Source organism: Micromys minutus, assembly GCF_963924665.1.
Source record: "Micromys minutus genome assembly, chromosome: 28".
NCBI classification, from domain to species: domain Eukaryota; kingdom Metazoa; phylum Chordata; class Mammalia; order Rodentia; family Muridae; genus Micromys; species Micromys minutus.
The window spans coordinates 30,126,677-30,198,765 of record NC_137963.1 but is presented as its reverse complement, the minus strand read 5'-3'; positions in this window follow the sequence as shown (position 1 = coordinate 30,198,765).

The window sequence follows — 72,089 nt, the reverse complement described above, 5'->3', positions numbered from 1 at the left end:
TATGTTATAAAATTGATGAAATTTTCCTTGTTTTGGAACAAAAAAGCAGAAATTCCCCATATTTTGGGGCAAAAGGCAGAAATTCTTCTTATTTTGAGGTAAAATGCAGAAATTCCCCTCATTTAGATGTCAAATGCAGAAATTCCCCAAATATTGGGGGAAAATGCAAAAATTCCCTTTATTTTGGGGCTAAAAGGCAGAAATTAACCGTATTTTGAAGAAAAATTGCAGAAACTCTCTTAATTTTCGGGCAAAAATGCAGAAATTCTCCTTATTTTGGGGCAAAAAGACAGAAAATCTCCTTTTTTCGGGAGCATAAAGTCAGAAATTCCCCTTATTTTGGGGCAAAATTGCAGAAATTTCCCTTATTATGGGGAAAAATTGCAGAAATTTCCCTTACTTTAGGGCAAAATTGCTGAAATTTCAGTAATTGTGGGGCAAAAAGGCAGAAATTCTCTTTATTTTGGGGCAAAACTCAGAAATTCCACTTATTTTAGGGCAAAATTCTAGAAATTTCCCTTATTTTGAGGCAAAATTGCAGAAATTTCACTTATTTTAGAGCAAAATTGCAGAAATTTCACTTATTTCAAGGAAAAAAGGCAAAGATTTTCTTTATTTGGGGGCAAAAAGGCAGAAATTCCTAATATTTTGTGCCAAAATTCAGAAATTCCCCTTACTTTAAGGTAAAAAGGCTGAAATTCCTTTTTTTGGGGGGCAAAAAGGCAGAAATTTCCCTTATTTTGGGGCAAAATTGCAGAAATTTCACTTATTTCATGGTAATAAGTCAGAAATTTTCCTCATTTTGGGGCAAAAAAGACAGAAATTCCCTTTGTTTTGGGGGAAAAAGATAGAAATTCCACTTATTTAGAGGCAAAAAAGCAGAAATTCCCCTTATTTTGGAGCAAAAATGAAGAAATTTCCCCTTTTTATGGCAAAAAGGTATGCATTCTTCTTATTTTCGAGCCAATATGCAGAAATTCCCCATATTTTGTGGCAAAAGGCAGAAATTTCTCTTATTTTGGGTCAAAATTGCAGAAATTTTACTTATTTCAGGGTAATAAGTCAGAAATTCCTCTTATTTTGGGGCAAAAAAGTAGGAAATTCCCTTTGTTTTGGGGGAAAAAGACAGAAAGTCCACTTATATAGAGGCAAAAAGGCAGAAATTCCCTTTATTTTGGAGCAAAAATGAAGAAATTTCCCTTTTATATGGCAAAAAGGTATGCATTCCCCTCATTTTCGGACAAAAAGGCAAAAATTCCCCATATTTTGGAGCAAAATTGCAGAAATTCCCCTAATTGTGGGGCAATTATGCAGAAATTCCATATATGTTTGGGCAAAAAGACAGAAATTCTCATTATTTTGGGGCAAAACTCAGAAATTCCACTTATTTTGGGGCAAAATTGCAGAAATTTCACTTATTTCAGGGAAAAAAGGCAGAAATTTTCCTTATTTTGTGGCAAACAGGCAGAAATTCCTAATATTTTGTGGCAAAAATGCAGAAATTCCCCTTATGTTGAGGTAAAAAGGCTGAAATTCCCCTTATTTGGGGGCAAAAAGGAAGAAATTTCCCTTATTTTGGGGCAAAATTGGAGAAATTTCACTTATTTCAGGGTAATAAGTCAGAAATTCCCCTTATTTGGAGCAAAAAGACAGTAATGCCCATAATTATGTGTCAAAAAGGCAGAAATTACCCTAATTTTGGGGCAAAATTGCAGAAATTCCCTTTATTTTGGGGCAAAATTGCAGAAATTCCCCATTATTTTGGAGCAAAATTGCTGAAATTCCCTTTATTTTGGGGCAAAAATGCAAAAATTCCACATCATTTTGGAGCAAAATTGCAGAAATTCCCCTTATTTGGGGCAAAAAGGCAGAAATTCTCCTTATTTTGGATCAAAAATGCAGAAATTCCGCTTATTTGGGATCAAAAATGCAGAAATAACACTTATTTGAGGGCAAAAAATTGAAATTCCTATTATTTTGTGCCAAAAGGGCAGAAATTCTTATTTTAGGGCAAAAAGGCAGAAATTCCACTTAATTTTGGGAAAAATGCAGAAATTTCCCTTATTTGGGGCAAAAGACAGTAATGCCCCTAATTTTGGGTCAAAAAGGCAGAAATTCCCCTATTTTTGGAGGAAAATTGCAGAAATTTCCCTTATTTTGGGGCAAAATTGCAGTAATTCCCCTAATTTTCTGAAAAAATTGCAGAAATTCCCTTTATTTTGGGGCAAAATTGCAGATTCCCCATTATTTTGGAGCAAAATTGCAGTAATACCCCTAATTTTAGGACAAAAAGGCAGAAATTCCTCTAATTTTGGAGGAAAATTGCAGAAATTTCCTTTATTTTGGGGCAAAATTGCAGTAATTCCCCTAATTTTCTGAAATAATTGCAGAAATTCCCTTTATTTTGGGGCAAACTTGAAGAAATTCCCCATTATTTTGGAGCAAAATTGCAGTAATACTTCTAATTTTAGGACAAAAAGGCAGAAATTCCACATTATTATGGAGCAAAATTGCATAAATTCCCCTTATTTGGCACAAAAAGGCAGAAATTCTCCTTATTTTGGGGCAAAACTGCAGAAATTTTCTTTATTTTGGGGCAAAATTGCAGAAGTTTCTCTTGTCATGGAACAGAAATCCAGAAATTTCCCTTATTTCCAGTCCAAAAGTCCGGAATTCCTCTAATTTGGGGGCAAATTGCAGAAATTAAACTTATTTTAGGGAAAAAGACTGAAATTCCCCTTATTTTTTGCCAAAAAGACAGAAATACTTCTTATTTTAGGGCAAAAATGCAGAAATTCCAATTAATTTTGGGCAAAAATGCAGAATTTTCCTTTATTTTGGGGCAAAAACCCAGTAATGCCCCTAATTTTCGGGCAAAAAGCAGAAATTCCCCTAATTTTGGGGCAAAAAGGCAGAAATTCCCCTTATTGTGGGGCAAAATTGCTGAAATTTCCCCTTTTGGAACAAAATTGCAAAAATTTCATTTATTTTGTGGCAAAATTGTGGAAATTTCGCTTATCTTGGGGTAAAAGTGCAGAAATTCCCCTTATTTTGGATCAAAAATGCAGAAATTCCGCTTATTTGGGGTCAAAAATGCAGAAATAACACTTATTTTAGGGCAAAAAGACTGAAATTCCCCTTATTTTGTGCCAAGAGGGCAGAAATTCTTATTTTAGGGCAAAAAGGCAGAAATTCCACTTAATTTTGGGAAAAAATAAAGAAATTTCCCTTATATGGGGCAAAAGACAGTAATGCCTCTAATTTGGGGGCAAAAAGGCAGAAATTCCCCTAATTATGGGGCAAAATGCAGAAATTCTCCTTATTTAGGGGCAAAATTGCAGAAATTTCTTTAACTTGGGGAAAAATGCAGAAATTCCCCTTATTTCGGGTCAAAAAGGCAGAAAATCCGCTTATTTGGGGTCAAAAATTCAGAAATTATACTTATTTTAGGGCAAAAAGACTGAAATTCCCTATATTTTGTGCCAAAAAGACAGAAATTCTTATTTTAGGAGAAAAAGGAAGAAATTCCACTTAATTTTGGACAAAAATGCAGAAATTTCCCTTATTTGGAGCAAAAAGACAGTAATGCCCCTAATTTTGTGTCAAAAAGGCAGAAATTACCCTAATTTTGGGGCAAAATTGCAGAAATTCCCTTTATTTTGGGGCAAAATTGCAGAAATTCCCCATTATTTTGGAGCAAATTGCTGAAATTCCCCTTATTTTGGGGCAAAAATGCAGAAATTCCACATCATTTTGGAGCAAAATTGCAGAAATTCCCTTTATTTGGGGCAAAAAGGCAGAAATTCTCCTTATTTTGGGGCAAAACGGCAGAAATTTTCTTTATTTTGGTGCAAAATTGCAGAAGTTTCTTTTATCATGGGACAGAAATCCAGAAATTTCCCTTATTTCCGGTCCAAAAGGCCGTAATTCCTATAATTTGGGGGCAAATTGCAGAAATTAAACTTATTTCAGGGAAAAAGACTGAAATTCCCCTTATTTATTGCCAAAAAGACAGAAATACTTCATATTTTAGGGCAAAAAGGCAGAAATTCCAATTAATTCTGGGCAAAAATGCAGAATTTTCCCTTATTTTGGGGCAAAAACCCAGTAATGCCCCTAATTTTCGGGCAAAAAGCAGAAATTCTTCTAATTTTGGGGCAAAAAGGCAGAAATTCCCCTTATTGTGGGGCAAAATTGCTGAAATTTCCCCTTTTTGGGACAAAATTGCAGAAATTTCATTTATTTTGTGGCAAAATTGTAGAAATTTTGCTTATCTTGGGGTAAAAATGCAGAAATTCCCCTTATTTTGGATCAAAAATGCAGAAATTCCCCTTATTTGGGGTCAAAAATGCAGAAATAACACTTATTTTAGGGCAAAAAGACTGAAATTCCCCTTATTTTGTGCCAAAAGAGCAGAAATTCTTATTTTAGTGCAAAAAGGCAGAAATTCCACTTAATTTTGAGAAAAATGAAGAAATTTCCCTTATTTGGGGCAAAAGACAGTAATGCCTCTAATTTGGGGGCAAAAAGGCAGAAATTCCCCTAATTTTTGGGCAAAATGCAGAAATTCTCCTTATTTAGGGGCAAAAATGCAGAAATTTCCATTTTTTGGGAAAAAATTTCAGAAATTTCCCTTATTTGGGGCAAAATTGCAGAAATTTCTTTAACTTGGAGAAAAATGCAGAAATTCCCCTTATTTCGGGTCATAAAGGCAGAAATTCCGCTCTTTTGGGGTCAAAAATTCAGAAATTACCCTTATTTTAGGGCAAAAAGACTGAAATTCCCTATATTTTGTGCCAAAAAAACAGAAAATCTTATTTTAGGGCAAAAAGGAAGAAATTCCACTTATTTTGGACAAAAATGCAGAAATTTCCCTTATTTGGAGCAAAAAGACAGTAATGCCCCTAATTTTGTGTCAAAAAGGCAGAAATTCCCCTATTTTTGGAGGAAAATTGCAGAAATTCTCCTTATTTTGGGGCAAAATTGCAGTAATATCCCTAATTTTCTGAAAAAATTGCAGAAATTCCCTTTATTTTGGGGCAAAATTGCAGAAATTCCCCATTATTTTGTAGCAAAATTGCAGAAATTCCCCTTATTTTGGGGCAAAAATGCAGAAATTCCACATTATTTTGGAGTAAAATTGCAGAAATTCCCCTTATTTGGAGCAAAGAGACAATAATGCCCCTAATTTTGTGTCAAAAAGGCCGAAATTACCCTAATTTTGGGGCAAAATTGCAGAAATTCCCTTTATTTTGGGGCAAAATTGCAGAAATTCCCCATTATTTTGGAGCAAAATTGCTGAAATTCCCTTTATTTTGGAGCAAAAATGCAGAAATTCCACATTATTTTGGAGCAAAATTGCATAAATTCCCCTTATTTGGGACAAAAAGGCAGAAATTCTCCTTATTTTGGGGCAAAACGGCAGAAATTTTCTTTATTTTGGGGCAAAATTGCAGAAGTTTCTCTTGTCATGGAACAGAAATCCAGAAATTTCCCTTATTTCCAGTCCAAAAGGCCGTAATTCCTTCAATTTGGGGGAAAATTGCAGAAATTAAACTTATTTTAGGGAAAAAGACTAAAATTCCCCTTGTTTTTGCCAAAAAGACAGAAATACTTCTTATTTTAGGGCAGAAATGCAGAAATTCCAATTAATTTTGGGCAAAAATGCAGAATTTTCCTTTATTTTGGGGCAAAAACCCAGTAATGCCCCTAATTTTCGGGCAAAAATCAGAAATTCCCCTTATTGTGGGGCAAAATTGCTGAAATTTCCCCTTTTTGGGACAAAATTGCAGAAATTTCATTTATTTTGTGGTAAAATTGTGGAAATTTCGCTTATCTTGGGGTAAAAATGCAGAAATTCCCCTTATTTTGGATCAAAAATGCAGAAATTCCCCTTATTTGGGGTCAAAAATGCAGAAATAAAACTTATTTTAGGGCAAAAAGACTGAAATTCCCCTTATTTTGTGCCAAAAGGGCAGAAATTCTTATTTTAGGGCAAAAAGGCAGAAATTCCACTTAATTTTGGGAAAAAATGAAGAAATTTCCCTTATTTGGGGCAAAAGACAGTAATGCCTCTAATTTGGGGGCAAAAAGGCAGAAATTCCCCTAATTTTGTGGCAAAATGCAGAAATTCTCCTTATTTAGGGGCAAAAATGCAGAAATTTCCATTTTTTGGGACAAAATTTCAGAAATTTCCTTTATTTGGGGCAAAATTGCAGAAATTTCTTTAACTTGGAGAAAAATGCAGAAATTCCTTTTATTTCGGGTCATAAAGGCAGAAATTCCCCTTATTTGGGGTCAAAAATTCAGAAATTACCCTTATTTTAGGGCAAAAAGACTGAAATTCCCTATATTTTGTGCCAAAAAAACAGAAATTTTTATTTTAGGGCAAAAAGGAAGAAATTCCACTTAATTTTGGACAAAAATGTAGAAATTTCCCTTATTTGGAGCAAAAAGACAGTAAAGCCCCTAATTTTGTGTCAAAAAGGCAGAAATTACCCTAATTTGGGGGCAAAATTGCAGAAATTTTCTTTATTTTGGGGCAAAATTGCAGAAATTCCCCATTACTTTGGAGCAAAATTGCTGAAATTCCCCTTATTTTGGGGCAAAAAGGCAGAAATTCTCCTTATTTGGGGCAAAACGGCAGAAATTTTCTTTATTTTGGGGCAAAATTGCAGAAGTTTCTCTTATCATAGGACAGAAATCCAGAAATTTCCTTCATTTCCGGTCCAAAAGGCCGTAATTCCTCTAATTTCGGGGCAAATTGCAGAAATTAAACTTATTTCAGGGAAAAAGACTGAAATTCTCCTTATTTTTTGCCAAAAAGACAGAAATACTTCATATTTTAGGGCAAAAAGGCAGAAATTCCAATTAATTCTGGGCAAAAATGCAGAATTTTCCCTTATTTTGGGGCAAAAACCCAGTAATGTCCCTAATTTTCAAACAAAAAGCAGAAATTCCCCTAATTTTGGGGCAAAAATGCAGAAATTCCCCTTATTGTGGGGCAAAATTGCTGAAATTTCTCTTTTTTGGAACAAAATTGCAGAAATTTCATTTATTGTGTGGCAAAATTGTGGAAATTTCGCTTATCTTGGGGTAAAAATGCAGAAATTCCCCTTATTTCGGATCAAAAATGCAGAAATTCCGCTTATTTGGGATCAAAAATGCAGAAATGACACTTATTTTAGGGCAAAAAGACTGAAATTCCTCTTATTTTGTGCCAAAAAGGTAGAAATTCTTATTTTAGGGCAAAAAGGCAGAAATTCCACTTAATTTTGGGAAAAAATGCAGAAATTTCCCTTATTTGGGGCAAAAGACAGTAATGCCCCTAATTTTGGGTCAAAAAGGCAGAAATTCCCCTATTTTTGGAGGAAAATTGCAGAAATTTCCCTTATTTTGGGGCAAAATTACAGTAATTCTCCTAATTTTCTGAAAAAATTGCAGAAATTCCCTTTATTTTGGGGCAAAATTGCAGATTCCCCATTATTTTGGAGAAAAATTGCAGTAATACTCCTAATTTTAGGACAAAAAGGCAGAAATTCCCCTAATTTTGGAGGAAAATTGCAGAAATTTCCTTTATTTTGGGGCAAAATTGCAGTAATTCCCCTAATTTTCTGAAATAATTGCAGAAATTCCCTATATTTTGGGGCAAACTTGAAGAAATTTCCCATTATTTTGGAGCAAAATTGCAGTAATACCCCTAATTTTAGGACAAAAAGGCAGAAATTCCCTTTCTTTTGGGGCAAAAAGGTAGAAATTCCACTTATTTTGGAGCAAAATTGCATAATTTTTTTTTTATTATTGGGAAAAAAGGAAGTAATGCCTCTAATTTGGGGGCAAAAAGGCAGAAATTCCCCTAATTTTGGGGCAAAATGCAGAAATTCTTATTTGGGGGCAAAATGCAGAAATTTCCATTTTTTGGGACAAAATTTCAGAAATTTCCCTTATTTGGGGCAAAATTGAAGAAATTTCTTTAACTTGGGGAAAAACGCAGAAATTCCCCTTATTTCGGGTCTAAAAGGCAGAAATTTCGCTTATTTGGGGTCAAAAATGCAGAAATTACCCTTATTTTAGGGCTAAAAACTGAAATTCCCCATATTTTGTGCCAAAAAAACAGAAATTCTTATTTTAGGGCAAAAAGGCAGTAATTACACTTAATTTTGGACAAAAATGCAGAAATTTCCCATATTGGGAGCAAAAAGACAGTAATGCCCCTAATTTTGTGTCAAAAAGGCAGAAATTACCCTAATTTTGGGCAAAATTGCAGAAATTCCCTTTATTTAGGGGCAAAATTGCAGAAATTCCCCATTATTTTGGAGCAAAATTGCAGAAATTCCCCTTATTTTGGGGCAAAAATGCAGAAATTCCACATTATTTTGGAGCAAAACTGCAGAAATTCCCCTTATTTGGTGCAAAAAGGCAGAAATTCTCCTTATTTTGGAGCAAAACGGCAGAAATTTTCTTTATTTTTGGGCAAAATTGCAGAAGTTTCTCTTACCATGAGACAGAAATCCAGAAATTACCCTTATTTCCTGTCCAAAAGGCTGTAATTCCTCTAATTTGGGGGCAAATTGCAGAAATTAAACTTATTTCAGGGAAAAAGCCTGAAATTCCCCTTATTTTTTGCCAAAAAGACAGAAATACTTCTTATTTTAGGGCAAAAATGCAGAAATTCCAATTAATTTTGGGCAAAAATGCAGAATTTTCCTTTATTTTGGGGCAAAAACCCAGTAATGCCCCTAATTTTCGGGCAAAAAGCAGAAATTCCCCTAATTTTGGGGCAAAAAGTCAGAAATTCCCCTTATTGTGGGGCAAAATTGCTGAAATTTCCCCTTTTTGGGACAAAATTGCAGAAATTTCATTTATTTTGTGGCAAAATTGTGGAAATTTCGCTTATCTTGGGGTAAAAATGCAGAAATTCCCCTTATTTTGGATCAAAAATGCAGAAATTCTGCTTATTCGGGGTCAAAAATGCAGAAATAACATTTATTTTAGGGCAAAAAGACTGAAATTTCCCTTATTTTGTGCCAAAAGAGCAGAAATTCTTATTTTAGGACAAAAAGGCAGAAATTCCACTTAATTTTGGGAAAAAATGAAGAAATTTCCCTTATTTGGGGCAAAAGACAGTAATGCCTCTAATTTGGGGGCAAAAAGGCAGAAATTCTCCTAATTTTGGGGCAAAAATGCAGAAATTCTCCTTATTTAGGGGCAAAAATGCAGAAATTTCCATTTTTTGGGACAAAATTTCAGAAATTTCCCTTATTTGTGGCAAAATTGCAGAAATTTCTTCAACTTGGGGAAAAATGCAGAAATTCCCCTTATTTCGGTTTAAAAAGGCAGAAATTCCGCTTATTTGGGGTTAAAAATTCAAATTACCCTTATTTTAGGGCAAAAAGACTGAAATTCCCCATATTTTGTGCCAAAAAAACAGAAATTGTTATTTTAGGGCAAAAAGGAAAAAATTCCACTTAATTTTGGACAAAAATGCAGAAATTTCCTTTATTTGGAGCAAAAACACAGTAATGCCCCTAATTTTGTTTCAAAAAGGCAGAAATTACCCTAATTTTGTGGCAAAATTGCAGAAATTCCGTTCATTTTGGGGCAAAATTGCAGAAATTCCCCATTATTTTGGAGAAAAATTGCTGAAATTCCTTATATTTTGGGGCAAAAATGCAGAAATTCCACATTATTTTGGAGCAAAATTGCATAAATTCCCCTTATTTGGGACAAAAAGGCAGAAATTCTCTTCATTTTGGGGCAAAACGGCAGAAATTTTCTTTATTTTGGGGCAAATTGCAGAAGTTTCTCTTATCTTGGAACAGACATCCAGAAATTTCCCTTATTTCCAGTCCAAAAGGCCGTAATTCCTCTAATTTGGGGGCAAATTGCAGAAATTAAACTTATTTTAGGAAAAAAGAATGAAATTCCCCTTATTTTTTGCCAAAAAGACAGAAATACTTCATATTTTAGGGCAAAAAGGCAGAAATTTCAATTAATTCTGGGCAAAAATGCAGAATTTTCCCTTATTTTGGGGCAAAAACCCAGTAATGCCCCTAATTTTCGGGCAAAAAGCAGAAATTCCCCTAATTTTGGGGCAAAAAGGCAGAAATTCCCCTTATGGTGGGGCAAAATTGCTGAAATTTTCCCCTTATGTGACAAAATTGCAGAAATTTCATTTATTTTGTGGCAAAATTGTGGAAATTTCGCTTATCTTGGGGTAAAAATGCAGAAATTCCCCTTATTTTGGATCAAAAATGCAGAAATTCTGCTTATTCGGGGTCAAAAATGCAGAAATAACATTTATTTTAGGGCAAAAAGACTGAAATTTCCCTTATTTTGTGCCAAAAGGGCAGAAATTCTTATTTTAGGACAAAAAGGCAGAAATTCCACTTAATTTTGGGAAAAAATGAAGAAATTTCCCTTATTTGGGGCAAAAGACAGTAATGCCTCTAATTTGGGGGCAAAAAGGCAGAAATTCTCCTAATTTTGGGGCAAAAATGCAGAAATTCTCCTTATTTAGGGGCAAAAATGCAGAAATTTCCATTTTTTGGGACAAAATTTCAGAAATTTCCCTTATTTGGGGCAAAATTGCAGAAATTTCTTTAACTTGGGGAAAAATGCAGAAATTCCCCTTATTTCGGTTTAAAAAGGCAGAAATTCCTCTTATTTGGGGTTAAAAATTCAAATTACCCTTATTTTAGGGCAAAAAGACTGAAATTCCCCATATTTTGTGCCAAAAAAACAGAAATTGTTATTTTAGGGCAAAAAGGAAAAAATTCCACTTAATTTTGGACAAAAATGCAGAAATTTCCTTTATTTGGAGCAAAAACACAGTAATGCCCCTAATTTTGTTTCAAAAAGGCAGAAATTACCCTAATTTTGTGGCAAAATTGCAGAAATTCCGTTCATTTTGGGGCAAAATTGCAGAAATTCCCCATTATTTTGGAGAAAAATTGCTGAAATTCCTTATATTTTGGGGCAAAAATGCAGAAATTCCACATTATTTTGGAGCAAAATTGCATAAATTCCCCTTATTTGGGACAAAAAGGCAGAAATTCTCTTCATTTTGGGGCAAAACGGCAGAAATTTTCTTTATTTTGGGGCAAATTGCAGAAGTTTCTCTTATCTTGGAACAGACATCCAGAAATTTCCCTTATTTCCAGTCCAAAAGGCCGTAATTCCTCTAATTTGGGGGCAAATTGCAGAAATTAAACTTATTTTAGGAAAAAAGAATGAAATTCCCCTTATTTTTTGCCAAAAAGACAGAAATACTTCATATTTTAGGGCAAAAAGGCAGAAATTTCAATTAATTCTGGGCAAAAATGCAGAATTTTCCCTTATTTTGGGGCAAAAACCCAGTAATGCCCCTAATTTTCGGGCAAAAAGCAGAAATTCCCCTAATTTTGGGGCAAAAAGGCAGAAATTCCCCTTATTGTGGGCCAAAATTGCTGAAATTTCCCTTTTTTGGGACAAAATTGCAGAAATTTCATTTATTTTGTAGCAAAATTGTGGAAATTTCGCTTATCTTGAGGTAAAAATGCAAAAATTCCCCTTATTTCGGATCAAAAATGCAGAAATTTTGCATATTTGGGGTAAAAAATGAAGAAATAACACTTATTTTAGGGCAAAAAGACTGAAATTCCCCTTATTTTGTGCCAAAAAGGCAGAAATTCTTATTTTAGGGCAAAAAGGCAGAAATTCCACTTAATTTTTGGAAAAAATGCAGAAATTTCCTTTATTTGGGGCAAAAGACAGTAATGCCCCTAATTTTGGGTCAAAAAGGCAGAAATTCCCCTATTTTTGGAGGAAAATTGCAGAAATTCTCCTTATTTTGGGACAAAATTGCAGTAATATCCCTAATTTTCTGAAAAAAATGCAGAAATTCCCTTTATTTTGGGGAAAAATTGCAGAAATTCCCCATTATTTTGTAGCAAAATTGCAGAAATTCCCCTTATTTTGGGGCAAAAATGCAGAAATTTTCCATTATTTTGTTGCAAAATTGCAGAATTTCCCCTAATTTTGGGGCAAAATGCAGAAATTCTCCTCATTTAGGGGCAAAAAATGCAGAAATTTCCATTTTTTGGGACAAAATTTTAGAAATTTCCCTTATTTGGGGCAAAATTGCAGAAATTTCTTTAACTTGGGGAAAAATGCAGAAATTCCCCTTATTTCGGGTCAAAAAGGCAGAAATTTCGCTTATTTGGGGTCAAAAATTCAGAAATTACCTTTATTTTAGGGCAAAAAGACTGAAATTCCCCATATTTTGTGCCAAAAAAACAGAAATTCTTATTTTAGGGCAAAAAGGAAGAAATTCCACTTAATTTTGGACAAAAATGCAGAAATTTCCCTTATTTGGAGCAAAAAGACAGTAATGCCCCTAATTTTGTGTCAAAAAGGCAGAAATTCCCTTATTTTTGGAGGAAAATTGCAGAAATTCCCCTTATTTTGGGGCAAAAAGGCAGAAATTCCAAATTATTTTGGAGCAAAATTGCAGAAATTCCCCTTATTTGGAGCAAAAAGACAGTAATGCCCCTAATTTTGTGTCAAAAAGACAGAAATTACCCTAATTTTGGGGCAAAATTGCAGAAATTCCCTTTATTTTGGGGCAAAATTGCTGAAATTTCCCCTTTTTGGGACAAAATTGCAGAAATTTCATTTATTTTGTGGCAAAATTGTGGAAATTTCGCTTATCTTGGGGTAAAAATGCAGAAATTCCCCTTATTTTGGATCAAAAATGCAGAAATTCCGCTTATTTGGGGTCAAAAATTCAGAAATAACACTTATTTTAGGGCAAAAAGACTGAAATTTCCCTTATTTTGTGCCAAAAGAGCAGAAATTCTTATTTTAGGGCAAAAAGGCAGAAATTCCACTTAATTTTGGGAAAAAATGAAAAAATTTCCCTTATTTGGGGCAAAAGACAGTAATGCCTCTAATTTGGGTCAAAAAGGCAGAAATTCCCCTAATTTTGGGGCAAAATGCAGAAATTCTCCTTATTTAGGGGCAAAAATGCAGAAATTTCCATTTTTTGGGACAAAATTTCAGAAATTTCTCTTATTTGGGGCAAAATTGCAGAAATTTCTTTAACTTGGGGAAAAATGCAGAAATTCCCTTTATTTCGGTTTAAAAAGGCAGAAATTCTGCTCTTTTGGGGTTAAAAATTCAAATTACCCTTATTTTAGGGCAAAAAGACTGAAATTCCCCATATTTTGTGCCAAAAAAACAGAAATTCTTATTTTAGGGCAAAAAGGAAGAAATTCCACTTAATTTTGGACAAAAGTGCAGAAATTTCCCTTATTTGGAGCAAAAAGACAGTAATGCCCATAATTTTGTGTCAAAAAGGCAGAAATTACCCTAATTTTGGGGCAAAATTGCAGAAATTCCGTTTATTTTAAGGCAAAATTGCAGAAATTCCCCATTATTTTGGAGCAAAATTGCTGAAATTCCCTTTATTTTGGGGCAAAAATGCAGAAATTCCACATTATTTTGGAGCAAAATTGCATAAATTCCCCTTATTTGGGACAAAAAGGCAGAAATTCTCCTTATTTTGGGGCAAAACGGCAGAAATTTTCTTTATTTTGGGGCAAAATTGCAGAAGTTTCTCTTATCATGGGACAGAAATCCAGAAATTTCCCTTATTTCTGGTCCAAAAGGCCGTAATTCCTCTAATTTGGGGGCAAATTGCAGAAATTAAACTTATTTTACGGAAAAAGACTGAAATTCCCCTTATTTTTGCCAAAAAGACAGAAATACTTCTTATTTTAGGGCAAAAAATGCTGAAATTCCAATTAATTTTGGGCAAAAATGCAGAATTTTCCCTTATTTTGGGGCAAAAACCCAGTAATGCCCCTAATTTTCGTTCAAAAAGCAGAAATTCCCCTAATTTTGGGGCAAATGGCAGAAATTCCCCTTATTGTGGGGCAAAATTGCTGAAATTTCCCTTTTTTGGACAAAATTGCAGAAATTTCATTTATTTTGTGGCAAAATTGTGGAAATTTCGCTTATCTTGGGGTAAAAATGCAGAAATTTTTTAACTTGGGAAAAAATGCAGAAATTCCCTTTATTTCGGTTCAAAAAGGCAGAAATTCCGCTTATTTGGGGTCAAAAAGTCAGAAATTACCCTTATTTTAGGGCAAAAAGACTGAAATTCCCCATATTTTGTGCCAAAAAAACCAGAAATTCTTATTTTAGGGCAAAAAGGAAGAAATTCCATTTAATTTTGGGCAAAAATGCAGAATTTTCCCTTATTTGGGGCAAAAACCCAGTAATGCCCCTAATTTTCGTTCAAAAAGCAGAAATTCCCCTAATTTTGGGGCAAGAAGGCAGAAATTCCCCTTATTGTGGGGCAAAATTGCTGAAATTTCCCTTTTTTGGACAAAATTGCAGAAATTTCATTTATTATGTGGCAAAATTGTGGAAATTTCGCTTATCTTGTGGTAAAAATGCAGAAATTCCCCTTATTTTGGATCAAAATGCAGAAATTCTGCTTATTTGGGGTCAAAAATGCAGAAATAACACTTATTTTAGGGCAAAAAGACTGAAATTCCCCTTATTTTGTGCCAAAAGGGCAGAAATTCTTATTTTAGGGCAAAAAGGCAGAAATTCTACTTAATTTTGAGAAAAAATGAAGAAATTTCCCTTATTTGAGGCGAAAGACAGTAATGCCTCTAATTTGGGGGCAAAAAGGCAGAATTTCCTCTAATTTTGGGGCAAAATGCAGAAATTCTCCTCATTTAGGGGCAAAAATGCAGAAATTTCCATTTTTTGGGACAAAATTTCAGAAATTTCCCTTATTTGGGGCAAAATTGCAGAAATTTCTTTAACTTGGGGAAACATGCAGAAATTCCCTTTATTTCGGTTCAAAAAGGCAGAAATTCCGCTTATTTGGGGTCAAAAATTCAGAAATTACCCTTATTTTAGGGCAAAAAGACTGAAATTCCCCATATTTTGTGCCAAAAAAACCAGAAATTCTTATTTTAGGGCAAAAAGGAAGAAATTCCACTTAATTTTGGACAAAAATGCAGAAATTTCCCTTATTTGGAGCAAAAAGACAGTAATACCTTTAATTTTGTGTCAAAAAGGCAGAAATTACCCTAATTTTGTGGCAAAATTGCAGAAATTCCGTTCATTTTGGGGCAAAATTGCAGAAATTTCCCATTATTTTGGAGAAAAATTGCTGAAATTCCTTATATTTGGGGGCAAAAATGCAGAAATTCCACATTATTTTGGAGCAAAATTGCATAAATTCCCCTTATTTGGGACAAAAAGGCAGAAATTCTCTTCATTTTGGGGCAAAACGGCAGAAATTTTCTTTATTTTGGGGCAAATTGCAGAAGTTTCTCTTATCTTGGAACAGACATCCAGAAATTTCCCTTATTTCCAGTCCAAAAGGCCGTAATTCCTCTAATTTGGGGGCAAATTGCAGAAATTAAACTTATTTTAGGAAAAAAGAATGAAATTCCCCTTATTTTTTGCCAAAAAGACAGAAATACTTCATATTTTAGGGCAAAAAGGCAGAAATTTCAATTAATTCTGGCCAAAAATGCAGAATTTTCCCTTATTTTGGGGCAAAAACCCAGTAATGCCCCTAATTTTCGGGCAAAAAGCAGAAATTCCCCTAATTTTGGGGCAAAAAGGCAGAAATTCCCCTTATGGTGGGGCAAAATTGCTGAAATTTTCCCCTTATGTGACAAAATTGCAGAAATTTCATTTATTTTGTGGCAAAATTGTGGAAATTTCGCTTATCTTGGGGTAAAAATGCAGAAATTCCCCTTATTTTGGATCAAAAATGCAGAAATTCCGCTTATTTGGGGTCAAAAATGCAGAAATAACACTTATTTTAGGGCAAAAAGCCTGAAATTCCCCTTATTTTGTGCCAAAAGGGCAGAAATTCTTATTTTAGGGCAAAAAGGCAGAAATTCCACTTAATTTTGGGAAAATTGAAGAAATTTCCTTTATTTGGGGCAAAAGACAGTAATGCCTCTAATTTGGGGGCAAAAAGGCAGAAATTCCCCTAATTTTGGGGCAAAATGCAGAAATTCTCCTTATTTAGGTGCAAAAATGCAGAAATTTCCATTTTTTGAGACAAAATTTCAGAAATTTCCCTTATTTGGGGCAAAATTGCTGAAATTTCTTTAACTTGGGGAAAAATGCAGAAATTCCCCTTATTTCAGGTCAAAAAGGCAGAAATTCCACTTATTTGGGGTCAAAAATTCAGAAATTACCCTTATTTTAGGGCAAAAAGACTGAAATTTCCCATATTTTGTGCCAAAAAAACAGAAATTCTTATTTTAGGGCAAAAATGAAAAAATTCCACTTAATTTTGGACAAAAATGCAGAAATTTCCCTTATTTGGAGCAAAAAAACAGTAATGCCCCTAATTTTGTGTCAAAAAGGCAGAAATTACCCTAATTTTGGGGCAAAATTGCAGAAAGTCCCTTTATTTTGGGGCAAAATTGCAGAAATTCCCCATTATTTTGGAGCAAAATTGCTGAAATTCCCCTTATTTTGGGGAAAAAATGCAGAAATTCCACATCATTTTGGAGCAAAATTGCAGAAATTCCACTTATTTGGGGCAAAAAGGCAGAAATTCTCCTTATTTTGGGGCAAAATGGCAGAAATTTTCTTTATTTTGGGGCAAAATTGCAAAAGTTTCTCTTATCACGGGACAGAAATCCAGAAATTTTCTTTATTTCTGGTCCAAAAGGCCGTAATTCCTCTAATTTGGGGGCAAATTGCAGAAATTAAACTTATTTCAGGGAAAAAGACTGAAATTCCCCTTATTTTTTGCCAAAAAGACAGAAATACTTCATATTTTAGGGCAAAAGGGCAGAAATTCCAATCACTTCTGGGCAAAAATGCAGAATTTTCCCTTATTTTGGGGCAAAAACCCAGTAATGCCCCTAATTTTCGTTCAAAAAGCAGAAATTCCCCTAATTTTGGGGCAAATGGCAGAAATTCCCCTTATTGTGGGGCAAAATTGCTGAAATTTCCCTTTTTTGGACAAAATTGCAGAAATTTCATTTATTTTGTGGCAAAATTGTGGAAATTTCGCTTATCTTGGGGTAAAAATGCAGAAATTTTTTAACTTGGGAAAAAATGCAGAAATTCCCTTTATTTCGGTTCAAAAAGGCAGAAATTCCGCTTATTTGGGGTCAAAAAGTCAGAAATTACCCTTATTTTAGGGCAAAAAGACTGAAATTCCCCATATTTTGTGCCAAAAAAACCAGAAATTCTTATTTTAGGGCAAAAAGGAAGAAATTCCACTTAATTTTGGACAAAAATGCAGAAATTTCCCTTATTTGGAGCAAAAAGACAGTAATACCTTTAATTTTGTGTCAAAAAGGCAGAAATTACCCTAATTTTGTGGCAAAATTGCAGAAATTCCGTTCATTTTGGGGCAAAATTGCAGAAATTTCCCATTATTTTGGAGAAAAATTGCTGAAATTCCTTATATTTTGGGGCAAAAATGCAGAAATTCCACATTATTTTGGAGCAAAATTGCATAAATTCCCCTTATTTGGGACAAAAAGGCAGAAATTCTCTTCATTTTGGGGCAAAACGGCAGAAATTTTCTTTATTTTGGGGCAAATTGCAGAAGTTTCTCTTATCTTGGAACAGACATCCAGAAATTTCCCTTATTTCCAGTCCAAAAGGCCGTAATTCCTCTAATTTGGGGGCAAATTGCAGAAATTAAACTTATTTTAGGAAAAAAGAATGAAATTCCCCTTATTTTTTGCCAAAAAGACAGAAATACTTCATATTTTAGGGCAAAAAGGCAGAAATTTCAATTAATTCTGGCCAAAAATGCAGAATTTTCCCTTATTTTGGGGCAAAAACCCAGTAATGCCCCTAATTTTCGGGCAAAAAGCAGAAATTCCCCTAATTTTGGGGCAAAAAGGCAGAAATTCCCCTTATGGTGGGGCAAAATTGCTGAAATTTTCCCCTTATGTGACAAAATTGCAGAAATTTCATTTATTTTGTGGCAAAATTGTGGAAATTTCGCTTATCTTGGGGTAAAAATGCAGAAATTCCCCTTATTTTGGATCAAAAATGCAGAAATTCCGCTTATTTGGGGTCAAAAATGCAGAAATAACACTTATTTTAGGGCAAAAAGCCTGAAATTCCCCTTATTTTGTGCCAAAAGGGCAGAAATTCTTATTTTCAGGCAAAAAGGCAGAAATTCCACTTAATTTTGGGAAAATTGAAGAAATTTTCTTTATTTGGGGCAAAAGACAGTAATGCCTCTAATTTGGGGGCAAAAAGGCAGAAATTCCCCTAATTTTGGGGCAAAATGCAGAAATTCTCCTTATTTAGGTGCAAAAATGCAGAAATTTCCATTTTTTGAGACAAAATTTCAGAAATTTCCCTTATTTGGGGCAAAATTGCTGAAATTTCTTTAACTTGGGGAAAAATGCAGAAATTCCCCTTATTTCAGGTCAAAAAGGCAGAAATTCCACTTATTTGGGGTCAAAAATTCAGAAATTACCCTTATTTTAGGGCAAAAAGACTGAAATTTCCCATATTTTGTGCCAAAAAAACAGAAATTCTTATTTTAGGGCAAAAATGAAAAAATTCCACTTAATTTTGGACAAAAATGCAGAAATTTCCCTTATTTGGAGCAAAAAAACAGTAATGCCCCTAATTTTGTGTCAAAAAGGCAGAAATTACCCTAATTTTGGGGCAAAATTGCAGAAAGTCCCTTTATTTTGGGGCAAAATTGCAGAAATTCCCCATTATTTTGGAGCAAAATTGCTGAAATTCCCCTTATTTTGGGGAAAAAATGCAGAAATTCCACCTCATTTTGGAGCAAAATTGCAGAAATTCCACTTATTTGGGGCAAAAAGGCAGAAATTCTCCTTATTTTGGGGCAAAATGGCAGAAATTTTCTTTATTTTGGGGCAAAATTGCAAAAGTTTCTCTTATCACGGGACAGAAATCCAGAAATTTTCTTTATTTCTGGTCCAAAAGGCCGTAATTCCTCTAATTTGGGGGCAAATTGCAGAAATTAAACTTATTTCAGGGAAAAAGACTGAAATTCCCCTTATTTTTTGCCAAAAAGAAAGAAATACTTCATATTTTAGGGCAAAAGGGCAGAAATTCCAATTAATTCTGGGCAAAAATGCAGAATTTTCCCTTATTTTGGGGCAAAAACCCAGTAATGCCCCTAATTTTCGTTCAAAAAGCAGAAATTCCCCTAATTTTGGGGCAAATGGCAGAAAATCCCCTTATTGTGGGGCAAAATTGCTGAAATTTCCCTTTTTTGGACAAAATTGCAGAAATTTCATTTATTTTGTGGCAAAATTGTGGAAATTTCGCTTATCTTGGGGTAAAAATGCAGAAATTTTTTAACTTGGGAAAAAATGCAGAAATTCCCTTTATTTCGGTTCAAAAAGGCAGAAATTCCGCTTATTTGGGGTCAAAAAGTCAGAAATTACCCTTATTTTAGGGCAAAAAGACTGAAATTCCCCATATTTTGTGCCAAAAAAACCAGAAATTCTTATTTTAGGGCAAAAAGGAAGAAATTCCATTTAATTTTGGGCAAAAATGCAGAATTTTCCCTTATTTGGGGCAAAAACCCAGTAATGCCCCTAATTTTCGTTCAAAAAGCAGAAATTCCCCTAATTTTGGGGCAAGAAGGCAGAAATTCCCCTTATTGTGGGGCAAAATTGCTGAAATTTCCCTTTTTTGGACAAAATTGCAGAAATTTCATTTATTATGTGGCAAAATTGTGGAAATTTCGCTTATCTTGTGGTAAAAATGCAGAAATTCCCCTTATTTTGGATCAAAATGCAGAAATTCTGCTTATTTGGGGTCAAAAATGCAGAAATAACACTTATTTTAGGGCAAAAAGACTGAAATTCCCCTTATTTTGTGCCAAAAGGGCAGAAATTCTTATTTTAGGGCAAAAAGGCAGAAATTCTACTTAATTTTGAGAAAAAATGAAGAAATTTCCCTTATTTGAGGCGAAAGACAGTAATGCCTCTAATTTGGGGGCAAAAAGGCAGAATTTCCTCTAATTTTGGGGCAAAATGCAGAAATTCTCCTCATTTAGGGGCAAAAATGCAGAAATTTCCATTTTTTGGGACAAAATTTCAGAAATTTCCCTTATTTGGGGCAAAATTGCAGAAATTTCTTTAACTTGGGGAAACATGCAGAAATTCCCTTTATTTCGGTTCAAAAAGGCAGAAATTCCGCTTATTTGGGGTCAAAAATTCAGAAATTACCCTTATTTTAGGGCAAAAAGACTGAAATTCCCCATATTTTGTGCCAAAAAAACCAGAAATTCTTATTTTAGGGCAAAAAGGAAGAAATTCCACTTAATTTTGGACAAAAATGCAGAAATTTCCCTTATTTGGAGCAAAAAGACAGTAATACCTTTAATTTTGTGTCAAAAAGGCAGAAATTACCCTAATTTTGTGGCAAAATTGCAGAAATTCCGTTCATTTTGGGGCAAAATTGCAGAAATTCCCCATTATTTTGGAGAAAAATTGCTGAAATTCCTTATATTTTGGGGCAAAAATGCAGAAATTCCACATTATTTTGGAGCAAAATTGCATAAATTCCTCTTATTTGGGACAAAAAGGCAGAAATTCTCTTCATTTTGGGGCAAAACGGCAGAAATTTTCTTTATTTTGGGGCAAATTGCAGAAGTTTCTCTTATCTTGGAACAGACATCCAGAAATTTCCCTTATTTCCAGTCCAAAAGGCCGTAATTCCTCTAATTTGGGGGCAAATTGCAGAAATTAAACTTATTTTAGGAAAAAAGAATGAAATTCCCCTTATTTTTTGCCAAAAAGACAGAAATACTTCATATTTTAGGGCAAAAAGGCAGAAATTTCAATTAATTCTGGGCAAAAATGCAGAATTTTCCCTTATTTTGGGGCAAAAACCCAGTAATGCCCCTAATTTTCGGGCAAAAAGCAGAAATTCCCCTAATTTTGGGGCAAAAAGGCAGAAATTCCCCTTATGGTGGGGCAAAATTGCTGAAATTTTCCCCTTATGTGACAAAATTGCAGAAATTTCATTTATTTTGTGGCAAAATTGTGGAAATTTCGCTTATCTTGGGGTAAAAATGCAGAAATTCCCCTTATTTTGGATCAAAAATGCAGAAATTCCGCTTATTTGGGATCAAAAATGCAGAAATAACACTTATTTTAGGGCAAAAAGCCTGAAATTCCCCTTATTTTGTGCCAAAAGGGCAGAAATTCTTATTTTAGGGCAAAAAGGCAGGAATTCCACTTAATTTTGGGAAAATTGAAGAAATTTCCTTTATTTGGGGCAAAAGACAGTAATGCCTCTAATTTGGTGGCAAAAAGGCAGAAATTCCCCTAATTTTGGGGCAAAATGCAGAAATTCTCCTTATTTAGGTGCAAAAATGCAGAAATTTCCATTTTTTGAGACAAAATTTCAGAAATTTCCCTTATTTGGGGCAAAATTGCTGAAATTTCTTTAACTTGGGGAAAAATGCAGAAATTCCCCTTATTTCAGGTCAAAAAGGCAGAAATTCCACTTATTTGGGGTCAAAAATTCAGAAATTACCCTTATTTTAGGGCAAAAAGACTGAAATTTCCCATATTTTGTGCCAAAAAAACAGAAATTCTTATTTTAGGGCAAAAATGAAAAAATTCCACTTAATTTTGGACAAAAATGCAGAAATTTCCCTTATTTGGAGCAAAAAAACAGTAATGCCCCTAATTTTGTGTCAAAAAGGCAGAAATTACCCTAATTTTGGGGCAAAATTGCAGAAAGTCCCTTTATTTTGGGGCAAAATTGCAGAAATTTCCCATTATTTTGGAGCAAAATTGCTGAAATTCCCCTTATTTTGGGGAAAAAATGCAGAAATTCCACATCATTTTGGAGCAAAATTGCAGAAATTCCACTTATTTTGGGCAAAAAGGCAGAAATTCTCCTTATTTTGGGGCAAAATGGCAGAAATTTTCTTTATTTTGGGGCAAAATTGCAAAAGTTTCTCTTATCACGGGACAGAAATCCAGAAATTTTCTTTATTTCTGGTCCAAAAGGCCGTAATTCCTCTAATTTGGGGGCAAATTGCAGAAATTAAACTTATTTCAGGGAAAAAGACTGAAATTCCCCTTATTTTTTGCCAAAAAGACAGAAATACTTCATATTTTAGGGCAAAAGGGCAGAAATTCCAATTAATTCTGGGCAAAAATGCAGAATTTTCCCTTATTTTGGGGCAAAAACCCAGTAATGCCCCTAATTTTCGGGCAAAAAGCAGAAATTCCCATAATTTTGAAAAAAAAAGGCAGAAATTCCCCTTATTGTGGGGCAAAATTGCTGAAATTTCTCTTTTTTGAGACAAAATTGCAGAAATTTCATTTATTTTGTGGCAAAATTGTGGAAATTTCGCTTATCTTTGGGTAAAAATGCAGAAATTCCCCTAATTTTGGATCAAAAATGCAGAAATTCCGCTTATATGGGATCAAAAATGCAGAAATAACACTTATTTTAGGGCAAAAAGACTGAAATTCCCCTTATTTTGTGCCAAAAGGGCAGAAATTCTTATTTTAGGGCAAAAAGGCAGAAATTCCACTTAATTTTGGGAAAAAATGCAGAAATTTCCCTTATTTGGGGCAAAAGACAGTAATGCACCTAATTTTGGGTCAAAAAGGCAGAAATTCCCCTATTTTTGGAGGAAAATTGCAGAAATTTCCCTTATTTTGGGGCAAAATTGCAGTAATTCCCCTAATTTTCTGAAAAAATTGCAGAAATTCCCTTTATTTTGGGGCAAAATTGCAGATTCCCCATTATTTTGGAGCAAAATTGCAGTAATACCCCTAATTTTAGGACAAAAAGGCAGAAATTCCCCTAATTTTGGATGAAAATTGCAGAAATTTCTCTTATTTTGGGGCAAAATTGCAGTAATTCCCCTAATTTTCTGAAATAATTGCAGAAATTCCCTTTATTTTGGGGCAAACTTGAAGAAATTCCCCATTATTTTGGAGCAAAATTGCAGTAATACCTGTAATTTTAGGACAAAAAGGCAGAAATTCCCCTTCTTTTGGGGCAAAAAGTAGAAATTCCACTTATTTTGGAGCAAAATTGCATAATTTTTCCTTATTACTGGGCAAAAAGGAAGTAATGCCTCTAATTTGGGGGCAAAAAGGCAGAAATTCCCCTAATTTTGGGGCAAAATGCAGAAATTCTTCATATTTGGGGGCAAAATGCAGAAATTTCCATTCTTTGAAACAAAATTTCAGAAATTTCCCTTATTTGGGGCAAAATTGAAGAAATTTTCTTAACTTGGGGAAAAATGCAGAATTTCCCCTTATTTCGGGTCAAAAAGGCAGAAATTCCGCTTATTTGGGGTCAAAAATGCAGAAATTACCCTTATTTTAGGGCAAAAAGACTGAAATTCCCTATATATTATGCCAAAAAAACAGAAATTCTTATTTTAGGGCAAAAAGAAAGAAATTCTCCTTAATTTTGGACGAAAATGCAAAAATTTCCCTTATTTGGAGCAAAAAGACAATAATGCCTTTAATTTTGTGTCAAAAAGGCAGAAATTACCCTAATTTTGGGGCAAAATTGCAGAAATTCCCTTTATTTTGGGGCAAAATTGCAGAAATTCTCCATTTTTTTGGAGCAAAATTGCAGAAATTCCCCTTATTTTGGGGCAAAAATGCAGAAATTCCACATTATTTTGGAGCAAAATTGCAGAAATTCCCCTTATTTGGGGAAAAAGGCAGAAATTCTCCTTATTTTGGGGCAAAACAGTAGAAATTTTCTTTATTTTGGTGCAAAATTGCAGAAGTTTCTCTTATCATGAGACAGAAATCCAGAAATTTCCCTTATTTCCGGTCCAAATGGCCGTAATTCCTCTAATTTGGGGTCAAATTGCAGAAATTAAAATTATTTCAGGGAAAAAGACTGAAATTCCCCTAATTTTTATCCAAAAAGACAGAAATACTTCATATTTTAGGGCAAAAAGGCAGTAATTCCAATTAATTCTGGGCAAAAATGCAGAATTTTTCCTTATTTTGGGGCAAAAACCCAGTAATGCCCCTAATTTTCGGGCAAAAAGCAGAAATTCCCCTAATTTTGGAACAAAAAGGCAGAAATTCCCTTTATTGTGGGGCAAAATTGCTGAAATTTCTTTTTTTTGGGACAAAATTGCAGAAATTTCATTTATTTTGTGGCAAAATTGTGGAAATTTCGCTTATCTTGGGGTAAAAATGCAGAAATTCCCCTAATTTCGGATCAAAAATGCAGAAATTCCGCTTATTTGGGATCAAAAATGCAGAAATAACACTTATTTTAGGGCAAAAAGACTGAAATTCCTCTTATTTGGTGCCAAAAGATCAGAAATTCTTATTTTAGGGCAAAAAGGCAGAAATTCCACTTAATTTAGGGAAAAATGCAGAAATTTCCCTTATTTGAGGCAAAAGACCGTAATGCCCCTAATTTTGGGTCAAAAAGGCAGAAGATCCCCTATTTTTGGAGGAAAATTGCAGAAATTTCCCTTATTTTGGGGCAAAATTGCAGTAATTCCCCTAATTTTCCTAAAAAATTGCAGAAATTCCCTTTATTTTGGGGCAAAATTGCAGATTCCCCATTATTATGGAGGAAAATTGCAGTAATACTCCTAATTTTAGGACAAAAAGGCAGAAATTCCCCTAATTTTGGAGGAAAATTGCAGAAATTTCTCTTATTTTGGGGCAAAATTGCAGTAATTCCCCTAATTTTCTGAAATAATTGCAGAAATTCCCTTTATTTTGGGGCAAACTTGAAGAAATTCCCCATTATTTTAGAGCAAAATTGCAGTAATACCCCTAATTTTAGGACAAAAAGGCAGAAATTCCCCTTCTTTTGGGGCAAAAAGTTAGAAATTCCACTTATTTTGGAGCAAAATTGCATAATTTTTCCTTATTATTGGGCAAAAAGGAAGTAATGCCTCTAATTTGGGGGCAAAAGGCAGAAATTCCCCTAATTTTGGGGCAAAATGCAGAAATTCTTCTTATTTGGGGGCAAAATGCAGAAATTTCCATTTTTTAGGACAAAATTTCAGAAATTTCCCTTATTTGGGGCAAAATTGCAGAAATTTCTTTAACTTGGGGAAAAATGCAGAAATTCCTCTTATTTCGGGTCCAAAAGGCAGAAATTCCGCTTATTTGTGGACAAAAATGCAGAAATTCCCCTTATTTCGGGTCAAAAAGGCAGAAATTCCGCTTATTTGGGGTCAAAAATGCATAAATTACCCTTATTTTAGGGCAAAAAGACTGAAATTCCCCATATTTTGTGCCAAAAAAACAGAAATTCTTATTTTAGGGCAAAAAGGAAGAAATTCTACTTAATTTTGGACGAAAATGCAGAAATTTCCCTTATTTGGAGCAAAAAGACAGTAAAGCCCCTAATTTTGTGTCAAAGGCAGAAATTACCCTAATTTTAGGGCAAAATTGCAGAAATTCCCTTTATTTTGGGGCAAAATTGCAGAAATTCCCCATTATTTTGGAGCAAAATTGCAGAAATTCCCCTTATTTTGGGGCAAAAATGCAGATATTCCACATTATTTTGGAGCAAAATTGCAGAAATTCCCCTTATTTGGGGCAAAAAGGCAGAAATTCTCCTTATTTTGGGGCAAAACGGCAGAAATTTTCTTTATTTTTGGGCAAAATTGCAGAAGTTACTCTTATCATGGGACAGAAATCCAGAAATTTCCCTTATTTCCTGTCCAAAAGGCCCTAATTCCTCTAATTTGGGGGCAAATTGCAGAAATTAAACTTATTTCAGGGAAAAAGACTGAAATTCCCCTTATTTTTTGCCAAAAAGACAGAAATACTTCTTATTTAAGGGCAAAAAGGCATAAATTCCAATTAATTCTGGGCAAAAATGCAGAATTTTCTCTTATTTTAGGGCAAAAACCCAGTAATGCCCCTAATTTTTGGGCAATAGCAGAAATTACCCTAATTTTGGGGGAAAAAGGCAGAAATTCCCCTTATTGTTGGGCAAAATTTCTGAAATTTCCCTTTTTTGGGACAAAATGGCAGAAATTTCATTTATTTTGTGGCAAAATTGTGGAAATTTCGCTTATCTTGGGGTAAAAATTCAGAAATTCCTCTTATTTCGGATCAAAAATGCAGAAATTCCGCATACTTGGTGTCAAAAATGCAGAAATAACACTTATTTTAGGGCAAAAAGACTGAAATTACCCTTATTTTTTGCCAAAAGGGCAGAAATACTTATTTTAGGGCAAAAAGGCAGAAATTCCACTTAATTTTTGGAAAAAATGCAGAAATTTCCCTTATTTGGGGCAAAAGACAGTAATGCCCCTAATTTTGGGTCAAAAAGGCAGAAATTCCCCTGTTTTTGGAGGAAAATTGCAGAAATTTCCCTTATTTTTGGGCAAAATTGCAGTAATAACATTAATTTTCTGAAAAAATTGCAGAAATTCCCTTTATTTTGGGGCAAAATGGCAAATATTCCCCATTATTTTGTAGCAAAATTGCAGAAATTCCCCTTATTTTGGGGCAGAAATGCAGAAATTCCACATTATTTTGTAGCAAAATTGCAGAAATTTCCCTTATTTGGAGCAAAAAGACAGTAATGCCTCTAATTTTGTGTCAAAAAGGCAGAAATTACCCTAATTTTGGGGCAAAATTGCAGAAATTCCCTTTATTTTGGGGCAAATTGCAGAAATTCCTCATTATTTTGGAGCAAAATTGCAGAAATTCCCTTTATTTTGGGGCAAAAATGCAGTAATTCGACATTATTTTGGAGCCAAATTGCAGAAATTCCCCTTATTTGGGACAAAAAGGCAGAAATTCTCCTTATTTTGCGGCAAAACGGCAGAAATATTCTTTATTTTGGGGCAAAGTTGCAGAAGTTTCTCTTATCATGGAACAGAAATCCAGAAATTTCCCTTATTTCCAGTCCAAAAGGCTGTAAGTCCTCTAATTTGGGGGCAAATTGCAGAAATTAAACTTATTTTAGGGAAAAAGACTGAAATTCCCCTTATTTTTTGCCAAAAAGACAGAAATACTTCTTATTTTAGGGCAAAAATGCAGAAATTCCAAATTATTTTGGAGCAAAATTGCAGAAATTCCCCTTATTTGGAGCAAAAAGACAGTAATGCCCCCAATTTTGTGTCAAAAAGGCAGAAATTACCCTAAGTTTGGGGCAAAATGCAGAAATTCTCCTTATTTGGGAGCAAAAATGCAGAAATGTCCATTTTTTGGGACAAAATTTCAGAAATTTCCCTTATTTGGGACAAAATTGCAGAAATTTCTTTAACTTGGGGAAAAATGCCAAAATTCCCCTTATTTCGGGTCAAAGAGGCAGAAATTCCGCTTATTTGCCGTCAAAAATGAAGAAATTACCCTTATTTTAGAGCAAAAAGACTGAAATTCTTCATATATTGTGCCAAAAAAACAGAAATTCTTATTTTAGGGCAAAAAGGAAGAAATTCCACTTAATTTTGGAAAAAAATGCAAAAAATTCCATTTTTTGGGGCAAAAAGACAGTAATGCCCCTAATTTTGTGTCAAAAAGGCAGAAATTACTTTAATTTTGGGGCAAAATTGCAGTAATTCCCTTTATTTTGGGGCATAATTGCAGAAATTCCCCATTATTTTGGAGCAAAATTGCAGAAATTCCCCTTATTTTGGGGCAATAATGCAGAAATTCCACATTATTTTGGAGAAAAATTGCAGAAATTCCCCTTATTTGGGGCAAAAAGGCAGAAATTTTCTTTATTTTGGGGCAAAATTGCAGAAGTTTCTCTTATCATAGGACAGAAATCTAGAAATTTCCCTTATTTCCGGTCCGAAGGGCCGTAATTCCTCTAATTTGTGGGCAAATTGCAGAAATTAAACTTATTTTAGGGAAAAAGACTGAAATTCTTCTTATTTTTTGCCAGAATACAGAAATACTTCTAATTTTAGGGCAAAAAGAAAGAAATTCCAATTAATTTTGGGCAATAATGCAGAATTTTACCTTATTTTGGGGCAAAAACCCAGTAATGCCCCTAATTTTCGGGCAAAAAGCAGAAATTCCCCTAATTTGAGGGGCAAAAAGGCAGAAATTCCCCTTATTGTGGGGCAAAATTTCTGAAATTTTCCTTTTTTGAGACAAAATTGCAGAAATTTCATTTATTTTGTGGCAAAATTGTGGAAATTTCGCTTATCTTTGGGTAAAAATGCAGAAATTCCACTTATTTTGGATCAAAAATGCAGAAATTCCGCTTATTTGGGGTCATAAATGCAGAAATAACACTTATTTTAGGGCAAAAAGACTGAAATTCCCTTATTTTGTGCCAAAAGGGCAGAAATTCTTATTTTAGGGCAAAAAAGCAGAAATTTCACTTAATTTTGAGAAAAAATGCAGAAATTTACCTTATTTGGGGCAAAAGACAGTAATGCCCCTAATTTTGGGTCAAAAAGGCAGAAATTCCCCTATTTTTGGAGGAAAATTGCAGAAATTTCCCTTATTTTGGGGCAAAATTGCAGTAATTCCATTAATTTTCTGAAAAAATTGCAGAAATTCCCTTTATTTTGGGGCAAAATTGCTGAAATTCCCCATTATTTTGGAGCAATATTGTGGAAATTCCTCTTATTTTGGGGCAAAAATCAGAAATTCCACATTATTTAGGAGCAAAATTGCAAAAATTCCCCTTATTTGGAGCAAAAAGACAGTAATGCCCCTAATTTTGTATCAAAAAGGCAGAAATTACCTAATTTTGGGGCAAAATTGCAGAAATTCCCTTTATTTTGGGGCAAAATTGCAGAAATTACCCATTATTTTGGAGCAAAATCGCAGAAATTCCCCTTATTTTGGGGCAAAAATGCAGAAATTCCACATTATTTTGGAGCAAAATTGCAGAAATTTCCCTTATTTTGGACAAAAAGGCAGAAATTCTCTTTATTTTGGGGCAAAATTGCAGAAATTTTCCTTATTTTAAGGCAAAATTACAGAAGTTTCTCTTATCATGGAACAGAAATCCAGAAATTTCCCTTATTTCCAGTCCAAAATGCCGTAATTCCTCTAATTTGGGGGCATTGCAGAAATTAAACTTATTTTAGGGATAAAGACTGAAATTCCCCTTATTTTTTGCCAAAAAGACAGAAATACTTCTTATTTTAGGGCAAAAATGCAGAAATTCCAATTAATTTTGGGCAAAAATGCAGAATTTTCCCTTATTTTGGGGCAAAAACCCAGTAATGCCCCTAATTTTTGGGCAAAAAGCAGAAATTCCCCTAATTTTGGAATAAAAAGGCAGAAATTCCCCTTATTGTGGAGCAAAATTGCTAAATTTCACTTTTTTGGGACAAAATTGCAGAAATTTCATTTATTTTGTGGCAAAATTGTGGAAATTTCGCTTACCTTGAGGTAAAAATGCAGAAATTCCCCTTATTTCGAATCAAAAATGCAGAAATTCCGCTTATTTGGGGTCAAAAATGCAGAAATAACACTTATTTTAGGGCAAATAGACTGAAATTCCCTTTATTTTGTGCCAAAAGGGCAGAAAGTCTTATTTTAGGGCAAAAACGCAGAAATTCCACTTAATTTTGGGAAAAAATGCAGAAATTTCTCTTATGTGGGGCAAAAGACAGTAATGCCCCTAATTTTCGTTCAAAAAGGCAGAAAATCTCCTATTTTTGGAGGAAAATTGCAGACATTGCCCTTATTTTGAGGCAAAATTGCAGTAATTCCCCTAATTTTCTGAAAAAATTGCAGAAATTCCCTTTATTTTGGGGCAAAATTGCAGAAATTTTCCATTATTTTGAAGCAAAATTGCAGAAATTCCCCTTATTTTGGGGCAAAAATGCAGAAATTCCACATTATTTTAGAGCAAAATTGCAGAAATTCCCCTTATTTGGAGCAAAAAGACAGTAAATCCCCTAATTTTGTGTCAAAAAGGCAGAAATTACCCTAATTTTGGGGCAAAATTACAGAAATTCCCTTTATTTTGAAGCAAAATTGCAGAAATTCCCCATTATTTTGGAGCAAAATTGCAGAAATTCCCCCTATTTTGGGGCAAAAATGCAGAAATTCCACATTATTTTGGAGCAAAATTCCAGAAATTCCTCTTATTTGGGACAAAAAGGCAGAAATTCTCCTTATTTTGGGGCAAAACGGCAGAAATTTTCTTTATTTTGGGGCAAAATTGCAGAAGTTTCTCTTATCATGGAACAGAAATCCAGAAATTTCCCTTATTTCCGGTCCAAAAGGCCATAATTCCTCTAATTTGGGGGAAAATTGCAGAAATTAACTTATTTTAAAGAAAAAGACTGAAATTTCCCTTTTTTTTTTTTTGCCAAAAAGACAGAAATACTTCTTATTTTAGGGCAAAAAGACAGAAATTCCAATTAATTTTGGGCAAAAATGCAGAATTTTCCCTTATTTTGGGGCAAAAACCCAGTAATGCCACTAATTTTCGGGCAAAAAGCAGAAATTCCCCTAATTTTGGGGCAATGAGGCAGAAATTCCCTTTATTTTGGGGCAAAAGTGCTGAAATTTCCCTTTTTTGGAACAAAATTGCAGAAATTTCATTTATTTTGTGGCAAAATTGTGGAAATTTCGCTTATCTTGGGGTATAAATGCAGAAATTCCCCTTATTTCGGATCAAAAATGCAGAAATTCCGCTTATTTGGGGTCAAAAATGCAGAAATAACACTTATTTTAGGACAAATAGACTGAAATTCCACTTATTTTGTGCCAAAAGGGCAGAAATTCTTATTTTAGGGCAAAAAGGCAGAAATTTCACTTAATTTTTGGAAAAAATGCAGAAATTTCCCTTATTTGGGACAAAAGACAGTAATGCCCCTAATTTTGTGTCAAAAAGGCAGATATTTCCCTAATTTTGGAAGAAAATTGCAGAAATTTCCCTTATTTTGTGGCAAAATTGCAGTAATTCCCCTCATTTTCTGAAAAAATTACAGAAATTCCCTATATTTTGGGGCAAAATTGCAGAAATAACCCATTATTTTGGAGCAAAATTTCAGAAATTCCCCTTATTTGGGACAAAAAGGCAGAAATTCTCTTTATTTTGGGGCAAAACGGCAGAAATTTTCCTTATTTTGGGGCAAAATTACAGAAGTTTCTCTTATCATGGAACAGAAAACCAGAAATTTCCCTTCTTTCCAGTCCAAAAGGCCGTAATTCCTCTAATTTGGGGGCAAATTGCAGAAATTAAACTTATTTTAGGGAAAAAGACTGAAATTCCCCTTATTTTTTGCCAAAAATACAGAAATACTTCTTATTTTAGGGCAAAAATGCAGAAATTCCAATTAATTTTGGGCAAAATGCAGAATTTTCCCTTATTTTGGGACAAAAACACAGTAATGCCCCTCATTTTTGGGCAAACCTGAAATTCCCCTAATTTTCGAACAAAAATTCAGAAATTCCCCTTATTGTGGGGCAAAATTGCTGAAATTTCCCTTCTTTGGGACAAAATTGCAGAAATTTCATTTATTTTGTGGCAAAATTGTGGAAATTTCGCTTATCTTTGGGTAAAAATGCAGAAATTCCCCTAATTTTGGATCAAAAATGCAGAAATTCCGCTTATATGGGATCAAAAATGCAGAAATAACACTTATTTTAGGGCAAAAAGACTGAAATTCCCCTTATTTTGTGCCAAAAGGGCAGAAATTCTTATTTTAGGGCAAAAAGGCAGAAATTCCACTTAATTTTGGGAAAAAATGCAGAAATTTCCCTTATTTGGGGCAAAAGACAGTAATGCACCTAATTTTGGGTCAAAAAGGCAGAAATTCCCCTATTTTTGGAGGAAAATTGCAGAAATTTCCCTTATTTTGGGGCAAAATTGCAGTAATTCCCCTAATTTTCTGAAAAAATTGCAGAAATTCCCTTTATTTTGGGGCAAAATTGCAGATTCCCCATTATTTTGGAGCAAAATTGCAGTAATACCCCTAATTTTAGGACAAAAAGGCAGAAATTCCCCTAATTTTGGATGAAAATTGCAGAAATTTCTCTTATTTTGGGGCAAAATTGCAGTAATTCCCCTAATTTTCTGAAATAATTGCAGAAATTCCCTTTATTTTGGGGCAAACTTGAAGAAATTCCCCATTATTTTGGAGCAAAATTGCAGTAATACCTGTAATTTTAGGACAAAAAGGCAGAAATTCCCCTTCTTTTGGGGCAAAAAGTAGAAATTCCACTTATTTTGGAGCAAAATTGCATAATTTTTCCTTATTACTGGGCAAAAAGGAAGTAATGCCTCTAATTTGGGGGCAAAAAGGCAGAAATTCCGCTAATTTTGGGGCAAAATGCAGAAATTCTTCATATTTGGGGGCAAAATGCAGAAATTTCCATTCTTTGAAACAAAATTTCAGAAATTTCCCTTATTTGGGGCAAAATTGAAGAAATTTTCTTAACTTGGGGAAAAATGCAGAATTTCCCCTTATTTCGGGTCAAAAAGGCAGAAATTCCGCTTATTTGGGGTCAAAAATGCAGAAATTACCCTTATTTTAGGGCAAAAAGACTGAAATTCCCTATATTTTATGCCAAAAAAACAAAAATTCTTATTTTAGGGCAAAAAGAAAGAAATTCTCCTTAATTTTGGACGAAAATGCAAAAATTTCCCTTATTTGGAGCAAAAAGACAATAATGCCTTTAATTTTGTGTCAAAAAGGCAGAAATTACCCTAATTTTGGGGCAAAATTGCAGAAATTCCCTTTATTTTGGGGCAAAAATGCAGAAATTCCACATTATTTTGGAGCAAAATTGCAGAAATTCCCCTTATTTGGGGAAAAAGGCAGAAATTCTCCTTATTTTGGGGCAAAACAGTAGAAATTTTCTTTATTTTGGTGCAAAATTGCAGAAGTTTCTCTTATCATGAGACAGAAATCCAGAAATTTCCCTTATTTCCGGTCCAAATGGCCGTAATTCCTCTAATTTGGGGTCAAATTGCAGAAATTAAAATTATTTCAGGGAAAAAGACTGAAATTCCCCTAATTTTTATCCAAAAAGACAGAAATACTTCATATTTTAGGGCAAAAAGGCAGTAATTCCAATTAATTCTGGGCAAAAATGCAGAATTTTTCCTTATTTTGGGGCAAAAACCCAGTAATGCCCCTAATTTTCGGGCAAAAAGCAGAAATTCCCCTAATTTTGGAACAAAAAGGCAGAAATTCCCTTTATTGTGGGGCAAAATTGCTGAAATTTCTTTTTTTTTGGGACAAAATTGAAGAAATTTCATTTATTTTGTGGCAAAATTGTGGAAATTTCGCTTATCTTGGGGTAAAAATGCAGAAATTCCCCTAATTTCGGATCAAAAATGCAGAAATTCCGCTTATTTGGGATCAAAAATGCAGAAATAACACTTATTTTAGGGCAAAAAGACTGAAATTCCTCTTATTTGGTGCCAAAAGATCAGAAATTCTTATTTTAGGGCAAAAAGGCAGAAATTCCACTTAATTTAGGGAAAAATGCAGAAATTTCCCTTATTTGAGGCAAAAGACCGTAATGCCCCTAATTTTGGGTCAAAAAGGCAGAAGATCCCCTATTTTTGGAGGAAAATTGCAGAAATTTCCCTTATTTTGGGGCAAAATTGCAGTAATTCCCCTAATTTTCCCAAAAAATTGCAGAAATTCCCTTTATTTTGGGGCAAAATTGCAGATTCCCCATTATTATGGAGGAAAATTGCAGTAATACTCCTAATTTTAGGACAAAAAGGCAGAAATTCCCCTAATTTTGGAGGAAAATTGCAGAAATTTCTCTTATTTTGGGGCAAAATTGCAGTAATTCCCCTAATTTTCTGAAATAATTGCAGAAATTCCCTTTATTTTGGGGCAAACTTGAAGAAATTCCCCATTATTTTAGAGCAAAATTGCAGTAATACCCCTAATTTTAGGACAAAAAGGCAGAAATTCCCCTTCTTTTGGGGCAAAAAGTTAGAAATTCCACTTATTTTGGAGCAAAATTGCATAATTTTTCCTTATTATTGGGCAAAAAGGAAGTAATGCCTCTAATTTGGGGGCAAAAGGCAGAAATTCCCATAATTTTGGGGCAAAATGCAGAAATTCTTCTTATTTGGGGGCAAAATGCAGAAATTTCCATTTTTTAGGACAAAATTTCAGAAATTTCCCTTATTTGGGGCAAAATTGCAGAAATTTCTTTAACTTGGGGAAAAATGCAGAAATTCCTCTTATTTCGGGTCCAAAAGGCAGAAATTCCGCTTATTTGTGGACAAAAATGCAGAAATTCCCCTTATTTCGGGTCAAAAAGGCAGAAATTCCGCTTATTTGGGGTCAAAAATGCAAAAATTACCCTTATTTTAGGGCAAAAGGACTGAAATTCCCCATATTTTGTGCCAAAAAAACAGAAATTCTTATTTTAGGGCAAAAAGGAAGAAATTCTACTTAATTTTGGACGAAAATGCAGAAATTTCCCTTATTTGGAGCAAAAAGACAGTAATGCCCCTCATTTTGTGTCAAAAAGGCAGAAATTACCCTAATTTTGGGGTAAAATTGCAGAAATTCCCTTTATTTTGGGGCAAAATTGCAGAAATTCCCCATTATTTTGGAGCAAAATTGCAGAAATTCTCCTTATTTTGGGGCAAAAATGCAGAAATTCCACATTATTTTGGAACAAAATTGCATAAATTCCCCTTATTTGGAGCAAAAAGACAGTAATGCCCCTAATTTTCTGAAATAATTGCAGAAATTCCCTTTATTTTGGGGCAAACTTGAAAAAATTCCCCATTATTTTGGAGCAAAATTGCAGTAATACCCCTAATTTTAGGACAAAAAGGCAGAAATTCCTTTTCATTTTGGGCAAAAATGTAGAAATTCCACATATTTTGGAGCAAAATTGCATAATTTTTCCTTATTATTGGGCAAAAAGGAAGTAATGCCTCTAATTTGGGGGCAAAAAGGCAGAAATTCCCCTAATTTTGGGGCAAAATGCAGAAATTCTTCTTATTTGAAGGCAAAATGCAGAAATTTCCATTTTTTTGGGACAAAATTTCAGAAATTTCCCTTATTTGGGGCAAAATTGAAGAAATTTCTTTAACTTGGAGATAAATGCAGAAATTCCCCTTATTTCGAGTCAAAAAGGCAGAAATTCCGCTTATTTGGGGTCAAAAATGCATAAATTACCCTTATTTTAGGGCAAAAAGACTGAAATTCCCCATATTTTGTGCCAAAAAAACAGAAATTCTTATTTTAGGGCAAAAAGGAAGAAATTCTACTTAATTTTGGACGAAAATGCAGAAATTTCCCTTATTTGGAGCAAAAAGACAGTAAAGCCCCTAATTTTGTGTCAAAGGCAGAAATTACCCTAATTTTAGGGCAAAATTGCAGAAATTCCCTTTATTTTGGGGCAAAATTGCAGAAATTCCCCATTATTTTGGAGCAAAATTGCAGAAATTCCCCTTATTTTGGGGCAAAAATGCAGATATTCCACATTATTTTGGAGCAAAATTGCAGAAATTCCCCTTATTTGGGGCAAAAAGGCAGAAATTCTCCTTATTTTGGGGCAAAACGGCAGAAATTTTCTTTATTTTTGGGCAAAATTGCAGAAGTTACTCTTATCATGGGACAGAAATCCAGAAATTTCCCTTATTTCCTGTCCAAAAGGCCCTAATTCCTCTAATTTGGGGGCAAATTGCAGAAATTAAACTTATTTCAGGGAAAAAGACTGAAATTCCCCTTATTTTTTGCCAAAAAGACAGAAATACTTCTTATTTAAGGGCAAAAAGGCATAAATTCCAATTAATTCTGGGCAAAAATGCAGAATTTTCTCTTATTTTAGGGCAAAAACCCAGTAATGCCCCTAATTTTTGGGCAATAGCAGAAATTACCCTAATTTTGGGGGAAAAAGGCAGAAATTCCCCTTATTGTTGGGCAAAATTTCTGAAATTTCCCTTTTTTGGGACAAAATGGCAGAAATTTCATTTATTTTGTGGCAAAATTGTGGAAATTTCGCTTATCTTGGGGTAAAAATTCAGAAATTCCTCTTATTTCGGATCAAAAATGCAGAAATTCCGCATACTTGGGGTCAAAAATGCAGAAATAACACTTATTTTAGGGCAAAAAGACTGAAATTACCCTTATTTTTTGCCAAAAGGGCAGAAATACTTATTTTAGGGCAAAAAGGCAGAAATTCCACTTAATTTTTGGAAAAAATGCAGAAATTTCCCTTATTTGGGGCAAAAGACAGTAATGCCCCTAATTTTGGGTCAAAAAGGCAGAAATTCCCCTGTTTTTGGAGGAAAATTGCAGAAATTTCCCTTATTTTTGGGCAAAATTGCAGTAATAACATTAATTTTCTGAAAAAATTGCAGAAATTCCCTTTATTTTGGGGCAAAATGGCAAATATTCCCCATTATTTTGTAGCAAAATTGCAGAAATTCCCCTTATTTTGGGGCAGAAATGCAGAAATTCCACATTATTTTGTAGCAAAATTGCAGAAATTTCCCTTATTTGGAGCAAAAAGACAGTAATGCCTCTAATTTTGTGTCAAAAAGGCAGAAATTACCCTAATTTTGGGGCAAAATTGCAGAAATTCCCTTTATTTTGGGGCAAATTGCAGAAATTCCTCATTATTTTGGAGCAAAATTGCAGAAATTCCCTTTATTTTGGGGCAAAAATGCAGTAATTCGACATTATTTTGGAGCCAAATTGCAGAAATTCCCCTTATTTGGGACAAAAAGGCAGAAATTCTCCTTATTTTGCGGCAAAACGGCAGAAATATTCTTTATTTTGGGGCAAAGTTGCAGAAGTTTCTCTTATCATGGAACAGAAATCCAGAAATTTCCCTTATTTCCAGTCCAAAAGGCTGTAAGTCCTCTAATTTGGGGGCAAATTGCAGAAATTAAACTTATTTTAGGGAAAAAGACTGAAATTCCCCTTATTTTTTGCCAAAAAGACAGAAATACTTCTTATTTTAGGGCAAAAATGCAGAAATTCCAAATTATTTTGGAGCAAAATTGCAGAAATTCCCCTTATTTGGAGCAAAAAGACAGTAATGCCCCCAATTTTGTGTCAAAAAGGCAGAAATTACCCTAAGTTTGGGGCAAAATGCAGAAATTCTCCTTATTTGGGAGCAAAAATGCAGAAATGTCCATTTTTTGGGACAAAATTTCAGAAATTTCCCTTATTTGGGACAAAATTGCAGAAATTTCTTTAACTTGGGGAAAAATGCCGAAATTCCCCTTATTTCGGGTCAAAGAGGCAGAAATTCCGCTTATTTGCCGTCAAAAATGAAGAAATTACCCTTATTTTAGAGCAAAAAGACTGAAATTCTTCATATATTGTGCCAAAAAAACAGAAATTCTTATTTTAGGGCAAAAAGGAAGAAATTCCACTTAATTTTGGAAAAAAATGCAAAAATTTCCATTTTTTGGGGCAAAAAGACAGTAATGCCCCTAATTTTGTGTCAAAAAGGCAGAAATTACTTTAATTTTGGGGCAAAATTGCAGTAATTCCCTTTATTTTGGGGCATAATTGCAGAAATTCCCCATTATTTTGGAGCAAAATTGCAGAAATTCCCCTTATTTTGGGGCAATAATGCAGAAATTCCACATTATATTGGAGAAAAATTGCAGAAATTCCCCTTATTTGGGGCAAAAAGGCAGAAATTTTCTTTATTTTGGGGCAAAATTGCAGAAGTTTCTCTTATCATAGGACAGAAATCTAGAAATTTCCCTTATTTCCGGTCCGAAGGGCCGTAATTCCTCTAATTTGTGGGCAAATTGCAGAAATTAAACTTATTTTAGGGAAAAAGACTGAAATTCTTCTTATTTTTTGCCAGAATACAGAAATACTTCTAATTTTAGGGCAAAAAGGAAGAAATTCCAATTAATTTTGGGCAATAATGCAGAATTTTACCTTATTTTGGGGCAAAAACCCAGTAATGCCCCTAATTTTCGGGCAAAAAGCAGAAATTCCCCTAATTTGAGGGGCAAAAAGGCAGAAATTCCCCTTATTGTGGGGCAAAATTTCTGAAATTTTCCTTTTTTGAGACAAAATTGCAGAAATTTCATTTATTTTGTGGCAAAATTGTGGAAATTTCGCTTATCTTTGGGTAAAAATGCAGAAATTCCACTTATTTTGGATCAAAAATGCAGAAATTCCGCTTATTTGGGGTCATAAATGCAGAAATAACACTTATTTTAGGGCAAAAAGACTGAAATTCCCTTATTTTGTGCCAAAAGGGCAGAAATTCTTATTTTAGGGCAAAAAAGCAGAAATTTCACTTAATTTTGAGAAAAAATGCAGAAATTTACCTTATTTGGGGCAAAAGACAGTAATGCCCCTAATTTTGGGTGAAAAAGGCAGAAATTCCCCTATTTTTGGAGGAAAATTGCAGAAATTTCCCTTATTTTGGGGCAAAATTGCAGTAATTCCATTAATTTTCTGAAAAAATTGCAGAAATTCCCTTTATTTTGGGGCAAAATTGCTGAAATTCCCATTATTTTGGAGCAATATTGTGGAAATTCCTCTTATTTTGGGGCAAAAATCAGAAATTCCACATTATTTAGGAGCAAAATTGCAAAAATTCCCCTTATTTGGAGCAAAAAGACAGTAATGCCCCTAATTTTGTATCAAAAAGGCAGAAATTACCTAATTTTGGGGCAAAATTGCAGAAATTCCCTTTATTTTGGGGCAAAATTGCAGAAATTCCCCATTATTTTGGAGCAAAATCGCAGAAATTCCCCTTATTTTGGGGCAAAAATGCAGAAATTCCACATTATTTTGGAGCAAAATTGCAGAAATTTCCCTTATTTTGGACAAAAAGGCAGAAATTCTCTTTATTTTGGGGCAAAATTGCAGAAATTTTCCTTATTTTAAGGCAAAATTACAGAAGTTTCTCTTATCATGGAACAGAAATCCAGAAATTTCCCTTATTTCCAGTCCAAAATGCCGTAATTCCTCTAATTTGGGGGCATTGCAGAAATTAAACTTATTTTAGGGATAAAGACTGAAATTCCCCTTATTTTTTGCCAAAAAGACAGAAATACTTCTTATTTTAGGGCAAAAATGCAGAAATTCCAATTAATTTTGGGCAAAAATGCAGAATTTTCCCTTATTTTGGGGCAAAAACCCAGTAATGCCCCTAATTTTTGGGCAAAAAGCAGAAATTCCCCTAATTTTGGAATAAAAAGGCAGAAATTCCCCTTATTGTGGAGCAAAATTGCTAAATTTCACTTTTTTGGGACAAAATTGCAGAAATTTCATTTATTTTGTGGCAAAATTGTGGAAATTTCGCTTACCTTGAGGTAAAAATGCAGAAATTCCCCTTATTTCGAATCAAAAATGCAGAAATTCCGCTTATTTGGGGTCAAAAATGCAGAAATAACACTTATTTTAGGGCAAATAGACTGAAATTCCCTTTATTTTGTGCCAAAAGGGCAGAAAGTCTTATTTTAGGGCAAAAACGCAGAAATTCCACTTAATTTTGGGAAAAAATGCAGAAATTTCTCTTATGTGGGGCAAAAGACAGTAATGCCCCTAATTTTCGTTCAAAAAGGCAGAAAATCTCCTATTTTTGGAGGAAAATTGCAGACATTGCCCTTATTTTGAGGCAAAATTGCAGTAATTCCCCTAATTTTCTGAAAAAATTGCAGAAATTCCCTTTATTTTGGGGCAAAATTGCAGAAATTTTCCATTATTTTGAAGCAAAATTGCAGAAATTCCCCTTATTTTGGGGCAAAAATGCAGAAATTCCACATTATTTTAGAGCAAAATTGCAGAAATTCCCCTTATTTGGAGCAAAAAGACAGTAAATCCCCTAATTTTGTGTCAAAAAGGCAGAAATTACCCTAATTTTGGGGCAAAATTACAGAAATTCCCTTTATTTTGAAGCAAAATTGCAGAAATTCCCCATTATTTTGGAGCAAAATTGCAGAAATTCCCCCTATTTTGGGGCAAAAATGCAGAAATTCCACATTATTTTGGAGCAAAATTCCAGAAATTCCTCTTATTTGGGACAAAAAGGCAGAAATTCTCCTTATTTTGGGGCAAAACGGCAGAAATTTTCTTTATTTTGGGGCAAAATTGCAGAAGTTTCTCTTATCATGGGACAGAAATCCAGAAATTTCCATTATTTCCGGTCCAAAAGGCCGTAATTCCTCTAATTTGGGGGCAAACTGCAGAAATTAAACTTATTTCAGGGAAAAAGACTGAAATTCCCCTTATTTTTTGCCAAAAAGACAGAAATACTTCTTATTTTAGGGCAAAAAGGCAGAAATTCCAATTGATTCTGGGCAATAATGCAGAATTTTCCCTTATTTTGGGGCAAAAACCCAGTAATGCCCCTAATTTTTGGCAATAGCAGAAATTCCCCTAATTTTGGGGCAAAAAGGCAGAAATTCCCCTTATTGTGGGGCAAAATTGCTGAAATTTCCCATTTTTGGGACAAAATTGCAGAAATTTCATTTATTTTGTGGCAAAATTGTGGAAATTTCGCTTATCTTGGGGTAAAAATGCAGAAATTCCCCTTATTTCGAATCAAAAATGCCGAAATTCCGCTTATTTGGGGTCAAAAATTCAAAAATTACACTTATTTTAGGGCAAATAGACTGAAATTCCCCTTATTTTGTGCCAAAAGGGAAGAAATTCTTATTTTAGGGCAAAAAGGCAGAAGTTACACTTAATTTTGGGAAAAAATGCAGAAATTTCCTTTATGTGGGGCAAATGACAGTAATGCCCATAATTTTGGGTCAAAAAGGCAGAAATTCCCCTATTTTTGGAGGAAAATTGCAGAAATTTCCTTTATTTTGGGGCAAAATTGCAGTAATTCCATTAATTTTCTGAAAAAATTGCAGAAATTCCCTTTATTTTGGGGCAAAATTGCAGAAATTTTCCATTATTTTGGAACAAAATTGCAGAAATTCCCTTTATTTTGGGGCAAAAATGCAGAAATTCCACATTATTTTGGAGCAAAATTGCAGAACTTCCCCTTATTTGGGACAAAAAAGCAGAAATTCTCCTTATTTTGGGGCAAAACGGCAGAAATTTTCTTTATTTTGGGGCAAATTGCAGAAGTTTCTCTTATCATGGAAGAGAAATCCAGAAATTTCCCTTATTTCCGGTCCAAAAGGCCGTAATTCCTCTAATTTGGGGGCCAATTGCAGAAATTAAACATATTTTAGGGAAAAAGACTTAAATTCCCCTTATTTTTTGTTAAAAAAACAGAAATACTTCTTATTTTAGGGCAAAAAGTCCGAAATTCCAATTAATTTTTGGCAAAAATGCAGAATTTTCCCTTATTTTGGGGCAAAAACCCAGTAATGCCCCTAATATTCGGGCAAAAAGCAGAAATTCCCCTAATTTTGGGGCAAAAAGGCAAAAATTCCCCTTATTGTGGGGCAAAAGTGCTGAAATTTCCATTTTTGGGACAAAATTGCAGTAATTTCATTTATTTTGTGGCAAAATTGTGGAAATTTCGCTTATCTTGGGGTAAAAATGCAGAAATTCCCCTTATTTCTGATCAAAAATGCAGAAATTCCGCTTATTTGGTGTCAAAAATGCAGAAATAACACTTATTTTAGGGCTAAAAGACTGAAATTCTCCTTATTTTGTGCCAATAGGACAGAAATTCTTATTTTAGGGCAAAAAAGCAGAAATTCCACTTAATTTTTGGAAAAAATGCAGAAATTTCTTTTATTTGGGGCAAAACACAGTAATGCCCCTAATTTTGTGTCAAAAAGGCAGTTATTCTCCTAATTTTGGAAGAAAATTGCAGAAATTTCCCTTATTTTGGGGCAAAATTGCAGTAATTCCCCTAATTTTCTGAAAAAATTGCAGAAATTTTTTTATTTTGGGGCAAAATTGCAGAAATTCCCCATTATTTTGGAGCAAAATTGCAGTAATACCCCTAATTTTAGGACAAAAAGGCAGAAATTCCCATAATTTTGGCGGAAAATTGCAGTAATTTCCCTTATTTTGGGGCAAAATTGCAGTAATTCCTTTAATTTCTTAAAAAATTTCAGAAATTCTTTTTATTTTGGGGCAAAAGTGCAGAAATTCCCCATTATTTTGGAGCAAAATTTCAGTAATACCCCTAATTTTAGGACAAAAAGGCAGAAATTCCCTTTTTTGGGGGGCAAAAAGGTAGAAATTCCACTTATTTTGGAGCAAAATTGCATAATTTTTCCTTATTATTGGGCAAAAAGGAAGTAATGCCTCTAATTTGGGGGCAAAAAGGCAGAAATTCCCCTAATTTTAGGCAAAATGCAGAAATTCTCCTTATTTGGAGGCAAAAATGCAGAAATTTCCATTTTTTGGGACAAAATTTCAGAAATTTCCCTTATTTAGGGCAAAATTGCAGAAATTTCTATAACTTGGGAAAAAATGCACAAATTCCCCTTATTTCGGTCAAAAAGGCAGAAATTCCGCTTATTTGGGGTCAAAAATGCAGAAATTACCCTTATTTTAGGGCAAAAAGACTGAAATTCCCCTTATTTTGTGCCAAAAAAACAGAAATTCTTATTTTAGGGCAAAAAGGAAGAAATTCCACTTAATTTTGAACAAAAATGCAGAAATTTCCCTTATTTGGAGCAAAAAGACTGTAATGCCCCTAATTTTGTGTCAAAAAGGCAGAAATTATCTTAATTTTGGGGCAAAATTGCAGAAATTCCCTTTATTTTGGGGCAAAATTGCAGAAATTCCCCATTATTTTGGAGCAAAATTGCAGAAATTTCCCTTATTTGGGGCAAAAAGGCAGAAATTCTCATTATTTTGGGGCAAAACGGCAGAAATTTTCTTTATTTTGGTGCAAAATTGCAGAGGTTTCTATTATCATGGGACAGAAATCCAGAAATTTCCCTTATTTCTGGTCCAAAAGGCCCTAATTCCTCTAATTTACGGGCAAATTGCAGAAATTAAACTTATTTTAGGGAAAAAGACTGAAATTCCCATTATTTTTTGCCAAAAAACAGAAATACTTCTTATTTTTGGGCAAAAATGCAGAAATTCCAATTAATTTTGGGCAAAAATGCAGAATTTTTTCTTTATTTTGGGGCAAAAACCCAGTAATGCCCCTAATTTTCGGGCAAAAAGCAGAAATTTTTTTAATTTTGGTGCAAAAAGGCAGAAATTCCCCTTATTGTGAGGCAAAATTGCTGAAATTTCCCTTTTTTGGGACAAAATTGCAGAAATTTTATTTATTTTGAGGCAAAATAGTGGAAATTTCGCTTATCTTGGGGTAAAAATGCCGAAATTCCTCTTATTTTGGATCAAAAATGCAGAAATTCCACTTATTTGGGGTCAAAAATGCAGAAATAACACTTATTTTAGGGCAAAAAGACTGAAATTCCCCTTATTTTGTGCCAAAAGGGCAGAAATTCTTATTTTAGGGCAAAAAGGCAGAAATTCCCTTAATTTTGGAGGAAATTTGCAGAAATGTCCCTTATTTTGGGGCAAAATTGCAGTAATTCCCCTAATTTTCTGAAAAAATTGCAGAAATTCCCTTTATTTTGGGGCAAAATTTCAGAAATTCCCCATTACTTTGGAGCAAAATTTCAGTAATACACCTAACTTTAGGACAAAAAGGCAGAAATTCCCCTAATTTATGAAGAAAATTGCAGAAATTTCCCTTATTTTGGGGCAAAATTGCAGTAATTCCCCTAATTTTCTGAAAAAATTGCAGAAATTCCCTTTATTTTGGGGCAAAATTGCAGAAATTCCCCATTATTTTAGAGCAAAATTGCAGTAATACCCCTAATTTTAGGACAAAAAGGCAGAAATTTTCCTTCTTTTGAAGATAAAAGGTAGAAATTCCACTTATTTTGGAGCAAAATTGCATAATTTTTCCTTATTATTGGGCAAAACGGAAGTAATGCCTCTAATTTGAAGGCAAAAATGCAGAAATTTCCATTTTTTGGACAAAATATCAGAAATTTCCTTTATTTGGGGCAAAATTGCAGAAATTTCTTTAACTTGGGGAAAAATGCAGAAATTTCCCTTATTTCGGGTCAGAAAGGAAGAAATTCCGCTTATTTGGGGTCAAAAATGCAGAAATTACCCTTATTTTAGGGCAAATAGACTGAAATTTCCCTTATTTTGTGCCAAAAAAACAGAAATTCTTATTTTAGGGCAAAAAAAAATAAATTCCACTTAGTTTTGGACAAAAATGCAGAAATTTCTCTTATTTGGAGCAAAAAGACAGTAATGCCCCTAATTTTGTGTCAAAAAAAAAAAAAGAAATTACCCTAATTTTGGGGCAAAAATGCAGAAATTCCACATTATTTTGGAGCAAAATTGCAGAAATTCCCCTTATTTGGGACAAAAAGGCAGAAATTCTCCTTATTTTGCGGCAAAATGGCAGAAATATTCTTTATTTTGGGGCAAAATTGCAGAAGTTTCTCTTATCATGGAACAGAAATCCAGAAATTTCCCTTATTTCCGGTCCAAAAAGCCGTAATTCCTCTAATTTGGGGGCAAATTGCAGAAATTAAACTTATTTTAGGGAAAAAGACTGAAATTCCCCTTATTTTTTGCCAAAAAGACAGAAATACTTCTTATTTTAGGGCAAAAATGCAGAAATTCCAAATTATTTTGGAGCAAAATTGCAGAAATTCCCCTTATTTGGAGCCAAAAGACAGTAATGCCCCCAATTTTGTGTCAAAAACAAAAAAAAAAGAAATTACCCTAATTTTGGGGGAAAAATGCAGAAATTCCACATTATTTTGGAGCAAAATTGCAGAAATTCCCCTTATTTGGAACAAAAAGGCAGAAATTCTCCTTATTTTGGGGCAAAACGGCAGAAATATTCTTTATTTTGGGGCAAATTGCAGAAGTTTCTCTTATCATGAAACAGAAATCCAGAAATTTCCTTTATTTCCAGTCCAAAAGGCCGTAATTCCTCTAATTTGGGGGCAAATTGCAGAAATTAAACTTATTTTAGGGAAAAAGACTGAAATTCCCCTTATTTTTTGCCAAAAAGACAGAAATACTTCTTATTTTAGGGCAAAAATGCAGAAATTCCAAATTATTTTGGAGCAAAATTGCAGAAATTCCCCTTATTTGGAGCAAAAAGACAGTAATGCCCCCAATTTTGTGTCAAAAAGGCAGAAATTACCCTAATTTTGGGGCAAAATGCAGAAATTCTTCTTATTTGGGAGCAAAAATGCAGAAATTTCCATTTTTTTGGGACAAAATTTCAGAAATTTCCCTTATTTGGGGCAAAATTGCAGAAATTTCTTTAACTTGGGGAAAAATGCCGAAATTCCCCTTATTTCGGGTCAAAGAGGCAGAAATTCCGCTTATTTGCGGTCAAAAATGAAGAAATTACCCTTATTTTAGAGCAAAAAGACTGAAATTCTCCATATTTTGTGCCAAAAAAACAGAAATTCTTATTTTAGGGCAAAAAGGAAGAAATTCCACTTAAGTTTGGAAAAAAATGCAAAAATTTCCCTTATTTGGAGCAAAAAAACAGTAATGCCCCTAATTTTGTGTCAAAAAGGCAGAAATTATCTTAATTTTGGGGCAAAATTGCAGAAATTCCCTTTATTTTGGGGCAAAATTGCAGAAATTCCCCATTATTTTGGAGCAAAATTGCAGAAATTCCCCTCATTTTGGGGCAAAAATGCAGAAATTCCACATTATTTTGGAGCAAAATTGCAGAAATTTCCCTTATTTGGGGCAAAAAGGCAGAAATTCTCATTATTTTGGGGCAAAACGGCAGAAATTTTCTTTATTTTGGTTCAAAATTGCAGAAGTTTCTATTATCATGGGACAGAAATCCAGAAATTTCCCTTATTTCTGGTCCAAAATGCCGTAATTCCTCTAATTTAGGGGAAAATTGCAGAAATTAAACTTTTTTTAGGGAAAAAGACTGAAATTCCCATTATTTTTTGCCAAAAGACAGAAATACTTCTTATTTTTGGGCAAAAAAGCAGAAATTCCAATTAATTTTTGGCAAAAATGCAGAATTTTTCCTTATTTTGGGGCAAAAACCCAGTAATGCCCCTAATTTTTGGGCAAAAAGCAGAAATTCTTCTAATTTTGGTGCAAAAGGCAGAAATTCCCCTTATTGTGGGGCAAAATTGTTGAAATTTCCCTTTTTTGGGACAAAATTGCAGAAATTTTATTTATTTTGAGGCAAAATAGTGGAAATTTCGCTTATCTTGGGATAAAAATGCCGAAATTCCTTTTATTTTGGATCAAAAATGCAGAATTTCCACTTATTTGGGGTCAAAAATGCAGAAATAACACTTATTTTAGGGCAATAAGACTGAAATTCCCCTTATTTTGTGCCAAAATGGCAGAAATTTTATTTTAGGGCAAAAAGGCAGAAATTCCCCTTATTTTGGAGGAAATTTGCAGAAATATCCCTTATTTTGGGGCAAAATTGCAGTAATTCCCCCAATTTTCTGAAAAAATTGCAGAAATTCCCTTTATTTTGGGGCAAAATTTCAGAAATTCCCCATTACTTTGGAGCAAAATTTCAGTAATACACCTAACTTTAGGACAAAAAGGCAGAAATTCCCCTAATTTTGGAAGAAAATTGCAGAAATTTCCCTTATTTTGGGGCAAAATTGCAGTAATTCCCCTAATTTTCTGAAAAAATTGCAGAAATTCCCTTTATTTTGGGGCAAAATTGCAGAAATTCCCCATTATTTTAGAGCAAAATTGCAGTAATACCCCTAATTTTAGGACAAAAAGGCAGAAATTTTCCTTCTTTTTAAGATAAAAGGTAGAAATTCCACTTATTTTGGAGCAAAATTGCATAATTTTTCCTTATTATTGGGCAAAAAGGATGTAATGCCTCTAATTTGAAGGCAAAAATGCAGAAATTTCCATTTTTTGGACAAAATATCAGAAATTTCCTTTATTTGGGGCAAAATTGCAGAAATTTCTTTAACTTGGGGAAAAATGCAGAAATTTCCCTTATTTCGGGTCAAAAAGGCAGAAATTCCGCTTATTTGGGGTCAAAAATGCAGAAATTACCCTTATTTTAGGGCAAATAGACTGAAATTCCCCTTATTCTGTGCCAAAAAACCAGAAATTCTTATTTTAGGGCAAAAAAAAAAGAAATTCCACTTAGTTTTGGACAAAAATGCAGAAATTTCTCTTATTTGGAGCAAAAAGACAGTAATGCCCCTTATTTTGTGTCAAAAAAAAAAAGAAATTACCCTAATTTTGGGGCAAAAATGCAGAAATTCCACATTATTTTGGAGAAAAATTGCAGAAATCCCCCTTATTTGGGACGAAAAGGCAGAAATTCTCCTTATTTTGGGGCAAAACGGCAGAAATATTCTTTATTTTGGTGCAAAATTGCAGAAGTTTCTCTTATCATGGAACAGAAATCCAGAAATTTCCCTTATTTCCAGTCCAAAAAGCCGTAATTCCTCTAATTTGGGGGCAAATTGCAGAAATTAAACTTATTTTAGGGAAAAAGACTGAAATTCCCCTTATTTTTTGCCAAAAAGACAGAAATACTTCTTATTTTAGGGCAAAAATGCACAAATTCCAAATTATTTTGGAGCAAAATTGCAGAAATTCCTTTTATTTGGAGCAAAAAGACAGTAATGCCCCCAATTTTGTGTCAAAAAGGCAGAAATTACCCTAAATTTGGGGCAAAATGCAGAAATTCTCCTTATTTGGGAGCAAAAATGCAGAAATTTCCATTTTTTGGGACAAAATTTCAGAAATTTCTCTTATTTGGGGCAAAATTGCAGAAATTTCTTTAACTTGGGGAAAAATGCCGAAATTCCCCTTATTTCGGGTCAAAGAGGCAGAAATTCCGCTTATTTGCGGTCAAAAATGAAGAAATTACCCTTATTTTAGAGCAAAAAGACTGAAATTCTCCATATATTGTGCCAAAAAAACAGAAATTCTTATTTTAGGGCAAAAAGGAAGAAATTCCACTTAATTTTGGAAAAAAATGCAAAAATTTCCCTTATTTGGAGCAAAAAGACAGTAATGCCCCTAATTTTGTGTCAAAAAGGCAGAAATTATCTTAATTTTGGTGCAAAATTGCAGAAATTCCCTTTATTTTGGGGCAAAATTGCAGAAATTCCCCATTATTTTGGAGCAAAATTGCAGAAATTCCCCTTATTTGGAGCAAAAAGACAGTAATGTCCCCAATTTTGTGTCAAAAAGGCAGAAATTACCCTAAATTTGGGGCAAAATGATGAAATTCTCCTTATTTGGGAGCAAAAATGCAGAAATTTCCATTTTTTGGGACAAAATTTCAGAAATTTCTCTTATTTGGGGCAAAATTGCAGAAATTTCTTTAACTTGGGGAAAAATGCCGAAATTCCCCTTATTTCGGGTCAAAGAGGCAGAAATTCCACTTATTTGCGGTCAAAAATGAAGAAATTACCCTTATTTTAGAGCAAAAAGAATAAAATTCTCCATATATTGTGCCAAAAAAAGAGAAATTCTTATTTTAGGGCAAAAAAAAAAAGAAATTCCACTTAATTTTGGAAAAAAATGCAAAAATTTCCCTTATTTGGAGCAAAAAGACAGTAATGCCCCTAATTTTGTGTCAAAAAGGCAGAAATTACCTTAATTTTGGGGCAAAATTGCAGAAATTCCCTTTATTTTGGGGCAAAATTGCAGAAATTCCCCATTATTTTGGGGCAAAATTGCAGAAATTCCCCTTATTTGGAGCAAAAAGACAGTAATGCCCCCAATTTTGTGTCAAAAAGGCAGAAATTACCCTAAATTTGGGGCAAAATGCAGAAATTCTCCTTATTTGGGAGCAAAAATTCAGAAATTTCCATTTTTTGGGACAAAATTTCAGAAATTTCTCTTATTTGGTGCAAAATTGCAGAAATTTCTTTAACTTGGGGAAAAAAGCCGAAATTCCCCTTATTTCGGGTCAAAGAGGCAGAAATTCCGCTTATTTGCGGTCAAAAATGAAGAAATTACCCTTATTTTAGAGCAAAAATACTGAAATTCTCCATATATTGTGCCAAAAAAACAGAAATTCTTATTTTAGGGCAAAAAGGAAGAAATTCCACTTAATTTTGGAAAAAAATGCAAAAATTTCCCTTATTTGGAGCAAAAAGACAGTAATGCCCCTAATTTTGTGTCAAAAAGGCAGAAACTACCTTAATTTTGGGGCAAAATTGCAGAAATTCCCTTTATTTTGGGGCAAAATTGCAGAAATTCCCCATTATTTTGGAGCAAAATTGCAGAAATTCCTATTATTTTGGGGCAATAATGCAGAAATTCCACATTATTTTGGAGCAAAATTGCAGAAATTCCCCTTATTTGGGGCAAAAAGGCAGAAATTCTCCTTATTTTGGGGAAAAACGGCAGAAATTTTCTTTATTTTGGGGCAAAATTGCAGAAGTTTCTCTTATCATGGGACAGAAATCTAGAAATTTCCCTTATTTCCGGTCCAAAAGGCCGTAATTACTCTAATTTGGGAACAAATTCCAGAAATTAAACTTATTTTAGGGAAAAAGACTGAAATTCTCCTTATTTTTTGCCAAAAGACAGAAATACTTCTTATTTCAGGGCAAAAGGGCAGAAATTCCAATTAATTTTGGGCAATAATGCAGAATTTTACCTTATTTTGGGGCAAAAACTCAGTAATGTCCCTAATTTTCGGGCAAAAAGCAGAAATTCCCCTAATTTGGGGGCAAAAAGGCAGAAATTCCCCTTATTGTGGGGCAAAATTTCTGAAATTTCCCTTTTTTGAGACAAAATTGCAGAAATTTCATTTATTTTGTGGCAAAATTGTGGAAATTTCGCTTATCTTGGGGTAAAAATGCAGAAATTCCACTTATTTTGGATCAAAAATGCAGAAATTCCGCTTATTTGGGGTCAAAAATGCAGAAATAACACTTATTTTAGGGCAAAAAGACTGAAATTCCCTTATTTTGTGCCAAATGGGCAGAAATTCTTATTTTAGGGCAAAAAAGCAGAAATTCCACTTAATTTTGGGAAAAAATGCAGAAATTTCCCATATTTGGGGCAAAAGACAGTAATGCCCCTAATTTTGGGTCAAAAAGGCAGAAATTCCCCTATTTTTGGAGGAAAATTGCAGAAATTTCCCTAATTTTGGGGCAAAATTGCAGTAATTCCATTAATTTTCTGAAAAAATTGCAGAAATTCCCTTTATTTTGGGGCAAAATTGCAGAAATTCCCCATTATTTTGGAGCAATATTGTGGAAATTCCTTTTATTTTGGGGCAAAAATGCAGAAATTCCACATTATTTTGAAGCAAAATTGCAAAAATTCCCCTTATTTGGAGCAAAAAGACAGTAATGCCCCTAATTTTGTGTCAAAAAGGCAGAAATTACCCTAATTTTGGGGCAAAATTGCAAAAATTCCCTTTATTTTGGGGCAAAATTGCAGAAATTCCCCATTATTTTGGAGCAAAATTGCAGAAATTCCCCTCATCTTGGGGCAAAAATGCAGAAATTCCACATTATTTTGGAGCAAAATTGCAGAAATTTCCCTTATTTGGGGCAAAAAGGCAGAAATTCTCATTATTTTGGGGCAAAACGGCAGAAATTTTCTTTATTTTGGTTCAAAATTGCAGAAGTTTCTATTATCATGGGACAGAAATCTAGAAATTTCCCTTATTTCTGGTCCAAAAAGGCCGTAATTCCTCTAATTTAGGGCCAAATTGCAGAAATTAAACTTATTTTAGGGAAAAAGACTGAAATTCCCATTATTTTTTGCCAAAAGACAGAAATACTTCTTATTTTAGGGCAAAAAACAGAAATTCCAATTAATTTTTGGCAAAAATGCAGAATTTTTCCTTATTTTGGGGCAAAAACCCAGTAATGCCCCTAATTTTCGGGCAAAAAGCAGAAATTCTTCTAATTTTGGTGCAAAATGCAGAAATTCCCCTTATTGTGGGGCAAAATTGCTGAAATTTCCCTTTTTTTGGGACAAAATTGCAGAAATTTTATTTATTTTGAGGCAAAATAGTGGAAATTTCGCTTATCTTGGGATAAAAATGCCGAAATTCCTCTTATTTTGGATCAAAAATGCAGAAATTCCACTTATTTGGGGTCAAAAATGCAGAAATAACACTTATTTTAGGGCAAAAAGACTGAAATTCCCCTTATTTTGTGCCAAAATGGCAGAAATTTTATTTTAGGGCAAAAAGGCAGAAATTCCCCTAATTTTGGAGGAAATTTGCAGAAATATCCCTTATTTTGGGGCAAAATTGTAGTAATTCCCCCAATTTTCTGAAAAAATTGCAGAAATTCCCTTTATTTTGGGGCAAAATTTCAGAAATTCCCCATTACTTTGGAGCAAAATTTCAGTAATACACCTAACTTTAGGACAAAAAGGCAGAAATTCCTTTAATTTTGGAAGAAAATTTCAGAAATTTCCCTTATTTTGGGGCAAAATTGCAGTAATTCCCCTAATTTTCTGAAAAAATTGCAGAAATTCCCTTTATTTTGGGGCAAAATTGCAGAAATTCCCCATTATTTTAGAGCAAAATTGCAGTAATACCCTTAATTTTAGGACAAAAAGGCAGAAATTTTCCTTCTTTTGAAGATAAAAGTAGAAATTCCACTTATTTTGGAGCAAAATTGCATAATTTTTCCTTATTATTGGGCAAAAAGGAAGTAATGCCTCTAATTTGAAGGCAAAAATGCAGAAATTTCCATTTTTTGGACAAAATATCAGAAATTTCCTTTATTTGGGGCAAAATTGCAGAAATTTCTTTAACTTGGGGAAAAATGCAGAAATTTCCCTTATTTCGGGTCAAAAAGGCAGAAATTCCGCTTATTTGGGGTCAAAAATGCAGAAATTACCCTTATTTTAGGGCAAATAGACTGAAATTTCCCTTATTTTGTGCCAAAAAAACAGAAATTCTTATTTTAGGGCAAAAAAAAATAAATTCCACTTAGTTTTGGACAAAAATGCAGAAATTTCTCTTATTTGGAGCAAAAAGACAGTAATGCCCCTAATTTTGTGTCAAAAAAAAAAAAGAAATTACCCTAATTTTGGGGCAAAAATGCAGAAATTCCACATTATTTTGGAGCAAAATTGCAGAAATTCCCCTTATTTGGGACAAAAAGGCAGAAATTCTCCTTATTTTGCGGCAAAATGGCAGAAATATTCTTTATTTTGGGGCAAAATTGCAGAAGTTTCTCTTATCATGGAACAGAAATCCAGAAATTTCCTTTATTTCCAGTCCAAAAGGCCGTAATTCCTCTAATTTGGGGGCAAATTGCAGAAATTAAACTTATTTTAGGGAAAAAGACTGAAATTCCCCTTATTTTTTGCCAAAAAGACAGAAATACTTCTTATTTTAGGGCAAAAATGCAGAAATTCCAAATTATTTTGGAGCAAAATTGCAGAAATTCCCCTTATTTGGAGCAAAAAGACAGTAATGCCCCCAATTTTGTGTCAAAAAGGCAGAAATTACCCTAAATTTGGGGCAAAATGCAGAAATTCTTCTTATTTGGGAGCAAAAATGCAGAAATTTCCATTTTTTGGGACAAAATTTCAGAAATTTCTCTTATTTGGGGCAAAATTGCAGAAATTTCTTTAACTTGGGGAAAAATGCCGAAATTCCCCTTATTTCGGGTCAAAGAGGCAGAAATTCCGCTTATTTGCGGTCAAAAATGAAGAAATTACCCTTATTTTAGAGCAAAAAGACTGAAATTCTCCATATATTGTGCCAAAAAAACAGAAATTCTTATTTTAGGGCAAAAAGGAAGAAATTCCACTTAATTTTGGAAAAAAATGCAAAAATTTCCCTTATTTGGAGCAAAAAGACAGTAATGCCCCTAATTTTGTGTCAAAAAGGCAGAAATTACCTTAATTTTGGGGCAAAATTGCAGAAATTCCCTTTATTTTGGGGCAAAATTGCAGAAATTCCCCATTATTTTGAGCAAAATTGCAGAAATTCCTATTATTTGGGGGCAATAATGCAGAAATTCCACATTATTTTGGAGCAAAATTGCAGAAATTCCACTTATTTGGGGCAAAAAGGCAGAAATTCTCCTTATTTTGGAGAAAAACGGCAGAAATTTTCTTTATTTTGGGGCAAAATTGCAGAAGTTTCTCTTATCATGGGACAGAAATCTAGAAATTTCCCTTATTTCCGGTCCAAAAGGCCGTAATTACTCTAATTTGGGAACAAATTCCAGAAATTAAACTTATTTTAGGGAAAAAGACTGAAATTCTCCTTATTTTTTGCCAAAAGACAGAAATACTTCTTATTTCAGGGCAAAAGGGCAGAAATTCCAATTAATTTTGGGCAATAATGCAGAATTTTACCTTATTTTGGGGCAAAAACTCAGTAATGTCCCTAATTTTCGGGCAAAAAGCAGAAATTCCCCTAATTTGGGGGCAAAAAGGCAGAAATTCCCCTTATTGTGGGGCAAAATTTCTGAAATTTCCCTTTTTTGAGACAAAATTGCAGAAATTTCATTTATTTTGTGGCAAAATTGTGGAAATTTCGCTTATCTTGGGGTAAAAATGCAGAAATTCCACTTATTTTGGATCAAAAATGCAGAAATTCCGCTTATTTGGGGTCAAAAATGCAGAAATAACACTTATTTTAGGGCAAAAAGACTGAAATTCCCTTATTTTGTGCCAAATGGGCAGAAATTCTTATTTTAGGGCAAAAAAGCAGAAATTCCACTTAATTTTGGGAAAAAATGCAGAAATTTCCCATATTTGGGGCAAAAGACAGTAATGCCCCTAATTTTGGGTCAAAAAGGCAGAAATTCCCCTATTTTTGGAGGAAAATTGCAGAAATTTCCCTAATTTTGGGGCAAAATTGCAGTAATTCCATTAATTTTCTGAAAAAATTGCAGAAATTCCCTTTATTTTGGGGCAAAATTGCAGAAATTCCCCATTATTTTGGAGCAATATTGTGGAAATTCCTTTTATTTTGGGGCAAAAATGCAGAAATTCCACATTATTTTGAAGCAAAATTGCAAAAATTCCCCTTATTTGGAGCAAAAAGACAGTAATGCCCCTAATTTTGTGTCAAAAAGGCAGAAATTACCCTAATTTTGGGGCAAAATTGCAAAAATTCCCTTTATTTTGGGGCAAAATTGCAGAAATTCCCCATTATTTTGGAGCAAAATTGCAGAAATTCCCCTCATCTTGGGGCAAAAATGCAGAAATTCCACATTATTTTGGAGCAAAATTGCAGAAATTTCCCTTATTTGGGGCAAAAAGGCAGAAATTCTCATTATTTTGGGGCAAAACGGCAGAAATTTTCTTTATTTTGGTTCAAAATTGCAGAAGTTTCTATTATCATGGGACAGAAATCTAGAAATTTCCCTTATTTCTGGTCCAAAAAGGCCGTAATTCCCCTAATTTAGGGCCAAATTGCAGAAATTAAACTTATTTTAGGGAAAAAGACTGAAATTCCCATTATTTTTTGCCAAAAGACAGAAATACTTCTTATTTTAGGGCAAAAAACAGAAATTCCAATTAATTTTTGGCAAAAATGCAGAATTTTTCCTTATTTTGGGGCAAAAACCCAGTAATGCCCCTAATTTTCGGGCAAAAAGCAGAAATTCTTCTAATTTTGGTGCAAAAGGCAGAAATTCCCCTTATTGTGGGGCAAAATTGCTGAAATTTCCCTTTTTTTGGGACAAAATTGCAGAAATTTTATTTATTTTGAGGCAAAATAGTGGAAATTTCGCTTATCTTGGGATAAAAATGCCGAAATTCCTCTTATTTTGGATCAAAAATGCAGAAATTCCACTTATTTGGGGTCAAAAATGCAGAAATAACACTTATTTTAGGGCAAAAAGACTGAAATTCCCCTTATTTTGTGCCAAAATGGCAGAAATTTTATTTTAGGGCAAAAAGGCAGAAATTCCCCTAATTTTGGAGGAAATTTGCAGAAATATCCCTTATTTTGGGGCAAAATTGTAGTAATTCCCCTAATTTTCTGAAAAAATTGCAGAAATTCCCTTTATTTTGGGGCAAAATTTCAGAAATTCCCCATTACTTTGGAGCAAAATTTCAGTAATACACCTAACTTTAGGACAAAAAGGCAGAAATTCCTTTAATTTTGGAAGAAAATTTCAGAAATTTCCCTTATTTTGGGGCAAAATTGCAGTAATTCCCCTAATTTTCTGAAAAAATTGCAGAAATTCCCTTTATTTTGGGGCAAAATTGCAGAAATTCCCCATTATTTTAGAGCAAAATTGCAGTAATACCCTTAATTTTAGGACAAAAAGGCAGAAATTTTCCTTCTTTTGAAGATAAAAGTAGAAATTCCACTTATTTTGGAGCAAAATTGCATAATTTTTACTTATTATTGGGCAAAAAGGAAGTAATGCCTCTAATTTGAAGGCAAAAATGCAGAAATTTCCATTTTTTGGACAAAATATCAGAAATTTCCTTTATTTGGGGCAAAATTGCAGAAATTTCTTTAACTTGGGGAAAAATGCAGAAATTTCCCTTATTTCGGGTCAAAAAGGCAGAAATTCCGCTTATTTGGGGTCAAAAATGCAGAAATTACCCTTATTTTAGGGCAAATAGACTGAAATTTCCCTTATTTTGTGCCAAAAAAACAGAAATTCTTATTTTAGGGCAAAAAAAAATAAATTCCACTTAGTTTTGGACAAAAATGCAGAAATTTCTCTTATTTGGAGCAAAAAGACAGTAATGCCCCTAATTTTGTGTCAAAAAAAAAAAAGAAATTACCCTAATTTTGGGGCAAAAATGCAGAAATTCCACATTATTTTGGAGCAAAATTGCAGAAATTCCCCTTATTTGGGACAAAAAGGCAGAAATTCTCCTTATTTTGCGGCAAAATGGCAGAAATATTCTTTATTTTGGGGCAAAATTGCAGAAGTTTCTCTTATCATGGAACAGAAATCCAGAAATTTCCTTTATTTCCAGTCCAAAAGGCCATAATTCCTCTAATTTGGGGGCAAATTGCAAAAATTAAACTTATTTTAGGGAAAAAGACTGAAATTCCCCTTATTTTTTGCCAAAAAGACAGAAATACTTCTTATTTTAGGGCAAAAATGCAGAAATTCCAAATTATTTTGGAGCAAAATTGCAGAAATTCCCCTTATTTGGAGCAAAAAGACAGTAATGCCCCCAATTTTGTGTCAAAAAGGCAGAAATTACCCTAAATTTGGGGCAAAATGCAGAAATTCTTCTTATTTGGGAGCAAAAATGCAGAAATTTCCATTTTTTGGGACAAAATTTCAGAAATTTCTCTTATTTGGGGCAAAATTGCAGAAATTTCTTTAACTTGGGGAAAAATGCCGAAATTCCCCTTATTTCGGGTCAAAGAGGCAGAAATTCCGCTTATTTGCGGTCAAAAATGAAGAAATTACCCTTATTTTAGAGCAAAAAGACTGAAATTCTCCATATATTGTGCCAAAAAAACAGAAATTCTTATTTTAGGGCAAAAAGGAAGAAATTCCACTTAATTTTGGAAAAAAATGCAAAAATTTCCCTTATTTGGAGCAAAAAGACAGTAATGCCCCTAATTTTGTGTCAAAAAGGCAGAAATTACCTTAATTTTGGGGCAAAATTGCAGAAATTCCCTTTATTTTGGGGCAAAATTGCAGAAATTCCCCATTATTTTGAGCAAAATTGCAGAAATTCCTATTATTTTGGGGCAATAATGCAGAAATTCCACATTATTTTGGAGCAAAATTGCAGAAATTCCACTTATTTGGGGCAAAAAGGCAGAAATTCTCCTTATTTTGGAGAAAAACGGCAGAAATTTTCTTTATTTTGGGGCAAAATTGCAGAAGTTTCTCTTATCATGGGACAGAAATCTAGAAATTTCCCTTATTTCCGGTCCAAAAGGCCGTAATTACTCTAATTTGGGAACAAATTCCAGAAATTAAACTTATTTTAGGGAAAAAGACTGAAATTCTCCTTATTTTTTGCCAAAAGACAGAAATACTTCTTATTTCAGGGCAAAAAGGCAGAAATTCCAATTAATTTTGGGCAATAATGCAGAATTTTACCTTATTTTGGGGCAAAAACCCAGTAATGTCCCTAATTTTCAGGCAAAAAGCAGAAATTCCCCTAATTTGGGGGCAAAAAGGCAGAAATTCCCCTTATTGTGGGGCAAAATTTCTGAAATTTCCCTTTTTTGAGACAAAATTGCAGAAATTTCATTTATTTTGTGGCAAAATTGTGGAAATTTCGCTTATCTTGGGGTAAAAATGCAGAAATTCCACTTATTTTGGATCAAAAATGCAGAAATTCCGCTTATTTGGGGTCAAAAATGCAGAAATAACACTTATTTTAGGGCAATAAGACTGAAATTCGCTTATTTTGTGCCAAAAGGGCAGAAATTCTTATTTTAGGGCAAAAAAGCAGAAATTCCACTTAATTTTGGGAAAAATGCATAAATTTCCTTTATTTGGGGCAAAAGACAGTAATGCCCCTAATTTTGGGTCAAAAAGGCAGAAATTCCCCTATTTTTGGAGGAAAATTGCAGAAATTTCCCTAATTTTGGGGCAAAATTGCAGTAATTCCATTAATTTTCTGAAAAAATTGCAGAAATTCCCTTTATTTTGGGGCAAAATTGCAGAAATTCCCCATTATTTTGAAGCAATATTGTGGAAATTCCTTTTATTTTGGGGCAAAAATGCAGAAATTCCACATTATTTTGAAGCAAAATTGCAAAAATTCCCCTTATTTGGAGCAAAAAGACAGTAATGCCCCTAATTTTGTGTCAAAAAGGCAGAAATTACCCTAATTTTGGGGCAAAATTGCAAAAATTCCCTTTATTTTGGGACAAAATTGCAGAAATTCCCCATTATTTTGGAGCAAAATTGCAGAAATTCCCCTCATTTTGGGGCAAAAATGCAGAAATTCCACATTATTTTGGAGCAAAATTGCAGAAATTTCCCTTATTTGGGGCAAAAAGGTAGAAATTCTCATTATTTTGGGGCAAAACTGCAGAAATTTTCTTTGTTTTGGTGCAAAATTGCAGAAGTTTCTATTATCATGGGACAGAAATCCAGAAATTTCCCTTATTTCTGGTCCAAAAGGCCGTAATTCCTCTAATTTAGGGGCAAATTGCAGAAATTAAACTTATTTTAGGGAAAAAGACTGAAATTCCCATTATTTTTTGCCAAAAGACAGAAATACTTCTTATTTTTGGGCAAAAAAGCAGAAATTCCAATTAATTCTGGGCAAAAATGCAGAATTTTCCCTTATTTTGGGGCAAAAACCCAGTAATGCCCCTAATTTTCGGGCAAAAAGCAGAAATTCTTCTAATTTTGGTGCAAAAGGCAGAAATTCCCCTTATTGTGGGGCAAAATTGCTGAAATTTCCCTTTTTTTGGGACAAAATTGCAGAAATTTTATTTATTTTGAGGCAAAATAGTGGAAATTTCGCTTATCTTGGGATAAAAATGCCGAAATTCCTCTTATTTTGGATCAAAAATGCAGAAATTCCACTTATTTGGGGTCAAAAATGCAGAAATAACACTTATTTTAGGGCAAAAAGACTGAAATTCCCCTTATTTTGTGCCAAAATGGCAGAAATTTTATTTTAGGGCAAAAAGGCAGAAATTCCCGTAATTTTGGAGGAAATTTGCAGAAATATCTCTTATTTTGGGGCAAAATTGCAGTAATTCCCCTAATTTTCTGAAAAAATTGCAGAAATTCCCTTTATTTTGGGGCAAAATTTCAGAAATTCCCCATTACTTTGGAGCAAAATTTCAGTAATACACCTAACTTTAGGACAAAAAGGCAGAAATTCCCCTAATTTTGGAAGAAAATTTCAGAAATTTCCCTTATTTTGGGGCAAAATTGCAGTAATTCCCCTAATTTTCTGAAAAAATTGCAGAAATTCCCTTTATTTTGGGGCAAAATTGCAGAAATTCCCCATTATTTTAGAGCAAAATTGCAGTAATACCCCTAATTTTAGGACAAAAAGGCAGAAATTTTCCTTCTTTTGAAGATAAAAGGTAGAAATTCCACTTATTTTGGAGCAAAATTGCATAATTTTTCCTTATTATTGGGCAAAAAGGAAGTAATGCCTCTAATTTGAAGGCAAAAATGCAGAAATTTCCATTTTTTGGACAAAATATCAGAAATTTCCTTTATTTGGGGCAAAATTGCAGAAATTTCTTTAACTTGGGGAAAAATGCAGAAATTTCCCTTATTTCGGGTCAAAAAGGCAGAAATTCCGCTTATTTGGGGTCAAAAATGCAGAAATTACCCTTATTTTAGGGCAAATAGACTGAAATTTCCCTTATTTTGTGCCAAAAAAACAGAAATTCTTATTTTAGGGCAAAAAAAAATAAATTCCACTTAGTTTTGGACAAAAATGCAGAAATTTCTCTTATTTGGAGCAAAAAGACAGTAATGCCCCTAATTTTGTGTCAAAAAAAAAAAAAAGAAATTACCCTAATTTTGGGGCAAAAATGCAGAAATTCCACATTATTTTGGAGCAAAATTGCAGAAATTCCCCTTATTTGGGACAAAAAGGCAGAAATTCTCCTTATTTTGCGGCAAAACGGCAGAAATATTCTTTATTTTGGGGCAAAATTGCAGAAGTTTCTCTTATCATGGAACAGAAATCCAGAAATTTCCTTTATTTCCAGTCCAAAAGGCCGTAATTCCTCTAATTTGGGGGCAAATTGCAGAAATTAAACTTATTTTAGGGAAAAAGACTGAAATTCCCCTTATTTTTTGCCAAAAAGACAGAAATACTTCTTATTTTAGGGCAAAAATGCAGAAATTCCAAATTATTTTGGAGCAAAATTGCAGAAATTCCCCTTATTTGGAGCAAAAAGACAGTAATGCCCCCAATTTTGTGTCAAATAGGCAGAAATTACCCTAAATTTGGGGCAAAATGCAGAAATTCTCCTTATTTGGGAACAAAAATGCAGAAATTTCCATTTTTTGGGACAAAATTTCAGAAATTTCTCTTATTTGGGGCAAAAGTGCAGAAATTTCTTTAACTTGGGGAAAAATGCCGAAATTCTCCTTATTTCGGGTCAAAGAGGCAGAAATTCCGCTTATTTGCGGTCAAAAATGAAGAAATTACCCTTATTTTAGAGCAAAAAGACTGAAATTCTCCATATATTGTGCCAAAAAACAGAAATTCATATTTTAGGGCAAAAAGGAAGAAATTCCACTTAATTTTGGAAAAAAATGCAAAAATTTCCCTTATTTGGAGCAAAAAGACAGTAATGCCCCTAATTTTGTGTCAAAAAGGCAGAAATTACCTTAATTTTGGGGCAAAATTGCAGAAATTCCCTTTATTTGGGAACAAAATTGCAGAAATTCCCATTATTTTGGAGCAAAATTGCAGAAATTCCTATTATTTTGTGGCAATAATGCAGAAATTCCACATTATTTTGGAGCAAAATTGCAGAAATTCCCCTTATTTGGGGCAAAAAGGCAGAAATTCTCTTTATTTTGGGGAAAAACGGCAGAAATTTTCTTTATTTTGGGGCAAAATTGCAGAAGTTTCTCTTATCATGGGACAGAAATCTAGAAATTTCCCTTATTTCCGGTCCAAAAGGCCGTAATTACTCTAATTTGGGAACAAATTCCAGAAATTAAACTTATTTTAGGGAAAAAGACTGAAATTCTCCTTATTTTTTGCCAAAAGACAGAAATACTTCTTATTTTAGGGCAAAAAGGCAGAAATTCCAATTAATTTTGGGCAATAATGCAGAATTTTACCTTATTTTGGGGCAAAAACCCAGTAATGTCCCTAATTTTCGGGCAAAAAGCAGAAATTCCCCTAATTTGGGGGCAAAAAGGCAGAAATTCCCCTTATTGTGGGGCAAAATTTCTGAAATTTCCCTTTTTTGAGACAAAATTGCAGAAATTTCATTTATTTTGTGGCAAAATTGTGGAAATTTCGCTTATCTTGAGGTAAAAATGCAGAAATTCCACTTATTTTGGATCAAAAATGCAGAAATTCCGCTTATTTGGGGTCAAAAATGCAGAAATAACACTTATTTTAGGGCAAAAAGACTGAAATTCCCTTATTTTGTGCCAAAAGGGCAGAAATTCTTATTTTAGGGCAAAAAAGCAGAAATTCCACTTAATTTTGGGAAAAAATGCAGAAATTTCCCATATTTGGGGCAAAAGACAGTAATGCCCCTAATTTTGGGTCAAAAAGGCAGAAATTCCCCTATTTTTGGAGGAAAATTGCAGAAATTTCCATATTTTGTGGCAAAATTGCAGTAATTCCCCTAATTTTCCGAAAAAAAAGCAGAAATTGTTTTTTTTTTGGGAAAAAATTGCAGAAATTCACCATTATTTTTGAGCAAAATTGCAGAAATTCCCCTTATTTTGGGGCAAAAATGCAGAAATTCCACATTATTTTGGAGCAAAATTGCAGAAATTCCCCTTATTTGGGGCAAAAAGGCAGAAATTCTCCTTATTTTGGGGAAAAGAGCAGAAATTTTCTTTATTTTGGGGCAAAATTGCAGAAGTTTCTCTTATCATGGTACAGAAATCCAGAAATTTACCTTATATCCGGTCCAAAAGGCCGTAATTCCTATAATTTGGGGGCAAATTGCAGAAATTAAACTTATTTTAGAAAAAAAGATTGAAATTCCCCTTATTTTTTGCCAAAAAGACAGAAATACTTCTTATTTTAGGGCAAAAATGCAGAAATTCCAATTAATTCTGGGCAAAAATGCAGAATTTTCCCTTATTTTGGGGCGAAAACCCAGTAATGCCCCTAATTTTCGGGCAAAAAGCAGAAATTCCCTAATTTTGGGGCAAAAAGGCAGAAATTCCCTTTATTGTGGGGCAAAATTGATGAAATTTCTCTTTTCTGGGACAAAATTGCAGAAATTTCATTTATTTTGTGGCAAAATTGTGGAAATTTCGCTTATCTTGGGGTAAAAAGGCAGAAATTCCTCTTATTTCGGATCAAAAATGCAGAAAATCCGCTTATTTGGGGTCAAAAATTCAGAAATAACACTTATTTTATGGCAAAAAGACTGAAATTTCCTTTATTTTGTGCCAAAATGGATGAAATTATTATTTTTGGGCAAAAAAGGCAGAAATTCCACTTAATTTTGGGAAAAAATGCAGATATTTCCCTTATTTGGGGCAAAAAACAGTAATGCCCCTAATTTTGGGTCAAAAAGGCAGAAATTCCTCTATGTTTGGAGGAAAATTGCAGAAATTTCTCTTATTTTGGGGCAAAACTGCAGTAATTCCCCTAATTTTCTGCAAAAATTGCAGAAATTCCATTTATTTTGGGGAAAAATTGCAGAAATTCCCCATTATTTTGGAGCAAAATTGCAGAAATTCCCCTTATTTTGGGGCAAAAATGCAGAAATTCCACATTATTTTGGAGCAAAATTGCAGAAATTCCCCTTATTTGGAGCAAAAAGACAGTAATGCCCGTAATTTTGTGTCAAAAAGGTAGAAATTACCCTAATTTTGGAGCAAAATTGCAGAAAATCCTTTTTTTTTTGGGGCAAAATTTCAGAAATTCCTCTTTATTTTGGAGCAAAATAGCAGAAATACCCCTTACTTTGGGAAAAAAATTCAGAAATTCCACATTATTTTGAAGCAAAATTGCAGAAATTTCCCTTATTTGGGACAAAAAGGCAGAAATTTTTCTTATTTTGGGGCAAAATGACAGAAATTTTCTTTATTTAGGCAAAATTGCAGAAGTTTCTCTTATCATGGGACAGAAATCCAGAAATTTCCCTTATTTCCGGTCCAAAAGGCCGTACTTCCTCTAATTTGGGAACAAATTGCAGAAATTAAACTTATTTTAGAAAAACAGACTGCAATTCCCCTTATTTTATTGCAAAAAGACAGAAATACTTCTTATTTTAGGGCAAAAAGGCAGAAATTCCAATTGATTCTGGGCAAAAATGCAGAATTTTCTCTTATTTTGGGGCAAAAACCCAGTAATGCCCCTAATTTTCGGGCAAAAAGCAGAAATTTCCCTAATTTTGGGGGAAAAAGGCAGAAATTCCCATTATTGTGGGGCAAAATTGCTGAAATTTCCCTTTTCTGGTACAAAATTGCAGAAATTTCATTTTTTTGTGGCAAAATTGTGGAAATTTCGCTTATCTTGGGATAAAAATGCAGAAATTTCCCTTATTTTGGATCAAAAATGAAGAAATTCCACTTATTTGGGGTCAAAAATGCAGAAATAACACTTATTTTAGGGCAAAAAGACTGAAATTCCACTTATTTTGTGCCAAAAGGGAAGAAATTCCTATTTTAGGGCAAAAAGGCAGAAATTCCACTTAATTTTGGAAAAAAATGCAAAATTTCAGTTATTTGGGGCAAAAGACAGTAATGCCCCTAATTTTGGGTCAAAAAGGCAGAAATTCCCCTATGTTTGGAGGAAAATTGCAGAAATTTCCCTTATTTTGGGGCAAAATTGCAGTAATTCCCCTAATTTCTGAAAAAATTGCAGAAATTCCCTTTATTTTGGGGAAAAATTGCAGAAATTCCCCATTATTTTGGAGCAAAATTGCAGAAATTCCCCTTATTTTGGGGCAAAAATGCAGAAATTCCACATTATTTTGGAGCAAAATTGCAGAAATTCCCCTTATTTGGAGCAAAAAGACAGTAATGCCCGTAATTTTGTGTCAAAAAGGCAGAAATTACCCTAATTTTGGGGCAAAATTGCAGAAATTCCCTTTATTTTGGGGCAAAATTCAGAAATTCCCCATTATTTTGGAGCAAAATTGCGGAAATTCCCCTTATTTTGGGACAAAAATGCAGAAATTCCACATTATTTTGGAGCAAAATTGCAGAAATTCCCCTTATTTGGGGCAAAAAGGCAGAAATTCTCCTTATTTTGGGGCAAAACAGCAGAAATTGTCTTTATTTTGGGGCAAAATTGCAGAAGTTTCTCTTATCATGGGACAGAAATCCAGAAATTTCCCTTATATCCGGTCCAAAAGGCCGTAATTCCTATAATTTGGGGGCAAATTGCAGAAATTAAACTTATTTTAGGAAAAAAAACTGAAATTCCCCTTATTTTTTTCCAAAAAGACAGAAATACTTCTTATTTTAGGGCAAAAATGCAGAAATTCCAATTAATTCTGGGCAAAAATGCAGAATTTTCCCTTATTTTGGGGCGAAAACCCAGTAATGCCCCTAATTTTCGGGCAAAAAGCAGAAATTCCCTTAATTTTGGGGCAAAAAGGCAGAAATTCCCTTTATTGTGGGGCAAAATTGATGAAATTTCTCTTTTCTGGGACAAAATTGCAGAAATTTCATTTATTTTGTGGCAAAATTGTGGAAATTTCGCTTATCTTGGGGTAAAAATGCAGAAATTCCTCTTATTTCGGATCAAAAATGCAGAAAATCCGCTTATTTGGGGTCAAAAACGCAGAAATAACACTTATTTTATGGCAAAAAGTCTGAAATTCCTTTTATTTTGTGCCAAAATGGATGAAATTATTATTTTTGGGCAAAAACGGCAGAAATTCCACTTAATTTTGGGAAAAAATGCAGAAATTTTTCTTATTTGGGGCAAAAAACAGTAATGCCCCTAATTTTGGGTCAAAAAGGCAGAAATTCCTCTATGTTTGGAGGAAAATTGCAGAAATTTCTCTTATTTTGGGGCAAAACTGCAGTAATTCCCCTAATTTTCTGCAAAAATTGCAGAAATTCCATTTATTTTGGGGAAAAATTGCAGAAATTCCCCATTATTTTGGAGCAAAATTGCAGAAATTCCCCTTATTTTGGGGCAAAAATGCAGAAATTCCACATTATTTTGGAGCAAAATTGCAGAAATTCCCCTTATTTGGAGCAAAAAGACAGTAATGCCCGTAATTTTGTGTCAAAAAGGTAGAAATTACCCTAATTTTGGGGCAAAATTGCAGAAAATCCTTTTTTTTGGGGCAAAATTTCCGAAATTCCTCACTATTTTGGAGCAAAATAGCAGAAATACCCCTTACTTTGGGAAAAAAATTCAGAAATTCCAAATTATTTTGGAGCAAAATTGCAGAAATTTCCCTTATTTGGGACAAAAAGTCAGAAATTTTTCTTATTTTGGGGCAAAATGACAGAAATTTTCTTTATTTTTGGGCAAAATTGCAGAAGTTTCTCTTATCATGGGACAGAAATCCAGAAATTTCCCTTATTTCCGGTACAAAAGGCCGTAATTCCTATAATTTGGGCGCAAAATGCAGAAATTAAAATTATTTTAGAAAAAAAGACTGAAATTCCCCTTATTTTTTTGCCAAAAAGACAGAAATACTTCTTATTTTAGGGCAAAAAGGCAGAAATTCCAATTGATTCTGGGCAAAAATGCAGAATTTTCTCTTATTTTGGGGCAAAAACCTAGTAATGCCCCTAATTTTCAGGCAAAAAGCAGAAATTTCCCTAATTTTGGGGGAAAAAGGCAGAAATTCCCATTATTGTGGGGCAAAATTGCTGAAATTTCCCTTTTCTGGTACAAAATTGCAGAAATTTCATTTTTTTGTGGCAAAATTGTGGAAATTTCGCTTATCTTGGGATAAAAATGCAGAAATTTCCCTTATTTTGGATCAAAAATGAAGAAATTCCACTTATTTGGGGTCAAAAATGCAGAAATAACACTTATTTTAGGGCAAAAGGACTGAAATTCCACTTATTTTGTGCCAAAAGGGAAGAAATTCCTATTTTAGGGCAAAAAAGCAGAAATTCCACTTAATTTTGGAAAAAAATGCAAAATTTCATTTATTTGGGGCAAAAGACAGTAATGCCAATAATTTTGGATCAAAAAGGCAGAAATTCCCCTATGTTTGGAGGAAAATTGCAGAAATTTCCCTTATTTTGGGGCAAAATTGCAGTAATTCCCCTAATTTTCTGAAAAAATTGCAGAAATTCTTTTTATTTTGGGGAAAAATTGCAGAAATTCCCCATTATTTTGGAGAAAAATAGCAGAAATACCCCTTACTTTGGGGAAAAAATTCAGAAACTCCACATTATTTTGGAGCAAAATTGCAGAAATTCCCTTTATTTTGTACAAAAAGGCAGAAATTCTTATTTTGGGGCAAAACGGCAGAAATTTTCTTTATTTTTGGGCAAAATTGCAGAAGTTTCTCTTATCATGGAACAGAAATCCAGAAATTTCCCTTATTTCCGGTCCAAAGGCCGTAATTCCTCTAATTTGGGGGCAAATTGCAGATATTAAACTATTTTAAAGATAAAGACTGAAATTCCCCTTTTTTTTTGCCAAAAAACATAAATACTTCTTAATTTAGTGCAAAAAGACAGAAATTCCAATTGATTATGGGCAAAAATGCAGAATTTTCCCTTATTTTGGGTTAAAAACCCAGTAATGCCCCTAATTTTCGGGCAAGAAGCAGAAAATTCCCTAATTTTGGGGCAAAAAGGCAGAAATTCCCCTTATTGTGGGGCAAAATTGCTGAAATTTCCATTTTCTCGGACAAAATTTCAGAAATTTCATTTATTTTGTGGCAAAATTGTGAAAATTTCGCTTATCTTGGGGTAAAAATGCAGAAATTCTCCTTATTTCAGATCAAAAATGGAGAAATTCCGCTTATTTGGGATCAAAAATGCAGAAATAACACTTATTTTAGGGCAAAAAGACTGAAATTCCCCTTGTTTTGTGCCAAAAGGGCAGAAATTCTTATTTTAGGGAAAAAAGGCAGAAATTCCACTTAATTTGGGGAAAAAAATGCTAAAATTTCCCTTATTTGGGTCAAAAGACAGTAATGCCCCTAATTTTGGATCAAAAAGGCAGAAATTTCAATATTTTTGGAGGAAAATTGCAGAAATTTCCCTTATTTTGGGGCATGATTGCAGTAATTCCCTTAATTTTCTGAAAAAAATGCAGAAATTCTTTTTATTTTGGGGAAAAATTGCAGAAATTCCCCATTATTTTGGAGCAAAATTGCAGAACTTCCCCTTATTTTGGGGCAAAAATGCAGAAATTCCACATTATTTTGGAGCAAAATTGCAGAAATTCCCCTTATTTGGAGCAAAAAGACAGTAATGCCCGTAATTTTGTGTCAAAAAGGCAGAAATTACCCTAATTTTGGGGCAAAATTGCAGAAATTCCCTTTATTTTGGGGCAAAATTGCAGAAATTCCCCATTATTTTGGAGCAAAATTGCAGAAATTCCCCTTATTTTGGGGCAAAAATGCAGAAATTCCACATTATTTTGGAGCAAAATTGCAGAAATTCCCTTTATTTGGGGAAAAAATGCAGAAATTCTCCTTATTTTGGGGGAAAACGGCAGATTTTTTTCTTTATTTTGGGGCAAAATTGCAGAAGTTTCTCTTATCATGGGACAGAAATTCAGAAATTTCCCTTATTTCCGGTCCAAAATGCCGTAATTCCTGTAATTTGAGGGCAAATTGCAGAAATTAAACTTATTTTAGAAAAAAAGACTGAAATTCCCCTTATTTTTTTGCCAAATAGACGGAAATACTTCTTATTTTAGGGCAAAAAGGCAGAAATTCCAATTAATTCTGGGCAAAAATGCAGAATTTTCCCTTATTTTGGGGCAAAAACCCAGTAATGCCCCTTATTTTCTGGCAAAAAGCAGAAATTCCCTTAATTTTGGGGCAAAAAGGCAGAAATTACCCTTATTGTAGGGCAAAATTGCTGAAATTTTCCTTTTTTGTGACAAAATTGCAGAAATTTTATTTATTTTGTGGCAAAATAGTGGAAATTTCGCTTATCTGGGGTAAAAATGCAGAAATTCCTCTTATTTTGGATCAAAAATGCAGAAATTCCACTTATTTGGGGTCAAAAATGCAGAAATAACACTTATTTTAGGGCAAAAATACTGAAATTCCCCTTATTTTGTGCCAAAAGGGCAGAAATTCTTATTTTAGGGCAAAAAGGCAGAAATTCCAAATAATTTTTGGCAAAAATGCAGAATTTTCCCTTATTTTGGGGCAAAAACCCAGTAATGCCCTTAATTTTCGGGCAAAAAGCAGAAATTCTTCTAATTTTGGTGCAATAAGGCAGAAATTCCCCTTATTGTGGGGCAAAATTGCTGAAATTTCCCTTTTTTGGGACAAAATTGCAGAAATTTTATTTATTTTGAGGCAAAATAGTGGAAATTTCGCTTATCTTGGGGTAAAAATGCCGAAATTCCTCTTATTTTGGATCAAAAATGCAAAAATTCCACTTATTTGGGGTCAAAAATGCAGAAATAACACATATTTTAGGGCAAAAAGACTGAAATTCCCCTTATTTTGTGCCAAAAGGGCAGAAATTCTTATTTTAGGGCTAAAAGGCAGAAATTCCCCTAATTTTGGAGGAAATTTGCAGAAATATCCCTTATTTTGGGGCAAAATTGCAGTAATTCCCCTAATTTTGGAAGAAAATTGCAGAAATTTTCCTTATTTTGGGGCAAAATTGCAGTAATTCCCCTAATTTTCTGAAAAAATTGCAGAAATTCCCTTTATTTTGGGGCAAAATTGCAGAAATTCCCCATTATTTTGGAGCAAAATTGCAGTAATACCCCTAATTTTAGGACAAAAAGGCAGAAATTTTCCTTCTTTTGGGGAAAAAAGGTAGAAATTCCACTTATTTTGGAGCAAAATTGCATAATTTTTCCTTATTATTGGGCAAAAAGGAAGTAATGCCTCTAATTTGGAAGCAAAAATGGAGAAATTTCCATTTTTTAGGACAAAATTTCAGAAATTTCCCTTATTTGGGGCAAAATTGCAGAAATTTCTTTAACTTTGGGAAAAATGCAGAAATTCCCCTTATTTCGGGTCAAAAAAGCAGAAATTCCGCATATTTGGGGTCAAAAATGCAGAAATTACCCTTATTTTAGGGCAAATAGACTGAAATTCTCCTTATTTTGTGCCAAAAAAACAGAAACTCTTATTTTAGGGCAAAAAGAAAAAAATTCCACTTAATTTTGGACAAAAATGCAGAAATTTCTCTTATTTGGAGCAAAAAGACAGTAATGCCCCTAATTTTGTGTCAAAAAAAAAAAAAGAAATTACCCTAATTTGGGGGCTAAAATGCAGAAATTCCACATTATTTTGGAGCAAAATTGCAGAAATTCCCCTTATTTGGAGCAAAAAGGCAGAAATTCTCCTTATTTTGGGGCAAAATCGCAGAAATTTTCTTTATTTTGGGGCAAAATTGCAGAAGTTTCTCTTATCATGGGACAGAAATCCAGAAATCTCCTTTATTTCCAGTCCAAAAGGCCGTAATTCCTCTAATTTGGGAACAAATTGCAGAAATTAAATTTATTTTAGAAAAAAAGACTGAAATTCCCCTTAATTTTTTGCCAAAAAGACAGAAATACTTCTTATTTTAGGGCAAAAAGGCAGAAATTCCAATTGATTCTGGGCAAAAATGCAGAATTTTCTCTTATTTTGGGGCAAAAACCCAGCAATGCCCCTAATTTTCGGGCACAAAGCAGAAATTTCCCTAATTTAAGGGGAAAAAGGCAGAAATTCCCCTTTTTGTGGGGCAAAATTGCTGAAATTTCCCTTCTCTGGGACAAAATTGCAGGAATTTCATTTATTTTGTGGCAAAATTGTGGAAATTTCACTTATCTTGTGGTAAAAATGCAGAAATTTCTCTTATTTTGGATCAAAAATGCAGAAATTCCGCTTATTTGGGGTCAAAAATGCAGAAATAACACTTATTTTAGGGCAAAAAAACTGAAATTCCACTTATTTTGTGCCAAAAGGGAAGAAATTCTTATTTTAGAACAAAAAGGCAGAAATTCCACATAATTTTGGAAAAAAATGCAGAAATTTCAGTTATTTGGGGCAAAAGACAGTAATGCCCCTAATTTTGGATCAAAAAGGCAGAAATTCCCCTATGTTTATAGGAAAATTGCAGAAATTTCTTTTATTTTGGGGCAAAATTGCAGTAATTCCCCTAATTTTCTGAAAAAATTGCAGAAATTCTTTTTATTTTGGGGATAAATTGCAGAAATTCCCCATTATTTTGGAGCAAAATTGCAGAAATTCCTCTTATTTTGGGGCAAAAATGCAGAAATTCCACATTATTTTGGAGCAAAATTGCAGAAATTCCCCTTATTTGGAGCAAAAAGACAGTAATGCCCGTAATTTTGTGTCAAAAAGGCAGAAATTACCCTAATTTTTAAGCAAAATAGCAGAAATTCCCTTTATTTTGGGGCAAAATTGCAGAAATTCCCCATTATTTTGGAGCAAAATTGCGGAAATTCCCCTTATTTTGGGACATAAATGCAGAAATTCCACATTATTTTGGAGCAAAATTGCAGAAATTCCCCTTATTTGGGGCAAAAAGGCAGAAATTCTCTTTATTTTGGGGCAAAATGGCAGAAATTTTCTTTATTTTGGGGCAAAATTGCAGAAGTTTCTTTTATCATGGGACAGAAATCCAGAAATTTCCCTTATTTCTGATCCAAAAGGCCGTAATTCCTATAATTTGAGGGGCAAATTGCAGAAATTGAACTTATTTTAGAAAAAAAGCCTGAAATTCCCCTTATTTTTTTGCCAAAATGACAGAAATACTTCTTATTTTAGGGCAAAAATGCAGAAATTCCAATTAATTCTGGGCAAAAATGCAGAATTTTCCCTTATTTTGGGGCGAAAACCCAGTAATGCCCCTAATTTTCGGGCAAAAAGCAGAAATTCCCTTAATTTTGGGGCAAAAAGGCAGAAATTCCCTTTATTGTGGGGCAAAATTGTTGAAATTTCCCTTTTCTGGGACAAAATTGCAGAAATTTCATTTATTTTGTGGCAAAATTGTGGAAATTTCGCTTATCTTGGGGTAAAAATGCAGAAATTCCTCTTATTTGGGATCAAAAATGCAGAAAATACGCATATTTGGGGTCAAAAATGCAGAAATAACACTTATTTTAGGGCAAAAAGACTGAAATTCCCTTTATTTTGTGCCAAAAGGGAAGAAATTATTATTTTTGGGCAAAAAGGCAGAAATTCCACTTAATTTTGGAAAAAAATGCAGAAATTTCCTTTATTTGGGGCAAAAAACAGTAATTCCCCTAATTTTGGGTCAAAAAGGAAGAAATTCCCCTATTTTTGTAGGAAAATTGCAGAAATTTCCCTTATTTTGGGGCAAAATTGCAGTAATACCCCTAATTTTCTGAAAAAATTGCAGAAATTCCCTTTATTTTGAAGAAAAATTGCAGAAATTCCCCATTATTTTGGAGCAAAATTGCAGAAATTTTCCTTTTTTTGGGGCAAAAATGCAAAAATTCCACATTATTTTGGAGCAAAATTGCAGAAATTCCCCTTATTTTGGACAAAAAGGCAAAAATTCTCCTTATTTTGGGGCAAAACGGCAGAAATTTTCTTTATTTTGGGGCAAAATTGCAGAAGTTTCTCTTATCATGGAACAGAAATCCAGAAATTTTCCTTATTTCCGGTCCAAAAGGCCGTAATTCCTATAATTTGGGGGCAAATTGCAGATATTAAACTTATTTTAGAAAAAAAGACTGAAATTCTTCTTATTTTTTGCCAAAAGACAGAAATACTTCTTATTTTAGGGCAAAAATGCAGAAATTCCAATTAATTCTGGGCAAAAATGCAGAATTTTCCCTTATTTTGGGGCGAAAACCCAGTAATGCCTCTAATTTTCGGGTAAAAAGCAGAAATTCCCTTAATTTTGGGGCAAAAAGGCAGGCAGAAATTCCCTTTATTGTGGGGCAAAATTGTTGAAATTTCCCTTTTCTGGGACAAAATTGCAGAAATTTCATTTATTTTGTGGCAAAATTGTAGAAATTTCCCTTATCTTGGGGTAAAAATGCAGAAATTCCTTTATTTCGAATGAAAAATGCAGAAAATCCGCTTATTTGGGGTCAAAAATGCAAAAATAACACTTATTTTAGGGCAAAAAGACTGAAATTCCCTTTATTTTGTGCCAAAAGGGAAGAAATTATTATTTTTGGGCAAAAAGTTAGAAATTCCACTTAATTTTGGGAAAAAATGCAGAAATTTCCCTTATTTGGGGCAAAAAACAGTAATGCCCCTAATTTTGGGTCAAAAAGGAAGAAATTGCCCTATTTTTGGAGGAAAATTGCAGAAATTTCCCTTATTTGGGGGCAAAATTGCAGTAATTCCCCTAATTTTTGAAAAAATTGCAGAAAATCCCTTTTATTTTGAGGAAAAATTGCAGATATTTCCATTATTTTGGAGCAAAATTGCAGAAATTCCCCTTATTTTGGGGCAAAAATGCAGAAATTCCACATTATTTTGGAGCAAAATTGCAGAAATTCCCCTTATTTGGAGCAAAAAGACAGTAATGCCCGTAATTTGGTGTCAAAAAGGTAGAAATTACCCTAATTTTGGGGCAAAATTGCAGAAAATCCTTTTATTTTGGGGCAAAAT